General features: G+C 36.7%; 2 protein-coding genes across 6 annotated transcripts; one reads left to right on the forward strand and one right to left on the reverse strand.

The window, feature by feature from the left end:
• The first annotated feature begins 12877 nt into the window (after nt 1–12877).
• Nucleotides 12878–18444, forward strand: LOC141427490 (methionyl-tRNA formyltransferase, mitochondrial). Of its 3 annotated transcripts, none has more exons than XM_074086997.1 (5): nt 12880–13441; nt 13660–13806; nt 14816–14949; nt 15889–16056; nt 18065–18444. In XM_074086997.1, the coding sequence occupies exons 1-5, from the start codon at nt 13281–13283 to the stop codon at nt 18418–18420; spliced, it is 966 nt and encodes a 321-aa protein (XP_073943098.1). In that variant the 5' UTR covers nt 12880–13280; the 3' UTR covers nt 18421–18444. The 3 variants fall into 3 exon arrangements, with proteins under 3 accessions (XP_073943099.1, XP_073943098.1, XP_073943097.1); XM_074086996.1 differs by having other exon boundaries at nt 12883–13441; nt 13600–13806; XM_074086998.1 differs by lacking the exon at nt 13660–13806 and having other exon boundaries at nt 12878–13441.
• Nucleotides 18445–18598: 154 nt separating this feature from the next.
• Nucleotides 18599–54632, reverse strand: Gpdh1 (Glycerol-3-phosphate dehydrogenase 1). 3 transcript variants are annotated; one of them, XM_074086995.1, is made up of 9 exons: nt 54226–54632; nt 53757–53934; nt 46683–46823; nt 40346–40453; nt 38325–38471; nt 32776–32959; nt 24166–24319; nt 22167–22259; nt 18599–18788 (listed from the first exon to the last, which is right to left on the reverse strand). In XM_074086995.1, the coding sequence occupies exons 1-9, from the start codon at nt 54276–54278 to the stop codon at nt 18773–18775; spliced, it is 1074 nt and encodes a 357-aa protein (XP_073943096.1). In that variant the 5' UTR covers nt 54279–54632; the 3' UTR covers nt 18599–18772. The 3 variants fall into 3 exon arrangements, with proteins under 3 accessions (XP_073943096.1, XP_073943093.1, XP_073943094.1); XM_074086992.1 differs by lacking the exon at nt 18599–18788 and adding an exon at nt 20123–20721; XM_074086993.1 differs by lacking the exon at nt 18599–18788 and adding an exon at nt 20747–21173.
• Nucleotides 54633–68424: the final 13792 nt, after the last annotated feature.

The raw sequence follows: 68424 nt of genomic DNA on the forward strand, positions 1-68424 counted from the left end.
GAAAACGCCACTATGTCCGTCCGACTACAGGATCAGAGCACGAAGCCTATTCCTCTGCAGCGGGGAGTCAGACAAGGAGATGTGATCTCTCCGAAACTGTTCACCGCTGCATTGGAGGATGCTTTTAAGGTTTTGGACTGGAAAGGACGAGGCATCAACATTAATGGCGAGTACTTCACTCATCTTCGATTCGCCGACGACATTGTAGTCATGGCTGAGACCATGGAGGACCTCGGTGCTATGCTCGCTGACCTCAGTAGAGTTTCCGACCGAGTTGGCCTGAAAATGAACATGGACAAGACGAAAGTCATGTCTAATGTCCATGTTGTACCAACTCCCGTAATAGTCGACGACTCTGCGCTCGAACTTGTTGACGACTATGTATACCTGGGACAAACGGTCCAGTTAGGTAGGTCCAACTTTGAGAAAGAGATCACTCGTCGAATCCGACTCGGCTGGGCAGCGTTCGGGAAGCTTCGCAGTGTCTTTTCGTCCAAATTACCGCAGTGTTTGAAGTCAAAAGTCTTTGACCAGTGTGTGTTGCCAGTGATGACATACGGATCTGAGACGTGGGCGCTAACGATGGGCCTCATGAGAAAACTCAAAGTCACTCAGAGGGCTATGGAGAGGGCTATGCTCGGGGTTTCTCTGCGGGATAGAATTAGAAATGATGATATCCGCAGTAGAACTAAGGTTACTGACATAGCCCGAAGAATTGCGAAACTAAAGTGGCAGTGGGCGGGGCACATTGCTCGCAGGACGGATGGCCGATGGGGCCAGAAGATTTTCGAATGGCGTCCGCGGACCGGGAGACGAGCTGTCGGTAGGCCTCCAACAAGATGGAGCGACGACTTGGTTAAGATCGCGGGATCGCGGTGGATGCGGAAAGCACAAGACCGGTCTGAGTGGAGAGCCTTGGGGGAGGCCTATGTCCAGCAGTGGACGTCTTTCGGCTGACATGATGATGATTAGTTATCCGAAATAGTTACTTGAAAAACTGCCTTTACCCGCGACTTCGCTCGCTTAAACCATTATAATAATATATTAATAATAAAATTTATTCAATTTATTTCGGTACAAAATACAATATTTCACTTAAAATCTATGTAACACGTATGCCTGAACTAGGATAATTGACAAGATTTCATATTTCTAAGACTATAATTTCATTCGTTCTCTGTATTCTGTTTGGAAAGAGAAAAACGCTGATATTTTTAAAATTTCGCTACAACTATTAATTAATTTATTACAATTTTTTTAAGATGTGCTTATTCTAAAAGGGCATAACTCCAAAACTACGTCACAATAGATCCATTACTTTTGTCTAGTCTCTTAAAAAAAAGATCACGTAAATCTGACGTAGACGTTGCATAGAGACAATATCAAAATTATGACAGCTCCTTTTTCTGGTGATAAAGGCAAAGGAAACATATCTATTCTCTTGTAGTGTTGGCAAATTCAGACATATTTTTTCAATTTTTTGTATTTTTTTTAATATGGAGAAATCAATTATAATAAATATTTTCCCATGTTCAGGAGGCAAAACTCTTTCGATTCCTGTAGTAATTAAAAAATGTAAAAAAAATGAAATCTTGTCAATTCCTGTGTCTCAGGCATTAGGTATGGCAGTCAAATTGTTTTTTTTATTTATTTGAAATTTTCATGCGGGATTCCCGAAACTTCATCAACGTTGTACAAAGAGTACCGGTGCAAAATTTCATGTTTCTTGACTAAAAGATTGACATTTTGAAATAACATGACTCCTATGTGAACATCGAAAAAGGAAAGTAGCGTAGACATGTGTTATTCTAGAGGTTCAGCTACCTACATACAAAGTATCATTTAAATCAGACTAGCCGTTGTAGTTAACATCAAGGAGTAACAAAAATAGGTACTTATGCACGCCCAAACGCATATTCACAAACTTTCCCATTTATAATATTAGTGGGAACTAGGATTACAACTAACCTAAATAAATAGCATTCTAAAGTGAAGACTATTATTAGTACAAACAAACTATTATTAAAACTAAACTAAACTAAAAACTATTATTGGCACAAATATAACTGAAAGGCCAGAGATCCACGCGTTAGGCTAGGTAGGTAGGCTAAACCCTCCAGTGAATGAACACTTAAGAAACTTTTCTACTTTGAAAAATCACTACTCTGTTCTTATTAATAATTGTAATGGTTTTATGTAATTTAATCAATCGTTATTTAATAAACAAGAATTTAATTTCTGCGATTTTTTAATACGTGTTTTTTGAGTTATGGAAGAATTTATAAAAAAGTACCCAAAAACCTAGTAAATGAACGAAAAAGTTAATGAATGAACAGAGTATGAACATTATTTAGATAGTTTTAATCAACATTTAGAAAACCATTTTTAACATAAAACGAAGTATTCTTCTTCAGTTATTATTATATAAAATCTTGAGGTAGGTACAGCACCTTCAGTATTCCAATTATGTTTCTGTATTACAAAAATACATATATAATTCTATTAAAGTAGGTACAAATTAAGCACCCTAATATCTTGATTAATTAAGCAAACATTATTAACCTTTTTGTGGTCCAATCACACCCACATAACGTCACTACTTTTTTTTAAACTCGTGGCTCAAAATAGATAATTTTTCCGAGTGAACTTTGTAGACGTTACATCAAGGTTCAATTTTGTTGACATATTGATTTTAGATAAGTACGAGATTTTTTCAGTGACGATAATCCGAGCTTTATAATAAAACTTAATAAATAACAAACATTAAACACATTGATACTCGTATTCTAATCATAATCAGTCTCTAATTAGTTAAAAGTATCATCATTTGGGACAAAAAATCTTAACAACCCAATTTTTAATTATAGATTGTGGCTAATAACAATTAGCAACTTACTACAAGCAAAATCTGCATCATTTTTTAATCATTTTTAATTTATACATATAAAAATAAAAATCGATCAAAATAAATGAATAAAACAAAAAAATATATAATTATATAGTAATTCATGACAAATAAAAGGTACACATTAACTGAACAATTGTTTTAACTGTGCATATTTCCTTTCCTCGCAATCCCCACTTTCTCCTCGACGTGTCTATCCACCCTCGTTGTACCGGCTGGGGTGACTATATGAACGTCTTGGGAAAAATGGCTTGTTTTATGCTCTTGTTGTACAATCTAATATTATTAACAAGTCCAATTTAGGAAGTAAAACTATCGTGCATTTCGATCACGTCCATCGTTACCTACGTTGTTCATACATAGGGTTAGTAGGTATCTAGTAAATGAACAAAGCCAAATTTCTGTAGTCCATTTACTAGATTTTTCATTCCTATGAATGAACACTAGTGTCCCAATACTAGTTCAAAGAAACAGAATCGTTTTCTATGCAGAATCTGAAAACACAACCTTAATACGATTACGTTAACATTTAATTTTAGGGAAAAAACTATATTGAGCCGACACCAGTAAATGAACAGACTGTTCATTTACTGGTTTTAGAACATTTGATAAGCCAGTAATGGAACACCTAAAAATATCAACTTAACCGCAAAATAAGCCACTAAAGAGTACATTTATAGAAGATTTAACTCTTAATCTAACCAATAGCTAAACTTTTTAGTGGTATACATGAAATAAGCAGTTCAAATGTTACTCCAAACATGCACTGTTCTTACTTGGGATCTAATTTTTCCATACAAAACTTCAAAAGCACGTGAACTTTAAACGCCTGCCATGTTGAAATTGGTCGAAAATAAATTTACCGATTGTTGCCATTGCATAGGAAATCGAGTTGCCGCTAAGAAAAAAAATACGACAGTTGGTGGAAATGGCTATATTGCTTATTTTAGGCAAAAAACGTGATTTTGTTCATTCACTGGGGGGGGTTCATTCACTGGAGGGTTTACCCTACTAAAGTTTAATCCCAAAAACAAGAAATACGTACATATCTCAGGGAAAGAAATTACGGTCAAAACAGTTTAGCTCTTCACTGTCTTCACGTATCGTTTCTTGTATATGCCATAGATATTATTCTGTCGATATTATTTAATACCTAAGCGTAAAAATAGAGGTGATAACAACGTACTTACGTAGCATTGATTTAAAAAGACATAAGTACATAACGTGACTTCAGATATATATTTTTTTAATGGTGCTCGACAAATTCACAATCCAATATTTTAGACTATCGCGGCCATTACTAATTTTATGAATTAAATTCGGGTTTTGTTCCGCGTACCTTGCTTGAAGAGCAGCTCGATATTTCGTCGTCGTCGTGTTCATGGCGCATGCAACTGTGCCGTAATATCGAGCTGCTCTAAAATCAAGTTACGCGGAACAAACCCCGAATTTAATTCATAAAATTCACAATCCATTTCAAAGATTAACTAAGTACTCGTATGAATTAAAATAATGCGTCAGCAGATACATATTTAGGGTAGAGTATCGGCTTATAATGGTAATTCCTATAAAAACCAGACTTACAATCAAAAAATAGGAGGATAAAACTGGAATGATGCATGCTTATTGACCGAGAGAGCTTCCTAACTGGGTCAATTTGGAGCAAATCACTTATGTAAACAGATAGTTAGAATGCTTTAAGTTAAGGCAGCGTAGCATTCAGTCGTAAAACTTGAAAAATCGTAAAACGTATAATACAAAGAGCTTACTGCGATGCATGAATGCCGCGTAATATTTTACTACACTCCTATTCTCTCTCCGATTAATAAAAAGGGCACATGCGACGTTTTTTCCAAAATTGAGTTCTCACATACATTCGCTATCTTTTTTAGAGAGAATGTACTCTCACACAGTATAAAAGCCGTAAATTCACGCATATGCCTAATAATATGTAGGTTAAACGGGTGCGCAAGTAGGTAAACTAAAATGGGAAGACTTAGCAGAGCCTTTTTGTGATAAATTATCGCGCGTATTTTTCTTTTACAAGACCCTATTAATTTATATTAACGTAATAATACTATCTATGTATACAGCGCGTTGATATACTCGTATTTATACCCAATGTAAAACCAAACTAGTCATCGAGTGAGATCAAATCCCTTTGATTTGACGGCTGATTTGACATTGTCAATAGTTACTTGGTGTACATCACGCTTAGTCTGTTATGGTTCTTTTTTATGAATTTGAAACAGATTTTAATACGAATTTAAGGCTTCCCAAAAAATGTAAAACCTAAAATTATTTGTATTTTAGCCTGCTATATTTTTCTACTAGAATTAAATTAGTCTATGAGACACGGGTAGTTTTTATATTTTATGTCTCTACAGATAGGTACGCATGAGCGCTTCCCGCTTACACCTTTTATCTTGAGAACGATTAAATTAACTCAAGAAATATACTTCTAACAACTTTTGTTATTCAGTGAACTGTTGTGTAGTATAAGTAAACGAAATTTAGTACTTAGACAAAACATGTGGCAATAGTGGCTACGTACTATAAACATTTATCAACGCTTTTTTGGGCAACACAAGTAATGAAATGCGTTCCAAAGATACTAAACAAAAAAATAGACTCATAAATATTCAAAGGTAATTACGTAGATCGCCATACATACATAAAAGGATTAGAGTACCTACGTATTAAAAGAAAGTATATAAGTTGCGTAACTTCGCAAAATCTTTTTCACTTCTCTCTCATGCTCGTAAAGTTGATATTTATGTTGGATCTAGGCGACATAAATTTACTTTTTATGCTCTAGTGCATACAGTAAAATCTTCGTCTAAGACCAAGGTAGGGTAGGGTACGGTGTCAACAGCCACAAACAAAAAAACGGTTTTTTTTGTTATTTTTTTTATGTTAAACTAAAAATCAATCAAAATAAATAGAAAGAAAAAGGACAATTATTCACTTATACGAAAGACACACAAATAAACCAAAAAGAATACATAAAAATAGCAATAAAAAAACTAAAAATATATAATTATATAGCAATGCATAAAAAATAAAAGGTACCTAGTCAGTGAACAGTTGTTTCCACTGTTGCTATTTAATTTTCTCTCAATCGAAGTGAAACGCACAGTGTAAAACTCGAGCATTAAGCCCATTTTCCCCTCGACGTGTATATCCACCCTTGCCGTACCGGCTCGGGTGGCTATATGAACGCCTCAGGTAAAATGGCTCGTTTTATGATCTTCATGTACAATCTACTATTCTTTGTAAAGCTTTTATTTACTTTTACTTACTTTTGATTTTAAACATCACAATTTTCTGAAATTATTCTAATTCGTCTTTAATTGCAAACAATTACAGAACAAATCTGAAGAAAATAGATATCGTATGGTGAAAAGAGATTTGGAAGCGCGCCCGAAAAAAAAAAAGCACAATTACACGTTCTTAAACGCGGTTTTTCATAAATTATTTCATTAATATAAATACTTCATTGTTTTTATTTTTGTTATTATGGTTGTTACATAATAAAAACAGTAATAATAATTTACATTTTGTTTTATTACGTGTGTGTTGCAAATTCAGTACGTACCTACTGGAGGGAAAAAAGTGTACACTGTCAATATTACCATTTCTAGTAATAATTATTTTAACTTCAAGAAGGTTAGCTACTTGCATAATTAAATGTAAAAAAAGTTCTGGCTAACTCACTCCAACGTCCAACCCAAACCCTGGATCTAGAAAATTTCCTCCTTTTAAGGAGACAGGAGCAGGAAAGTATTTTGAGAAATTTCCATGGTATGAGAATTCTGCTATTGACAAAATGGCGCGGGCATAAGCTGACTAGCATAATCTGAAATCGATTTATAAGAGTATTCAATTTATTTTCTTCCATCTACCTACTATTTTTCTCGCTGTCGTGAGGTGAAAAATTGTGTGTTTCGCTCGGCTGTAAAGTTTTCTAGCATCTCGTGCCTTTGAAACCCTCGGCTACGCTCAAGTTTCTTCTTTTGAAACATTCGCTTCGCTGATGGTTCAATCCTAGAATCCTTCGCTTGCTCGGATATCAATATAAGCACTCGTGCCGCTTGGCTAAAGTGACAACTTTCCACCCTTGCATAACAAATAACTATAATACGACAGTGAGAGGGACGTGTTACGACACAAACTTCGATTTTCGAATTTCGTAGTTGCCCCTCTGTCTCGGGCGCTTGTCTCTGTCGCGGCGCGAACCGCTACCTTTACCTGGTAAAATGGTTTAATAAAGAATAGACAGGTAATTAAATCTCAGGCAAGCAAAGCTGCCGAGTCGATTTAGGCAATTTTCCTTTCGGAACGTTCCATCCTTTTCCCAAAATACCTTTTCACAAAACACCCGGATTAGTTAGGAAAAGGTAGTGACGGGAACGGATGTTTTGGGAAACGGACAGAACGTTACGAAAGGGCAATTTTTTCTAAGTTTGTTGGACAAAAGTGGCAGCCTAGCAATTTTTTTCGTACAGATAAACTCGGAATGAACGATAATATTGTACGATCTGATAATAAAATTCAAACCCCCATGTAGTAATTGCCGTAAGGGTTTGAGTTATCCGTTCGTTCAATTGTTGTTAATTCCGGGTCGACCATACTAGGCCGTACACTAACTGCACTTTTTTTGAGTAAGGAAGTTTTACGGATTAGCAAGGTTAGCATTTTAATTTTAATGGCAGTCTCTATTTTTAAAGAGACATACCCAGGTGCGGATTAGGAACTAGAAAATTGTGTGTGTTTATTGCATAGAAATATCAATTCCTTTCTGCTCTAACGTATGTGTGATAGAATAACATAACATTCTATGAACGATACGTCTGTCACTTGGTACAACAGGACATCGATAGAACGTGTTCATTACCGGAGTGAGGAATGGGCATTGGGCATTCCAAATGACAAAGTATGTAGGGTGAAACCTAAAACATTAACATATGTTTGTAAACTAGCTTTTGCCCGCGGCTTCGCTCGCGCAGAATTTATATGTAGCTTAAACCTTTTTTGATCCCACAGGAACCGTACATTGTTTCGGGATAAAAGTAATCTATATGTTAACCGAGGGTATTTATTACCTGTATACCAAATTTCATGCCAATCCGTTCTGTAGTTTTTGCGTGAAAGAGTAACAAACATCCAAACATCCATCCATACAAACTTTCGCGTTTATAATATGTATCGAATGACACCTCACACTATGGTGTTGGATGAGAAAAAAAAATCACCCCCACTTTACGTCTATGGGAGGTACCCTAAAATAAAATTTTTTTTTAGTGTTGTATTGTACCATTTTGTCGGCATAGTTTACATATATATCCGTGCAAAATTACAGCTTTCTAGCATTGATAGTCCCTGAGCAAAGCCGCGGACGGACGGACAGACAGACAGACATGGCGAAACTATACCTAAGGGTTCCGTTTTTGCCATTTTGGCTCCGGAACGCTAAAAAGGACAAACTCTGAACCTACCTTCTTTTTTTGAAGTCTTTATTTAGTATCTAATACCTACATATTAAAACTATTGTAAGCAAAACATATAATTTAAATAATTTAAATATTTTTATTTTCTTGATCAGAATCGTGACCCTGCCATTTACTGCTTGTTTTTAGCATTGGTCGGATTTCACAAAATTTAAATAATTTTACACTGACAATACTGAATACACTTCATACCGTATTTATTGTAAGTCACGTTAATTCATGCAAACAAGATAACTTTAGAATAATAGGTACCTTGAGCTTTCTTCGTTACTAGACATAATTTATTCATGAAAAGTTAATCTGTATATAAAATCACGTAGATTACTAAGGTATCTACTATATTTTTGTAAAACGCTCTGTATTCACATATTTAAATAAGCTGATGTGTGCACTGTACATTTATCAATGTCTACTAGATCTAAACGTCAGTGTATATGTGGTAGAAAGTACCCTGTGAAGAGTTTATTAAATTGAGTATGTTTAAATGTTCATGTTTGTTTTTTATTAGGTACCTACCAGTCGTTTCAAGGTGAACACCTGTGCAAATTAATGCACCATAAGAAAAACACTTCCTAATTAATACTTTTCAGTTCTTTACGCACATAATTACACTTATTACATGTTTTTGAAAGATGTCATACTACGAAAATTAAGCACCTAGGTAAGTAAATAAAAGCAAGACTCAACCCAAAAAAAAAATGGCATGACTACTTGTAGTTATAAGTGAATTGTTACCAACGAAATCTACTTAGTCTAGGTACCAAGCAAAAAATTAATATAAGAATACAGAAAAACTTGGATAAGACTTACTTCACCATCTTTATAATCTTTCCGAGGTTGTATCCTTTGAAGCAGTCTTCAAACAAGCTTGATATAGATTTTCATATGTGATTAACGTCACCTTTTGTTTTACGGGCCTTTGTAAAAAGTGCCAGGCAGCAGGGTCTCGTTATAATCTCCAGGGTGGCAAAAAAGAAACGGATGCAGCATATAACTAAGAAGGTAAGAAAATTGTCGCTAGCCACTATTATAAATAGGTTTGTACGTGTATCCAGTTTGATGTCCAATAACAAAGGTTTGGAATAATTAAAAGTCCTAGCAGGTATCAACAAAATAAGGTAGGTTCCGGTGGTTTCCGGACCGGTGGTAGATTTTTTTGACATTCATAAGTGCTTGTTATAGCCTAAATTGAATAAAGATTTTTTGACTTTTTTGACTTTGAACTTTGCGGTGAAGGAAATCATAAGCCTATAGGTACACATACTATCCTAAGAAATTTAATTATGTGTGTGAAGTGTCCAATCCGCGCTAGGCCCAGGTAGAACTAGGGCCCTAACCCTCTCATTTTGACAGGCTAGGCTTGTGCCCTCTAGTGGGATATATATATATATATGAGCTGACGATGAGGATGGCCTATAAAAGGAAGGCTGAACGCACATGTTCCACTTAAACTTGACTGTCAAGTCAAATAGTAATATAATAATAGCGTAATAGTATACAGGCTGTCCCAGAAACCAACGACAAACCGTTGAGAGCTGATAGAGCAGCTCAAAAGCTATCGATTTAACCCCCATGCCCCCATGATGTTCAGCGATTTTAGTTGTTTCCGAGATATTGATCATTTTAATCGGAGTTTTTGTAATTTTTCCTTATGTCCATGTTACGGAAAATGCTCAAGTTTATGCATTATTTCTAAAGTTTTTCAGCAGTGCCTTACATAATTAGAATCATTATGAGCTAATGAAGTTTTTAAACCCATTGGCATTTATTTTGGGGACAACTTTTTTAGTAATCACATAAATTGGTTTCTCCAGACTAGGTGAAAAGTAAAACTCGGCAAACACAAGTATGGAGAAACCAATTTATGTGATTACTAAAAAAGTTGACCCCAAAAAAAATTGCAAATGGGTTTAAAAACGTCATTAGCTCATAATGATTCTAATTATGCTTAGTGAGGCACTACCACAGAATAACTAATAGTACTACCGTACAGAAGGGACTCTCTCGAACAAAAGTCAAGTTTAGGTATAAATCGTTACCTACTCTTACGACTTGCACGCGAAATTTAAACTTATCATGTTACACAAGCGTTCATATTCCGTTGGGCACCGTTGACTCGAAACCGGTTTGGCGCCAAGACCAAGAGCACAGGGGTCCCACTCGCCGATAAATAAAGATAACAGTGGGTATTAATATAAATTCAATGAACTACCTTTGATAAATAAGTAAATATATTTTAACATAAATGACAACAAAACATGACAAACAATGATAAAAACCTACTTATCTACCTACTACTCGTTCCTTTGCCTACTACAGATTTCCGTATTGGCGAAACCATGTCTTAATATTATTTCTGATCAACCAATTTAATTTAATAGTAGTTTTAGTCCTATGGATATTTTGTATTTTTTTAATATTTCTTAATACATTATTTTTACCAATTAAAGAATTTTATCACTAGATAACTACTAGTACCAGGCACTACTACTAGGCAGGGACTTGGGAAATTAAAGAAGTAAAGAGAACGACCTTTCAATATCTTTCGGAATGTTGAAAAACGATAATTCCGATTCATTTATCTTCTTTTTATTTATACATCCGTAAACACAAAAATATAACTTATACGAGATATATCGTTTCGAAGTCATTGTTGCAAAATAAAATAAGTTGACATCTCCACAAATCACGTGCGGCGCGTCCAGCGGTCTAGCCTGTGAGCCGAGCGGCAACCCACTGCCGTGCGCCTAATGTTAAGGCGCGCCGGCCGAACGTACCTCAACTGCGGAGTATCCAATCCAACCCCCACTGAAAAACTTTTAAAATAATGCATAAACTTGAGGATTTTTCGTAACATGGACATAAGGAAAAATGACAAAAACTCTGATTAAAATGATCAATATCTTCGAAACAACTCAAAATCGCTGAACATACATGGGGGTTAAATCGATAGCTTTTGAGCTGCTCTATTAGCTCTCAACGGTTTGTCGTTGGTTTCTGGGACACCCAGTATATTATGTTGTGGACGAAGTGATAAATCGATCATTTTTCATAATGCCCGGGCATTATCAATAAACCGGCCAAGTGCGAGTCGGTCTCGCGCACGAAGGGTTCCGTACGATTATCTATACAACATTAGACATTAGCAGAAAAACACGGCCAAAAAATCAAGTTTGTTGTATGGGAGCCCCCCTTAAATATTTATTTTATTTTAAGTTAACTATTTATTTTTAAAGTGATTATACAACTAAAGATTCTGTGAATATTTCAAGCTTCTACCTGTTGCCGTTATTAATATCAAGCAAAAAAACAGCAAAACAATCACGTTTGTTGTATGGGAGCCCCCTTAAATATTTATTTTATTCTGTTTTTAGTATTTGTTGTTATAGTGGCCACAATAATACGTAATCTGTGAAAATTTCAAGTGTCTAACTATATATAGCTTGTCATTATTCATAATGCCTTCAAGTAATGTAAGTACAGTAATTTTTTCGGCAAAATTTCAGAGACCTAAAAAAACTAAGATTGGTTTTTTGGAATCTTTTTGTATTTTTTATTTCAATTCCAAATTTTTTGTTACTTTTACGGTCATCCCGTAAAACCTATATCGAAAATACAAACTGAAATATAGATGCACAGAAAAACCAGAAAAATAAGACCTGCGCTGGGAATTGAACTCAGGTCCAGATTCCAAAAAACCAATCTTAATTTGATTGCTTATTAACGATATCTCTTGTCCGGGTGAGCGGTTAGTTCCGTCACAACACAAGACAACAATATTATTAGGTACAAAAAAAAACAACACAAAGTACCTATGTGTCATTGCGGTTGTGAATCGGACGCTGGCTCAGCATAATGCTGAAGCGTTAAAACCACCCCAGCGCTGATTTTCAGCCAGCACCGTCTGCAACCCTCGGACCGTTATAAAGACATACTACACACCATTAACTACATAAATAAATACAAAGGTTTCAAGTCTAAAAACTACCAGTCGGTACTGTACGGCCGGTAAATAGTGTCACCCTTTGGTGTCACCCAACAGACAAACAAAGGTGCGGCCACATGCAGCCGCTCGACTCTCGTTTCCAGCGTTAAATCCACAGAACAATAAAAAACCGGCCAAGAGCGTGTCGGACACGCCCAAAATAGGGTTCCGTAACCATTACGAAAAAATTAAGTAATATTTCTCTAAGGATTTCGTATTTTATACGGAATCTTCCAAGTTTAGATTTTATACCTTAGGCTTTAGGCTGCTATTTACCCTTAAACTACTAATAATTCTCAAGTAAACTTAGCCGTTATAGTTTTCCTTGAAAGTTTGATATGACTGGCTAAATAAAAAATTAACAAAAAAAAATGTTTTTATTAAATTAAATGTAAAATTTCACCTCAATCGCTTGAGGATAAGTATCTGCTTTAAAATTAAGTTGCAAGATTCCACCCAAACAAACATAGTTACATATGAGTACATTAAAAGTTAAATAAAAGCTTGTAAAAAGAAGACTCGCTATATTGACAGTGAATGGGAGAAAAGTCCCATTCATGTCAACATCGACAGACCTTACCTTACTGCTGGAACACAACACGTAGAGTGCACTGAATGCACGTTAACGTCATGTTCTAAACGCATACAACCTATTTATCCAGAAAAGCCATAAAGTTCAAAAAAATACACGGTTTTCTTTTTAAAAGTGGCAGAGTGACAATTTGTGCATGTTTTTCAGAAATACTAGCCAGTATTCGTTTATTACCTTGCATTTTCAGCTGGTACACCAGGTTTTTAATAAGAGCTCAAACATATTTATTCTGACAGGTGTTGTTATGCGTCACTGTCACTGTCAGTGTCAGTGTGAACAAAAGTCAAAATGACATTTACGAGTAGCCTCAAAATTCGATTATTTAGAACATTAATTAAAGAAAAATACATATTTTGTAATCTCTACAGTACTAAACCTGGATACAACGTTCTATTTTTTGGATCTGATGGAATAGCATTAAAAAGTTTGAAGAAAATAAACGAATTCAGGTAATTGAGGGGCATGTCCTCGTTTAACAAACACCTGGTGTTTTTCTTCTTCATTTAAAGATAGACCTTGGTTTAACTGTAGTCAATAAGAATAATTGCCAGTCCCTATTACAGAATATCAACTTCAACTTTTTTGTTTTTGGCAACCGGTATTACAGAATATCAGGGACAACCATCAACCGACTTGATCTAGTGACAACCAAACATTCTAAACACAGGTCAGTTACTGAAGAATATGCTCAGAAAGAGAACTTGAAAACTATACCATGGCCGCTACAAAACATTCAACCCGCAGAGTACGACATTGGGCTAATAGTTGCATTTGGTCACTTGATAAAAGACAATGTCTTGGAGAAATTTCCTATGTAAGTAGGCCTTTTTCCAAATACAGTGTAAACTCTTCAAACGTCACTCGATTTAACCTCTTCACCGCCAGAGTCATCCATTCGTGCCAGCCAATGGAATGCCTCATGCCACGGTCATCTATACATGACCAACATTCAACTCGAAATTAATCCTTTTGTGATGGAATTAAAAATAAAGTTGATTTGTCGCTGGTTTTTCTGTAGCGTACAGAACATGTCACTTCGTTTGTTTAGTGGCAGTGAATAGGTTAACAACAAACTCCATAAAACATCACGATTGCTTGACTGGTTGGTTTACTGTTTTCTATACAATAATACAACACTACATAGCACCACGCACACTATTTAACAACAATACGGCATAATAAATCATTAAGCAGCACTTTCTAAGTTGCCCAAATTGATAAAAACTGCAGCTGTGAGCATTAGTTTGTTTGCTGTTTTGTTGTTTTATTATCTAGCATGTGTTTACTTCAACTGAAGTGCCGGGGATTCTAAGAAATTTTGTCTTTGGTTTTTGTATAAAAAACTTGCACATGTTTACCTCGGTTACTACACTTTTGTCAAGTTGTTACATGTTATCATAATCGCAGTTGCTTACAGATTTTCGAACTGTAAACATGGCGAGTTAACAAAAATCTTTGCATATAGATGAAAATTTATTTACATTTCTTTCTTTCTATTTAACGGCCACTCTCTATAACATTGAAAAGGGCTCAGTCCGTTGTAGTTCAGTCAGATGTAGTTTACACTGTATTTTATATTCAGATTTACTAATACCTTTTCAAGACCAAAGACAGGTTTTATATTACTAATATATTGAATAAATTTGTAACTTTGAATAGAACTGATGCTGAAAAGGCTAAAGCAATTCCAAGCTTCTTTTTATGTCAATTATTGTCAATTGTTGATTGTTTTATCAAAAAAAACTTGCCTCTGTTTATGCAAGGCTAATTTCATATTTTGATGTTAAATAAATCAAAACTAGTTATACTCTCCTATTTTGCAGGGGTATGGTAAATGTCCATCCAAGCTTACTCCCTCGGTGGCGTGGCGCAGCTCCTATCATTCACACTCTGATGCATGGAGATGAAGTCACTGGGGTCAGCCTCATGAGAATCAAACCAAATATTTTTGATGTAGGTATGTACTTTTTGGAAAGGCTGTTAAATCTGCTTCTTTAAGAACTGCAGTAGGTACTTAACAGGTTTAATTAATCATGTATCAGTGGCCCAATTATTGAATAAACTGAAGTGTAGGATATCTATCACATGAAATTTTGAAGGATTGAAACTAGGATTGCCAGATTTCTTTTCATCCTATAAGGAAGAAAATGATCAGTTTGTTTAAAAAAAAATATTCCCTTGGTGGACACAATATTGTGTCAGTCAACTCAACATATTGGTGCATACCCACTTGTTAATCAGCCATTGCATGGAAGATATCATAATAGATACCAAATAATAATAAAAATTAAAGTAGCTTTTGCATGCAACTTCATCTTTTTTTATTATGAGAGGGAGGCAAAAAAATGAGTACCAAATATAATCTGCCAAGAAGACTATCCCGCAGGAACTTTGCAATGTTTCAGAATAAAATCTATCCTATGACCTTCCCAGGGATTCGAGCTATACCAAATATCATCTAAATCAGCAGTTTAATGCAAAAGTAACTCTGCCTGTCTCTGTTACTTCCAGCAGGGCCGGATTTAGAGGAGAGCAACAGGGGCTACAGCCCCGGGGCCTCTACAAAAGAGGGGCCCCACAATAGAGACCTCGTTTTTTTTTTCCGTCATGTAAACACTAGTAAACAACTATTTATTCATCAATATATTTGTTAACTTCAATCAGGCAATCAGTATAATATCAAAATCTCAAATTGCCCTCATTTTATTACTACTTTATAAAATAGTTTGGGAAGGGCCTCCACTCATTTGTTGCTCCAAGGCCTCCAGACGTCTAAATCCGGCCTTTCGCATTTATAATATTAGTTAGGATACGGGACAGAGCCAGTCCCGGCAGGTCATTTAAAACTGTTTAGAATTAACCTCTCTTATTATAACTGTTTTAACTATATTTTCAGGTGAAATAATCTGCCAAGTAAAAGTACCAGTAGCCAAAGATATTCTGTTACCTGAATTAACTGACCAACTCTCTGAAATGGGCGCAGACATGCTTGTTGATTGCATGAGGACACTGCCAGAAAGTTTAGCAAATGCAAAACCACAAAGCCTTGAAGGTGTGACTTATGGTCAGTAACCCACCCTTATTTTCAATATTCAAAATGATTTTTAACCCCTGCCACAAAAAGCTGTGTTATAAGTTTGACCGCAATGTGTGGCTGTGTCTGTCTGTGGCACTGTAGCTCTTAAACAGGTGAACCGATTTGAATGCGGTTTTTTTATTTGAAAGCAGGTTTTCTAGCAATGGTTCTTAGACATGTTTTATCAAAATCGGTTCAGCCGTTTTTGAGATATTGAATTGTGAAGTGACAATTTCGGGGGTTTTCCAACTTTTTGTTGGTTAGGTTGTTGGGGAGTGGTAAAGAATTACATTTAGTTTTGCTAGTATTGTGCCAGGACATGAAATTCTTGAAAGTTCAAAAGTTTTTTTCATGGGGTGTAATGATCTTCATAATAACAATTTTGCTATAATTTCATTTTTCACTGCATAAAAATGAGATGTATACTTTCAATTTGCATACATGTTCAACCAGTATAAAAAAGAAATGCATAACAAACTGCATACGTAGGCGGGATGATAAGTAACTGGCCTTTGCAATTTAAAATTAAAAAAATTAAAAAAAAAACTACTATTTTTAAAAGCGTGTCTCTGGCTATCTGCGTTCTAAATTTGAATCTGGTGGTGTGACAATTTAATCGATTTGTTGTCATTTGAAAATATATTCTGTCGATTGATTTCAAAATGGATAGATTTGAACAACGAGCGGTAATTAAGTTTCTGTTTATGAAGAGGATGAAGGGGACAGAAATTTATGAAGAGTTAAACAATGTGTTGGGTGAATGTGCTCTATCTTATGCCGCGGTAAAAAACTGGGTGGCCGAATTTAAACGCGGCCGTACATGTGTCCAAGATGAAGTCCGCCCCGGACGTCCTAAAAGTGTTACTCCAGAAATGGTGACCAAAGTGCATGATTTGGTTTTGGCCGATCGACGATTGAAGTTATCTGAAATAGCTGACACTATAGGTATCTCGAAAGAACGGGTACATCATATCCTAAGTGAAGAATTGCATATGAAGAAGTTATCCACCCGTTGGGTGCCGCGATTGCTTACGCAAGATCAAAAAAGGATTCGGGAGCAAAACTCGAAAGATTGTTTGAACCGTTTTGAGCGTAATAAAGCTGATTTTTTGCGTCGATTTGTAACAACTGATGAAACATGGGTTCACCATTACACACCAGAATCAAAAATACAATCAAAGCAATGGACCGAATCTGGGTGTTCGGCTCCTAAAAAAGCTATGGCTGTAAAATCAGCGGGGAAGGTGATGGCTTCAGTTTTTTGGGATGCTAGTGGAATTTTGATGATAGATTACCTTCCTAAAGGTCAAACAATTACTGGAGAATATTACGCTAATCTTTTAGATAAACTGCATCAATGCATTCAGGAAAAACTACCAAGTTTAGCGAAAAAAAAAACATCTTCCATCAAGATAACGCTCGAGTTCACACGTGTGTTAAAGCTATGGCAAAAATCAACGAATTAAAGTTTGATTTGCTGCCACACCCACCTTATTCGCCTGACCTAGCACCATCAGACTTCCATCTGTTCCCTAAGCTGAAAACTTTTTTGGGTGGACAGAAATTTGCCACAAATGATGAAGTTATAGCCGCTGTAGAGGAGTATTTTGCAGGCCTTGAGAAAAGTCATTTTATGCAGGGCATTAAAGCTTTAGAACGAAGATGGAATAAATGCATAGAACTACACGGAGACTATGTCGAAAAATAAAATCAGATTTATCACGAAAACATTAGTATTTTTTCATAAGGCTAGTTACTTATCATCCCGCCCTCGTAATTTGAGAACATAATAAAATGGTTGAAATAATTTGTAATTACGTATCATATGAATAGTGTAAGCCATGGAGACATAGTCGACGGAGCTTTGCTTTCTAGAAGGGCGTGATTAAGGCGCTTCGCACTTATGTTATCCTAAAACGATTGTTATACAAAATGTTTTTATACTGATTGAAGGGACTCTTTTTTTTTATTAATACCTACGATTTTATTTTTTCAGCTAAAAAGATTAGCAAAAGTATAAGCGACGTAAGATGGTCAGAAATGACCTCAATTGAAGTATACAACTTATACCGTGCTATTTATGGGTTATACCCTCTTACCACCACGTTTAGAAATAATCAGGTGAAGCTATTTGATGCATTTCTGGATTCAACCGAAGGAAGTCATAATCCAGTGGGAACACTCGAATATTGTGAAAGCACAGATGCAATAAAAGTATTGTGTAAAGATAGAAGATATGTATATTTTAGGTCACTTAGAATAGTAGGGAAAAAGGAAATAACAGCTCTGGATTTCTATAATGGATACATAAAAAATATGCCAGTAGAGAAAAGAAAATGTATAGTAATTTAGAATAAAATATAAAGATAGAGAATGTGCATTTGGTTTCATTTTTCATAAGCATACCAATTTTAATTGAACATGAATAAACTCATAAATAATGAAAGAAATAATAATTATCAACATAATATTAACATATATTTTAACAAACTACATCACATTACTTAAAAGTACATACTAGATGTGTCTACCATTATATTCATAAGACTGTTGCTAATATACTTAAAATTATAAATTATTTGTACTATTCATCCTAAAAACTAAAAATAGATAAATATTAAAATATATAATTATAACTATTAAATTAAAATATAACTAAGTATTCTTTGGTCAGTTGACAATAGTGCAATGCAAGTTAATTACTTCACTCCATCTTTACCCTGTAAAAACAAAAATCATACCATTAATAAATGAATTTTTGAACTAACTTTATAGAAGATTAAAAATAGTGTCAAATAGTTATCAATAGAAGAACAGAGCTGTAATAGTACGTGAAGACCCAACACTATATTGTATTATTATTTTTCTCCCAAAAGAAGTCTAAACAATGAGCTTAACTGAGAAAATGTTAATGAAATATCTTATATGAATGTAAATATGTACGAAGATAGGGTATACTTACTGATAGGTGACATGGTTATTCACAGGTTCTATTCTATGTAAGCTAGTTCTTCGCAGATATGGAACAATATGATTACGCTTTCTGACCCACAGTGTAATTTCTGATAATAAAATATTTCTTTGTGTCTTTCTAGCAGATGATAGGCCACAACAAATTTGTTAAAAATCATGAGCAAGCACCTAGGATGAGTTGTAACATATAAATAAAACAAGTTATTAGAAATAATGAGAAAATGCAACTTGTAATATTATAACAAAATAATTACATTACATTTTATAACAAAATAGGTCTACGTAAATTGTACTTTCATTTATTTAGTAAAAATAAAACTTGTAATTTTTACGTGAACCCAAATAATTTTATGACTACACAAAAACAGAAGCCTGCCGTCAGATACCTCTTACCTTCTCCGTAATTTCGTTTTATTAAGTAATACAGCAATGTGATTTTCTAACTATCCTTATCCTGTAAAAATAAACGTTGCAAAGCTATTACAGCAGCTCTGGAAAAATGAAAAGCCGAAAACGCTGTTACTTCGTGAAATCTGGCGTTTTCGCTTTTCAACGAATCAAGGATTAAGGCTTCTGTTTTTTTATGGCATTCCAAATGTTGATTCGATTTTGCACTAGCGAGGCATTCATGATTTTATAAATGGTATGTAATTAAAATGCGTATCGTAAAACCTGCGATAAGTGAGAAGAATAAGATTATATTTCAAATATCAACCAAATTACCTAATGACTAAATGACTCTTAAACATCCCTATCCAACTACAGCTATCTCGACAGACTAGGAGACTATGGCTCAATCACTCATTTAAACCATTTCCAATATTTAAATGCATTACCCAAACCCTTAACAATTAAAGTTCACCTTTGCTATCTATAAAATGCCTTGTTTGAGTCTTGCCAAACGAAAAACTTAATCTATTTGTCTCTTAATAAAATTGCAATATTCCGACCTTGACAAGTAGTCACTAGTAAAAAATTGCCGTATTTATATCGGGTTTACCTGCACTCATTTACTGTAAAACTTACGACTACTCATACAGAAACTGCGTCGCACGATAGTCATTACGTTACTATATATGACTGTCGTGAGACGAATATAAGATTGTACAAGTGAGTACAATCAAGCGCACACGTGCATTTAGAATAAATAGTAATTGTCATTAGACAAAGTGCAAGACGACGCAACACAGGTGCATAATAGTAGATTGCGATCTAAAAGCTTACTACGTTTAACATACGGCATTTCATAATTGTATAAAGTATGTACTTATATCTAACTAAATTACAAAATAAAATCTAAAATCTTTCGTTTTTTATTTAATAGTTTGCTTTTAGATCACGCTCTTAATAATTATAGTTAATTATTACTCTGTCTGCATTAAGACAATCAGGTACTTCTTTTATGTACTTTTGGGAATAATTGCACTTGAAACTAACTAAAAAGTGGTTGTTGAGAGATTTGTTGAGTGGTTGTTGAGATTAAGTCGCGTTTTACGCTATTTGAGTTAAAACTCGAAGTTATCGAGTACCCGACTCTGTTTGTATTAATGCGCACAGAATACTCTAAAAAGCACGTGCTCGATAAGTATACAAAGATGATGATGTTTGATATCGGATGCCAAACACTTCGGTGAAGCACTTCACTCAGGTCACAGAGAGCATTTGGGCGCTGGCTGTTTCCTAGAATATTAGTAAAATAATGTTATTAACACTAACTCATTAGAAAATTGATAAAAAAAACACACTCGAGTAAACTTAGCTCGAAAAATATTACAGCCATTGTATTGCAAATAGATACACATTATCACGTCTCTTCGAAAAACAACACCAGTTATATGAAGGTATTGGTTTTGTAAGCGTAACTAGCAGAACAATCATAGCACACGAACCGTGACTCGTTTTAAATGGTTAAGAAGTAATGATGAACACAAAACATTTCAAACAATTTAATGAAACTACAGGATCTCGAAATCGTTCTATAAAATATCGAAGTAAAACGCATCATAAAAATATTTTTACAAAAGAAACATGCTCAGATAGAGAAACATAAAAAGTTATAAAAACATTAATGTTAGTTAGCACTTCTTTATTTTCAACGCAGTTAGTAAATGCTAATATTCTTGGGAGCGAATCTGGAAAGTTCAATTAATAAGAAGGATTAGAGAGAAACATACTAGAATGGAACTAAACCAAGGACTAAAGAAGATGGAGTAATGGGATAATGAAAAATAGTTTACTCAAAAATATACTTTATTCCACAAAAATTATGTGGTAGCTACCTCTTTGATAGATTAAAACATTTGTCTTTTATATTAAAGCGAGACGTGCATGTAGTAGGAGAAACTAAAGCTAAAGTGGGCAATAAAGATATAACAATCGATTCTTTGTACATATTATTTACTACATATTGTACTTATCTCTTACACTGGACTCCACAACATCAATAAATGTTATCGGAATAACAACCACTTCAACTTTTTCATTTACTCTGCAACTACTAGCCAAAACAAGATATCGCACCCTCCCGGGTGAAAATTGTTGGCTTATTTGACAGATAATACATCATAACAGATAAAACTACTATCACTTATTCGATATTAGCGAACAACATATAGATATTATAAAACAACAGGTGTCAGTGACTTCGGTAACATCTCTTTAAATAATTCATGCTTTATTCACATATAAAAAACCAAATCACATTGCCGCTTTAGTGCGTCATTGCTCTCTCGCGCCGACCATTCAATATACAACCAGTCACACACAAAATTGAAGTTCAAACATTAATTTAAAAGAAACCTATTCATGTTGCAAGCCTAACAGCTCCGACTCGGCTATCAATATAACCATCACCGTTATCAGCCGGTAGTACGAGCACAGCGTCGAAGCACAAATCAATATCCCGATACCCAGCCACCTAGGGACGCACAAAGCGGTCAACGTGTTTAGTATAACCATAATTCATATAATCATAATTCATCTAAGTACTAGCACCCTGTAAACGAATAGCTACATACATGTTAAAGAACAAGTGCATGCCAATAGTATTATCGCTCTATTCTACGTAGGTAGTTAAGTTTGTCTAGACTAGAAGCTGGAGAGGAAGCGGTTAGCAAGCGGCTTACATGTGCTCTGGGTGGCTGCGGATGCAGTCGATGAAGTCAGTCGGCTTCAGCTCGCCGCGGCAGATGCGGAACACAGCCGTGAACAAAGGGAATCTGGAATTCAAAGGGGAAAATTTTCACAATCTGGTTAATGGAAATTGGAAATCTATACAATACAATACAATTACTCTTTATTGTACACCAGAAATAGTAAGCGATACAGAAAACAGGTACACAGAGAAAATTACAAGGAAAATTATTATTATCTATCAATGTATATAGGAAATATATCTTCTATATAAATCTAAAACTGAATCGTTAAATGTGTTGCTAAGCGCAAAACTCGGGAACGGCTGGACCGATTTCGCTTATTCTCATTGTGTTGTGTTCGTTATTGTCAGGAGAAGGTTTATATGGAAGAAAAACAACAACAGGGGCGAAGCCGCGGGCAACATCTAGTAATAAAAAAATATTGTCTGTCATAAAGTAAGATTAATTTGTTATGGACATGTTATTGCTGAAAAAAGTCATTGGTTTTAAGCTATTAACGTACCTAATACCGAAATATCATTTTTGGAACTGAACATAAACACAGAATAAGTAATAGTACAAGTACAGAAGGTTCTCTCTTTTGATGTTGACGAAAGCCGCAATTTTATATGCCTACGTAATTTTTATTAGCAAAATCACCGCGCACCACCAAGCAACATTGCAACTCTAGTGCTGCACGCGAAGGTCGTTATTATTTTGCACCTACGTTTTTGTTTAGGATTGGGTTGTATGTAAATCAATAAAAAAAAAAACTCACATATAACTTAAAGAGTCAATTCGGACAAATACTTAGTTTTCTAGCATTTTTAAATTGACGCGCCTACGATCTCCGACGGTCACAAAATTGATAATTGTACAAGGTCGCGTGCCGAATGCGTCGTCGGCTGCCTCAAAGGTTTTATACACCCGCAGTGGGCATTGGTAAATCGCGAATTACCTATCTGTTCTTTTGTCGCACTCGCACTTAATATGGTTTCGAACAGAATTGCGTTAGTTAGTGTAATGTTATATACAGAATAGAAAATAGTAAGAATTTTAGTGTTTTCATGAATTTCCATAAAAATTAAATTCATGTTCAGATAACATATGTAGTTTCCATACTGTTTAGTGTGGCTATGCATATACTGTTTCAGCGCTCAAACTGTGCAATTTAAATATATACCTACTCATCCCAAAAATCGAAACACCATGATGATATTCTAATATCCTCACGAAAATCACACAGCTACATGTAGCGTTACGCGGCGCGACTAGTTCGAGCGAGATTGCGAGCGTGCATGCCGGCCGGTGCTCATAGCCCTAGTGAGTTAACCCACGCCGGCGAGGGGTGAATTAGTAATACTTACAGAATCGCACCTATATCGCGGAGTGCGCCGCACCTGACATAAACCCGAATTTACCCACACCAACCACAAACATAAAAGTGATCTCGGTGTTTGGGAATACTATTAAAATAAAGATTCGAAGAATCGTTTGTAGATAGATTCGCAACATGAAACCTTCTTAGTGACGAGTTTTTTTTTTATTAACCAAACCGATTTTTTTTAAGAAACTAGGAATCTAAGAATCACTGATCGAGATTGATACGAACCGTCATCAAATTGCAACGCGTATGATTCTCCGATTTAATGTTTGTACTCCAATGACCTCCACTTACATCACATGGATACCGGCCAAGAGAAACTATTTTGGTTCAGAATAATTAGCGAAATCTAAATTAACCTACTTAACTGCTGCAGTCGTGAAAAATATTCAATCTCTGTTGGAAGTTGAATAAGGCTTTAAAGAAGCTTACTCAGCTAGGTATTCTTTGTTCATATTCGTTCAACATTTACTCTTTCTTTAAGTATTGTTCGCAGAGGAATAAACAACAGTAAAGGGATATGTGTAATATCTACATAGTTTTAGGCAACATCAGCAAAAGAACAATTTAGTAAACCTCTGGTTATAATACTGAGTATATACTGACTTGTTTTCCATATTTTTGTTGGCAAGCATATGGTTGACCTCCTCAGCGGTGATTGGCCCCTGCAGTTTCTGTCCGTTTAGCATTTCATCTTCTAGCTCCTTGATGGAGCGGCCAGTCTTCACAAATGCCTCCGCCACTCGCCTATTCCGGCCACCTGGGCATTCAAATTCACATTAATTTACAAACGTTCATGGCGACAATACAGCCTTAGCCAAAACTATCAGTTATTAATATCGTTGATAAGGAATCGTCTAAATAGTTGCTTTACCATTTGGACATCACTTCCAACAAGGAAATTTCAGTTTGGCTGACCATCACGACTTGCGAATAAAAATAGATTACATTGAACCTTAAGGTAGGAAGACGTTTTCTTGGTTGATTACACCTAAATAAACATCGAGATAAGCTACCAAAATGACAACTACTCATGTGTACACATTTTGATTACATATATTATGTCAATTATGAGCACGGTCCTACCAGTCCACGTGAAACTCTTGTGAACCGATCGATCACACCACGTCGTTGACAGGAGAGTCGTCGGCTGAGGAAGTTAGGTAGCTACGTCTAATGTCAACATAATAACGCGATTGTGCCTAAATATACTGACCACTTGAACTAACTACGAAACGACTCCCGTCGACTATACCAGTCCCTTTTACCGCAATGAAAACAATTCATCAGTTTCAGTTCAGTTTTGGTGTTAAACACAATCTATAAAAAGCAGCGTTTCCACCAGAGATTTGCGAGGAAAATGTAGTAGTAGTAGAAACGCTTCATTTACCTCGCCTCGCTCCGCTCAGCTGTTTCCACCAAGATGTGCTGTGCGAGGATGTGTAAATGAAGCGTTTCTATTGGTTAATTAAAAACACATCCCCATCCTCGCACATTATTGGTGGAAACGCTGCGTAAAGGGTATTTTATGAAATAAATGGTACACCAGCGAGCCAGATTTATTATAAACTAGCTGTTGCCCGCGACTCCGCCTGCGCAGAATTAACTTATCTCTATCCCGCGGGTATTATAACTGTACTTTTTTTTGTTGCGGGTACTGTAATTTTTACTAAAAATAGATTGATAAGTTATTTGTATACTTTTTACTAACATTAATGGATGTAATTATCTGAAAATTAATTAAAATATATTATTATGCATTTTTCCGGGATTTAAAAGTAGCCTATGTCCTTCCTCAGGACTCCAACTACTCCATACCGAATTTCGTCAAAATCGTTTCAGCGGTTAAAGCGTGAAAAGGTAACAGACAAACAGAGTTACTTTCAAATTTATAACATTATGGATTTATCTAGAATAAGTAAACTGTATCGCGAACAGTTTGACAAGGATCCATATTTTAAACATGGCTGTTATGTATTTTAAGCTGCGGTATGTATTAAGTATATATACCTGGGCGACCGAGCTTTGCTAAAATCAGGCTAAAACTCGATAACAAGCATTTTCCCAGAGATAAGACCAAGCTAGATCGATTTTTCATCCCGAAAATCCCTACATAATACCAAATTTCATCGAAATCGTTGGAGCCGTTTCCGAGATCCCCGAAATATATAATACATATGCAAGAATTGCTTGTTTAAAGGTATTAGATATGTATTCTTGTGAAAGGACTAACTTAAAAATAAATTGTCTTCTCTGAGTACAGAGTCATGTTAAGTCGATGGAAGTTGTACAATGAGCTAGCTGCACGTTTTATTACGTATATATTGTGTTTGAGCACAAAATAACTAATAGTACTGTCTGAGTGGCAAAGCAATGATCTAAACAATCCTGTAAAACAATCAAGCGCTTTCACACCAATATTTCGATATTGCTCGGCATCTCTTTGTCTTACTTCAAGAGTAATCACTATCAGACATGATATAGGCAACAATCGTATTTGATCTTGTAATAGGGGTAATATAGGTACTATACCTAAGTAAGAAGTGTATGTAATATTTGCGTTTTTTGCTTCAAAACAATTTGCGGCGACCTTCAGAGATAATCAATATAACAAACGTTGTAAATTAAATAAATGATAACTAAACTAAGCTGGGTGATAGATAGTTGTGACTAAATACTGGTTATTATTAAAAGTACCCAATGTCATGGCATAAATCCCGATAAAATAATGATGAATCCCTTGATAAAATATCGTTATTCTTATTAGATACTCGTAGTCACAGTCGTAGTTAAATACCATCGCTAGCTATATTAAACCGCCAATCGCAAAATTTGAATGACATAAAACTAAAATTGCATCTCAGTTCCGCCATTTAGAAATAGCGATTGAGCGGCTTCCGTATCATTAGTAACCTAGATAAACTATTTTTACTTCACTCACACAGTCATCTAGGACCTATACACCTATGTACCTACATATGAGTATCATGCGTTACTTGTGAATGGAAAAGTAGACGTCGTTCGTCATATAAACGTGTAGTAGGTTAAGAATTTGCGGTTTTTCGCTATTACCGGTAAGTCAGTCAGTGTTTTTTCTTAAAGTTTAGATTTAACAGTAAAATCAAAAGATCCTGGAAATGTAAACTTCAATGTATTGAAAAAAACTCGTGCAATGGGGGTTTCTTGACAGGCGGGGTACTTATCAGTAGATAGCGTTAGTGTCGGGAGGTCCGTTTGACATCAGCAGGGCTACTACGAAACTCGAAACTAAGTTCGTGTCGTACCGTCCCTCTCGCTCTCGTATTAAATAGTATATGTGTCAGAGGTACCGCACGACACGAACTTCGAGTTTCGTAGTAGCCCTGCAGTCTTACTTGCGATTGGCTCGTTTAGTTATAAACCAATCCCAAACGTGGCACAAATGTCAGCCGGTCCTCGTGATACTAGCCTATCACAAAAACCCTCATTGTCAAACCCTTTACCAGGCGAAGGGATATATTCCTCCCACATCTTATATCGGTTACCGTAGTCAGGTTTTAACTCCAAACCTCCTACAAAATATTTTGTCGATCCCTGAAAATAGTATTTTATTATCTTCATTCACAACACGCTTCTTAATCGCGTAATATATCTTTGGCAGCCGTTTAGATTCACTTGAACTCTAATTTCAGTAAACTACGGAGAAATTGGAACACTTTCCTTAATTTCTATGAAACAGAAGTACATAGGTCGAACAATTTTTTGATATTTTATAGATTTTGAGTGTTGAAAGGTAATGTAATCTTAAACATTGCTAAATATTCATGCATTTTTGTGTATGACCAAAATTAGGATGTGGGTTGACATTATCCCATGGCCTTATTAGAGTTTAACTGTGCGGGAGCTAATCTTCCCATGGCCCGGTAAATTGTCTTGTCGTGTCATAAAAACTCGCGTTACTTAATAAAACTGTTTTTGTGTTCAACCTAGAGCGAATTCATGTACCTAGCTGTAAAATCTCCTTTTAAAGACTTTCCCTGAAGAATAAGATGTGGGAGGAATATATCCCTTCGCCTGATCAAGAATATAATAAGACAAAATCGAGTATGACAGTTAATTACTTAGACAGGCGATGGGATAACCGTAACCCACATTTTTATTTCTGGTTTAAAGGAACATCTCCGACTTTCGTAAATACATTTTTTACAAGGCATTAAATACGGTTGTAACAGTATATAAAGTACGTATGAAGACACGCTAGTTCTAAGGGGCCTGGTAAAGGGTTAACGTCAGTCGCATTTCAATTGTATTCTTACCTCCTGCGGCCCACCATACAACAAAATATGACATCGAAATTAAAACTTAATGTCTCATAGATAAAGATGAATTTATTTTTTTGTAAATTTGAATGATACAGAAAAAATGACACTTTATTCCTTTTTCAAAAGATATAAGTTCTATTGCTAACAATGTGTACTAGTATTATCACTTTGAACCCCAGGAGGGTAATACTAGAATGGAATAACGATTTTGTTCATACGTACGTAGGGGGCAATCTCTGGTTCTGTGAAACCGATTGTAAGATTTTTTTCACTAATACAAAGCTACAATACTTATTGAAGATTAAAATGGGCCTGTTATTATCCCGGAAACGTGTCGAAATTACGGGAAACAGCATGATAAGCAGGCACTTTTATAAAAAAAAAAGCTGAGGCTGTGACGGATAGTCTGATATCTTACAGTTTACTGGTGAGACGAGTATTTAAGAGCGTTTATACCTGCGGAGCTGGCAACGTTGCATTTTTGTTAGTTTTTCTCGATTATTTCATAAAAATTTAATGAAAATTAAAAATGTTGTCTGATAGAACACTTCTTAATATGTAAGTTAATGTGTCTACTCCAATAATTATTCGGAACAGACTTTTATTTTCTTTAATAACCGGTTATAAAACATTAATTCGTTTTTAAAGAATATAAAAGGCTATCACGAAGAATTATTGGAGTAGACACATTAAATAATTTATTGAATCAGGCGTTACTTTGCGGAGGTCCATATCAATGAACTAAAATAATTTCCTTGCTCACCCGCGACCTTACGATAGCTAAGCTTATGCAAAATATGCGTGTTCATGCAGTTCCTCCACCTCCACACTGTAAGAACACACACAAATCACACAAACCCATCTATCACCACCACCACACTACACTGACGCGTTTCGAACTCAACCAGAGCTCATCTTCAGAGTGACACAACCGTACATCATGCTACCAGTTGTTAAGACTAACGAACCACAACCACCGTTATAACTTGTCACTGTAACTCCCCAAGTATCCACATACGTTTTATGAAACAAAACAAAACTACCCACAAATTATTAATAATTTTTTTAACCGTCCTTCAAAACTACCTTGATTTTTATTTATTTACTGTCAATGCATGTTTTATTAACTACCATTGCTGAAATTAGATCCAAGCCGTAGCAAAGGAGATGAAACTAAATTTACCTGCTCATTAATAATAGACCTCATACTGTTGTATCTAATTATCTCCATGCATTCTAAAATATCGAGACGAAACCCCTTGCCACAATAATGTAACACTTCATACGAATCTGAGTCCGATAAAGAATGATTTAGTTCCAACAAATGTTTGGCAAAATTCGACTTATCAGGAAGCTCATTCCTATATGCCGAAATATGCTCTTTAAATCTAGCATTAAAACTGCGACCTGTCTGACCAACATATACTTTACTGCAGTCATTACAAGTGAGCTTGTATACACCCGATCTAGTTCCTTCCTTTAAGGAAAACTTTTACGCAAGCTAGGACCATAAGTTTTATATTTATACTTAATCATAGTTAATTGATGTAATTAATTGTTAAAGGTAGTCATGGAACTAGATATTTTATGGAAACCGTACTGCGACCTTTGCTCTTTTAGAGATAAAGATATGCGTTCAACAGTACTCATTATTCATATCGCTGTATTTATTTATTGATTTTGCATGATGACTTATAGTTGGATAATACTGGCTAAACTCAGAGAAGTATTAGCAGGTTGACATGATAATCAACTTCAACCCTCTACAGTCAACAAAATTAGTATCAACTAGCCTGATGCCCGCGACTCCATCCGCGTAGAATTTGTTTATCGCTATCCCGCGGGAATTATGCAATTTTCCGGGACAAAAACTATCCTATGTCCTTCCCCAGGGACTCAAACTATCTGAAAGCTGAATACGATATTTGACTAATTTTAAGCTACCTTTACAAATAACAAAGTTATAAAGGTTTGAAATTCAAGATTAGACAGAGAAAGACATACTGGCATGTGACGTCACACGCCATGTACCGCCATACTTGCTGCATAGAGAAAAGCGTTTGAGAAAGAGACAGATATATAGATTTTTCAAAAAATCACTATAAATTCAATTTTAAACCGATTTAAATTTTCTGTTCGCTAAACACTATCTGTTTATCTATATTTTCATAATAATATTAAGATGTGGCAAAATCAGGAGTTGTCAAATACCGTATTTCATCTAAATCGGTTCAGCGGTTTAGACGTGATGAGGTAACAAACAAACAGACTTACAAACTATCGCATTTATAATATTAGTGGGTAGGATTGTTAAAACGCTTTAAAACGAATTTCCATTATTTACTCGTTAAAGCCTCATGAGACCTTTTGGTTACTTAAGTTTTGCCCTATGGACTAAAGTGACAACTTTGTAAGAAGCATGTTTCAAACATTTTAAAAATACCACAAAAGCGATATAATTCATAGTTACTTCTAAATTTTACGCGCTCTTATTTACTTTACTTGCCTACAAGGTTCATACTTTGGACCGTCAGATTGTACTTGACTTGAAAAAGTGTACGATATTTTTCATATAACACAAAAAATAGCTAAGTACTGACCAACTTACGTACAATAGTATTTTATACAACTTTTGTATAAGTGAGGTCTTAAAACGCAAGTTCGTTTAGGTAGCGATATGAGCCGCAAGCGAATATCGCTATGAAAGACCCTACGAGCGTTTTAAGACCAAGTTATGCAACGTTTATACAATACATTTTCTAAAAGACTTCCATTTCTACAAACATCTGACACATTCAACACGATATCCATACTAATATTATAAATGCGAAAGTAACTCTGTCTGTCTGTCTGTCTGTCTTCTGTCTGTCTGTCTGTTACGCTTTCACGCCTAAACGCTGAACCGATTTTGATGAAATTTGGTACAAAGATAGAATAGACCTTGGAAAAGAACATAGGCTATCTTTTATCGCGAAAAGGAGGCTTTAAGGGGTTGAAATAGGGGATGAAAGTTTATAAGGTCGAAGTTCGTCGCTGTCTAAGATAAAGCCATGAAACTTGGCATTTAGGCACTTAATAAGAAATAAATCGATATTTGTTTGAGTTTTTTTGAAAATTCGACCTGTGTGGGGGTGAAATAAGGGATGAAAATTTATATGGAAGGTCGTCATTATCGAAGATAAATCGATGAATCTTTATTAAACTTGCCATTTTGGGCACGTGATAAGAGATAAATAGATATTTGTTTGCGCGTTTTTTAAAAAATTTCCTGTGAGGGGGTGAAATAGGGGATGAAAGTTTATATGGAAGATCGTCATTGTCGAAGATAAATCGATGGTTCTTTATGAAACTTGGCATTTGGGCACGTGATAAGAGATAAATAGATTCGCGCGTTTTTTTTTATATTTTTTCCTGTGAGGGGTGAAATAGGGGATGAAACTTTATATGGAAGATCGTCATTGTCGATGGTTCTTTATGAAACTTGGCATTTGGGCACTTATAAGAAATAAATAGATATTTGTTCAAGCATTTTTGAAATTTTACCTGAGAGGTGATGTTAGCAGAGGGGATGATGCAGTTTTAGCAGAGTCTTCTCAGCTCAAGCAAAATGTACGCTATGTGGGTTCATTTTAGATGGCTTATTGACATAGACAGTCAGACATGATTTTTTTTTTATTTTCATGGAAACACCTTTTTAATGACTGTAGGTTTTGATTTCCTTGAAAGTTTGTTTTTTTCTGACTATTGACCTGTGTTTAGGGTTTCAATTTCAACTCGATACCGATACTCCGCGCGTTTACGAGATAAAGGGTATTGACTATAAGGGTTCAATTTTTTCCTTTTGAGCTGCGGAACTAAAAATGCCGTCTAAATTTTTATATTTTTTCCAAAGAACATGGATGGATGGATGATGGAAGAACAAAAAAAATAGTTCATATTTATAGCAATATTTTAAAATAGATTAAGTATTTTCAGTAAACCGTAGAAGTTTATATGTGCTATTATTGGCAAAATAGGTATCCCAAATAAATTAGATACTTTCCAAAGTTACTATTCCGCGCGGACGAAGTCGCGGGCAAAAGCTAGTGAAATATGAATGAAGCGAATTATGTTTCCCGTCAATTCCCGGAATTAAATTTGACATAATTATTTTGTTTATGGTCAGTATTTTATTCACGCTAACTTGCCAGTGGCGCGATCACTTTTAATACTTTTATGACCAACAACACTTGAAATTAATGGAAAATTCTCAATTTAGGACCTAGTAAAATATAATATTCTTTGTTTACAAAATATCATCATCATCATCATCCCAGCCTATATACGTCCCACTGCTGGGCACAGGCCTCCTCTCAGAGCAAGAGGGCTTGGGCCATAGTTCCCACGCGGGCCCAGTGCGGATTGGGAACTTCACACGCACCATTGAATTGCTTCGCAGGTTTGTGCAGGTTTCCTTACGATGTTTTCCTTCACCGCAAAGCTCGTGCAAAATATGCATACTACATTTTAGTTTCGAACGATTATTGATTATGATCAGTAACTGAATTAAAATGATGCGATATAATTTCACAGTAATGTTGGTAATACTGTATTTATTCAAAATAGAGGTTAGGAATCCTAAATTTAAAAAGTTAACCGTCAAACGAAGGCCGTTGAACTGTATTATTATGAATTTCAAAGCAATTAAAAAGCATACATAAGTGTGCTTTTATGAGCCATAGTCATAGACTTTTTCCCGGACTTATTAGGTAATCATTGTATTCGTGTTCATGGACCTTTAATTGACAAATAAACCTAACAGGAGTAGAAAAATCCCTATAATGTACCTAAACACTAAATAAACAAACAATCCTTTTTTTTTCTATGGAAATTGTCATTGAGCCATTTTTTTTTAACCAGTTTCTACATCACTCACCATAGCATGTGGTGATGAGGTCAGCGACCCCGCAGGACTCAAAGAACGTGCTCAGCTTGGACCCGGGGTAGAACACGTCGACGAACTTGATCATTTCCATGAGCCCAAGCCGGATCACGGCCGCTTTCGTGTTGTCGCCGAAGCCGAGCCCGTCCACGAACCCGGCTCCAACCGCCACAATGTTCTGAAGGGTAGCAAGCAGAGCTTAAAATCGGTACAGGTCATATATATTGCATAATGTATTTGCACCGGAAAAAGTCAGGTACCAATAGGAATACGGTGGCACTCGGGTGTCGGTCGATCAATTAATGTATTAAACGAGTGACATTTTAACTATCCATGGATATGACAAATAAAAATAAGGCAACGGATAAACATAATTATCTATAAATACATACATAAATACATATTAAAAATCCAAGACACGAGAGCAAACATTCATATTATTCATACAAATATCTTCCCCGGCCGGGAATCGAACCCGGGACCTCAAGCTTCGTAGTCAGTCAGGTTTTCTAACCACTTGGCCACCCGGTCGTCGTATATTACTTTATCTATACTATAATATTATAAAGAGGAAAGATTTGGATTCTTGGATCCCCATCTATATACATCCCGGTTTACCAATGTTTCGGCGAATAACGTTTGGCAACCTGTTTCATTTCGCAACTTTTCATTTCCCAACTTTTAATATTTCTGAAACTGGAAATATTTCAGGATTTTTATAAAACTAACCTAACCCAACCAAAAGGGTTCTACACGATGGCCCTGAAATAAATCCTGAAATATTTACAGTTTTAGAGTTTGCGAAATGAAATGTTGCAAAATGAAAGAGGTTGCCAAACGTTACGTTGCGAAAAGGCAGTACTCGATACGTCCGACTGCTGGGCACAGGCCTCCTCTCAGAACTGTGCAGGTTTCCTCACGATGTTTTCCTTCTCCGCAAAGCTCGTGGTAAATATCAAATTTGATGGATTTTTTTTTTATTTTTTTTTTGTGCGTTATTCATTATTAGCTGTGCAATACTAAAAATGCTTTACTTTAAGATAAATAGCGGTACGCCACGAATATAAGTTGCGGTTTATTACGTAATATTCTGAGTGAGTATTTTGCTGTGCAATCAATAATTTTGATGTGAATTCAGATTTTTTTTTGGATAAAAAAGGACTTTTTGATGTGCGTATTTAAATACTACCCAATTTAATTCATAGGTTCGCAGCGTGGGCGATAATGATAACGCCCCCTTGTGGGTCGAAGACTTTCAGGGGGGTGGAAGCGATAGAAGTGGGTATAAAAGGGGTTCCTTAGTAAATACTTAAAAGAAAAGAGGCAAAATACATATGGTTAAGAATCTATGTTTTAATTCGATACTCGTACATGGTACTGACTTAATGAAGGGTCCACGGAAAGAACATGCCTACCTTTTTTTTAAATTGCGATTTTAACTTCAATACGTAGAGCTCCCAAAGTACTATGACTTACCAATGAATTAAATCATCTGAAAACAATATAAAATATATTTTTTTTTACTTTTGAATAAATGGTAACCATAGTAATTGTTTGTGATGACTAACTTTCAAACTGCTATAATAACTCAAAAAGTTGCTTAAGTGACTAGACACGTTTTTTCCGTGGACCCTTCAAATAGACTAGTGAATGTGTATGAACAGCGCACGCTTTTGATAGAGCTAATTTCAAGCGTTTTTTGTAGATTAGACACACTAATTTATACTGTGCTGCGCAAAGCTATTCACAAGCTTATTGTTTAAAAAATACACTTCTCAGCCTCTAGTCCAGTTAAAGTTTCGCGATTTTCACTTAAATATATTAATTAATAAGATTGCAATATTCGCAAAAGCGCCCAAAAATCTAGGTCAATCAATCAAATTAGCTTATATTGCACGCCATTAAAAGGCTCTTCACCGCCTTAGCGTACATTAAAACAATTTTAAAATATCATTATTATCTAATAGTCTGACCACATTTTAAAATGAATCACTCCCTACCTAGACGACATTTTTGCTTACAAATATGTTAAAGGGATAGAAAAAACCGGAGCATTTTACTATCTTAACCATCCGGGGTTAACATTATTGAGTTATCTATCTTAATTAGTACGCAATCTAGATCAAAAACAAATGTTTACACCAGGAAAATTACACGGATCGAAGCAAAACACCGATAATAAACGCCAATAGTGAATTCCTCGCAATTACAGACATTCAAGGCCCATATCTGAAGTTAAATGTCGACTAGTAGTTCAAGAACAACCTTTCAACATAACTAACTAAACTTTAGAATTGCTCAATGAAATTATACAGCGTATTTACAGGTAGCTTGCGTAGTAGTCGAGTTCAAAAACTTGTGTTGTGAGCAAGAATTTCAACAAAAATATCTGAACACGCTTCTACGCCGTTAATAATAGAGTCGTGTTGACAGCGTAGAAACGTGTTCAGATATTTTTGATGAAATTCTTGCTCACAACACAAGTTTATGAACTCGACTGTACATAGACTATGTACGTAGAACGCTTAAACCACGGAAGTTACCATTTAAAAAAGTAAGTGTAGAACGGAGGCTGCACATTATGCACTCGTCCAAATTTGAATTAGGTACAAAATTGTTTCCACCTGTTTCATTCAATCACTTTAATTCGGCAATACGGAATCTATGTATAAAATTTAAAATAAAATTTAAACTGTTTATTATAAATCAGAATAACATTACAAAATTTTTATAATTACTTAGCTAATAATCTTTATTATTTAAGATTTTATAACTAAGGAGTGCGAAGGGCGGGCGAGCCCTCATCTATAATAAATATAATGTTCACATATGTTTCCATGCTACATGCTACTTACATCTATATTGCTTAGTTATTATTATTGTAGGTATATGGCCTTGTTTACTTCTTATTTGCTTTATTTTTTATAGTATAATTATACTACATTATTTTTGTCTTCTTATGTTGTAGAGATGTAGGCGTCCCGCCCGTACTATTTGTTATGCGGTGCATCCAATGTGATGCGCTCCACTGCATAATTATATCACTAACAACCTTCGCCTTGAATATGACTAGTATGAACCGACAGCATAAAAATAGCAAACAACCAAGAAGAATCATATATTTTCAAACGTAAATTAAATACCTTATCCTATACCTATACCTAAGGTTAATTTCATAACCTAATTTTTCCACTCGCATCCAAAAATGAAGATTCTAAATCAACTTGAGCTTTAATTCAACTAGAAAAGGTTTAAATTCCACAGATGTGTTGCACTGAGTCACGAGTTACGCAAGAAAACAATTTGTGTAACGAAAACAAGATGCAAACTTTGCACTTCATCGAAGTTGATATTAGAACCTAAAGCGGAAAGTTCTTGATTTCATCATATTCTAATTTATCTTTACTTAAGTTTAAGAAACATTATTTTAAATTCACTTGGAGTTTTACACGATCGGCGGGAGATGTTTTGCTAATACCTATTTGGGTTTTGTTTGATTCAACTGACTCCATATTTATTGCGGTGTGATTAGCGCCAAAATGCTCAAAGAAACCAGTTTCTTTTTGTTTTTTTTTTTCTAAATTGGTTTCTCCTCTTTAAATTGTAACATGGCAAACCTCCGCGGTGCGCAACTGGCCGCTACTCGTATTCAAAATTCTAAAATGATTGATGCTCTTTTGTTTTTCCCGTGATTGGCTCTACTATTTGGCAAGGCGCAAGGCGAAATTTGATGTCTTTTAGAAATAATAATTTTACTCGGTGATAGCTAAGCATTTCACTAAACTGCTTGTGATAGGTATAAGAGCTGCGTCTAACGCAGGTATTTACAATATTATTTGCTCTATTTCTAACATTTGTTTCTTTATATTTTGTAAAACTAATCAAAGTCTCGTTTAGCTTTATTTCTCTGGCCAGCCAGCCAATGACGGGAAGAACAAAAGAGTACAATAATTTCGAATTTAATTCTTCTGTAAGCGGCCAGTTGCGCAACGCGGAGATTTGCCTACAGTACCCCACGCGCCTTAACTAGACTTAAGAAACTGAACCCACCGTATAATTATCCATAAATATTTGAAGCATGCTATGGTCTATTTCTGAAACCTAGATACTAAAATGACAGTCTGAAATGTCAAATGTAAAAATAATGTGTCCAGCATAAAACAAACAGTGCTGCTCTATAATTCCGGTTGTAAATATCCGGTAAAACGTATATTTTAAGATATTAAAGCATTCAATATTCTAATTTCTATTATGAAAATATAAATGCACTTTTACGATAAAGTGATAAAATCTAAGCACAGGTAACCATATAGTGTTTTTTGATTAATTATACCCGCAGGGCTACTGCTACTACGAAACTCGAAGTTCGTGTCGTGCGGTCCCTCTGACACTTATACTATTTAATATGAGAGTGAGAGGGACAGCAGGGCTACTACGAAACTCGAAACTCAAAGTTCGTGTCGTGCGGTCCCTCTGACACTTTTACTATTTAATAGGAGAGCGAGATCCCTCTTGTTACGTTACGATATGAAGTTCGAGTTTCGGAGTAGCCCCGCAGTATGATACGAACTTCGAGTTTCGAGTTTCGTAGTACAAAACTGGAAAACGATATTCGTATCGCACCGTCCCTATCACTCGCGTATTAAATGACAAGCGTCAGCGGGATAGCAACATACGAAGTTCGAGTTTTGCACTTCGTAGTATAGGGTCATGTCCATAGGGTGATAACCTGTTGCGGCACATCACTATTTATGAGACGCAAAAAACAGGTAACACATAAAACATCATTTTAATATCTCGGATTAAAAAACAGACCATAGTCTGCTAACACCGCTATACTAACCACTAAACGACCTACTGGCAGTGGAGGCTTTAGGTGTTGGCGGCGTCGCTGACCATCACGACGTCTAAAGAGGGTTATAAGGTCTAAGAAAGAGCCGGTAAAGATCGACCTTCACCCATCTGATAACCAGATCAGACATATTTCTTATTAAATATTATTTATTTACAAACACGCATATGATAGCTTGCCTATCGAAAAGTGTTTTTATAAACTCGCATTAAAAATAGCCTAGAACACTTTTCGATAGGCAAGCATAGGCGTGTTGCGTGTTTGTAATTAAATAATACATATTTACTTACTTAATAAAAAATATATCTGATCTGGTTATCAGATGGGTGAAGGTCGATCTGCCACGTCTCCTCTTCTATTATTATAAGACATGTTTTACTTTACAAGCACCTTCACTATCCGCCTAAATCGAACCCTGCAAGACTTAGAAAGACCACATGGTTGTTAGGTTTACGAAACAGCGAAACGCGAAACGTGCAGCGATCCACTGAAGGAAAGACTAGATGGAATTCGTTATGGTCGCGATTCTTAGCATTGGGGACGGTCTCCCACACTGAGGATGGCAGTGAAAGAGGCCTCGAGAAGCTTGATATCACCAGTCACCGACGTCCACGCCTTGTCTATCGCCGTCCCCGTCGTCTATTTCACGGTGTCACACCTCGTGCTAGAAAGAACCTACAATGGTGCCTACCTTGAGCGCACCGCAGATTTCGACGGCGTCCTCGTCGTCCACGACCACCACGCGGAAGTACTCGGTCTGGATGATATCGCGCATCGTCGGCGCTAGCATCACGTCCCGGCAGCCGATCGTTGTCTCGCAGAACTTCTCATCTGCTACCTGGCAACAATAAACATAGTCAATGAGGGCTCTCGTTTTTTCTCTTTCTAGATGGCGCCACTGTAGCGTGAGGTTTTTAAGTGTGACTTTCAAAGTCTGTTATTACGGGCGTGAAAACAAAGTTTACATTAAAATCATATTTAATACACATTAAAACCGTACCATAAATATACCGAGCAACCACAGTGTTGCGTAGTCCCGTTTTGTTCGAAAAAAAGGGAGGACAAAAGTTTCCGAAAGACAAAACTGTCTCAAAACACAGACATTCATGGCCCCGTCGTAACGCATAATTGCCAAATATTAATTTCAGGTAATGCAAAATATTCACAAAATTATTCTAATTATAAATAAACCCGCGTAGCTCACACAAAAACTATGAGATTTGACATTTCGGCGACCTCACGCTACACTAGCGCCTCTTGCGGCGAATTCATACGCGATAGCCCTCATTGTATCTGTCTCGTCTACCCACGCGCTAGATTAAATGCTCCGATCAACGATACTAAATTTTTATCTTCAAACACTATGTCGATGCATATCAAACTTGCCTATACCTCCATAAATATAAACACTGCATACTCTACTAGCATACTTTTTACTGATAAATTAGTTTTTCTTAAGGATAGTATCAAACTGCTTTTTCTAGCTAAATAAAAAAACCGGCCAAGAGCGTGTCGGACACGCCCAAAATAGGTTCCCTAGCCATTACGAAAAAATTAAGTAATATTTTTCAAAGGGTTTCGTATTTTATACGGAATCTGCCAAGTTTAGGTATATTTTATTCCTTAGGCTGCTATTTAAGAGTAAAACTACTAATAATTCGCAAGCAAACTACTCCTAAATTTTTTCAAAATTTTCCACCCACCAGTTTAGATTTTAGAGGGGGGGACGCTCGATTTTAATGAAAATTTGCACTTTCAAGTTGAATATTTCGCAAAATCGTCTTAGCAAACCCACACTATAGGGTTGGATGAGAAAAAAAATCACCCCCACCTTACGTCTATGGGAGGTACCCTAAAAAATACATATTTTTATTTTATTTATTGTACCATTTATATATATAAAAAATTACAGCTTTCTAGCATTGCTAGTCCCTGAGCAAAGCCGCGGACGGACGGACAGACAGATAGACATGGCGAAACTATAAGGGTTCCGTTTTTGCCATTTTGGCTCCGGAACCCTAAAAAGCATACGTCGATCTGTTCCAGATGTAAAAAACAACCTGTTTTTGTTATTTAAGTATTTAAACCTCTCTATAAGAAAAAATCTTTAATACTAAACTTGTCAATAGGTATTAATTTGTTATTGTTACTGTGCGGGAGTCCGGCTCGCGCTTGGCCGTTTTATATTTTATTTTGCCCGTGCGAAGCTGGGGCGGGACGCTAGTACCTAAATAAAATACAAAGAACGAACTATTATTTATCGAAAATACAAACTGAAACATAGATGCACAGAAAAACCAGAAAAAGAGATCAGCGCTGGGAATGGAACCCAGGTCCTCAACATTCCGTGCTGCGTGCTATACCTCTACACGACCACTGGAGAAGAGTACAGACTCTGCTGCGGACCTGGGTTCGATTCCCAGCGCTGGTCTATTTCTCTGGTTTTTCTGTGCATCTCTTTCAGTTTGTATTTTCGATATGGAGTTTACGGAATGACCGTAAAAGTAACAAAATTTGGAGTTGAAATAAAAAATACAAAAAGACTCCAAAAACCAATAGCCTATTAGTGTCCTATTATTCTATGTAACACCTAAGAAACTCCGCAGCCCCACATAATTTATTTATTTACTATTCAATTTGTTTACACGGCATTGTTTACAGTGCCTAGTAAAATGCGACAACGAAATCCTTCAAATCTTGGATATGACTTACCTCGGAAGCGATATTGGCACCCATCAACACCGAGCACGGGATTTTCAGGCACCTTGTAATGATATGGGAAATGAGGTCAATGCCACCGCCCTCCGCTATGTCAAAGCCCTGCCAAATAAAAAAACAAAGTAGTCTCATTACATTTTTCGCATATCTTATGATGTAAGTAAAGGTTATAAATAAAAATAATACACTAAGAATGGCCAGGTGCCAAAATGCTTTTGACTGAAACTGACCATTCTTCAGCACCATTGATGAATTCAGCACAGAAAATAATATGTATAAACTGCCGAACGGCTCCCATACAATTTTATAAATGCAAGTACTATAATTTTAAACGCGAATGTTTGTTTATGCCTGTGTCTGGTATTTTTTTATCTGGACGTCTCGTTTAATTTAGGAACTTTTTCTCACGATTACACCAAAACATTTGGCTAGGTTAATACTTAATACTATGCTAAAATAACAATAATTTTTAGATAAAAGTTCCCCAACCATCGGCAAACACGTCAGCATCCTGGATTTCAGTCAAAAATTCATTTAGCAGCGCAATTGCCCTGGCCGTTGGACATTCTTCTTTGCTCCTAGCCCCAAAAAAAACGCGAATAAGTGATGGCGGCGGCGCACTCCCGCCCGTACATACCGTTGCGGGACGAATAGAGTCATTTGCCGCAGTACCAGAGGATTATTGACTCTATTTTGCAACAAAGAACAGTAATGTACGAGCAAATGCAACTTTCGCCTATGGCTTAGGGTATCCAACCCAACCATGCCTGACACAAACAGCGACGGAAAAAAACGGATAATAACCATAAATCACTGCCCAGCTACCTAAAACTAGCTCTCTCTTTAAGCAAATTGTATTTCGATTCCATAGGATCCCAAACAATGGAATTGTATTCCAGCTTACTACGTACAAAAGCATTATACAGGACAATAGAGACAGTTACACTCTTGAACTGCGAGCCTGCACGCATTATGAATCCTAAGGCTCTACTGGCACTCTTGCATGCGCTAATGATATGCTGATGATAGTCAAGTTTTTTCATCCACAATCAAGCCTAGGTCCCTAGTACTGTGAACTCTGAGCAATGAGCTACCTGCCAAGTCATAGGAATACTCAACAGCTGTCGGAGAACGCGTGAAAGAGATGACTTTGCACTTCCCAGCATTAAACGACAATCTGTTGATACGCGCCCAATTAGATATAGCGTTTATGTCTGATTGCAACGCTTCACAGTCCGCGTCCCCACTTATAGCCGAAAACACCTTCAAGTCATCGGCAAACAAGAGACACTCAGATTTACTGACGACGGCCGGTAGATCATCGACCATTATCAGAAACAGGGTCGGACCCAGCGTGCTCCCCTGACTCACACCAGACCGGGTATAGAACTCCCTAGAAGAGTGGCCACAGATTTGGACATATTGTTTCCGATCCTTCAGGTAGCTGGCGATGAACGTTAGGAGGCACCTGCTGAACCCAAATGCCGATAGTTTCCGCAATAATACATCGTTGTCAACAAGATCGAAGGCCTTTTTAAAATCAAAGTAGGCCGCGTCTACTTGACCGGCTCTATCTATGTGCTGAAGAACAAAATCAGAAAAGTTGACATTGTTGGTGACAGTCGACCGGCCAGCGCGAAACCATGTTGCGCGTCCGTTAAGTAAGGTGATTTGGGTAATTATTTGGCGATTAATCAAACCCTCAAAGACCTTTCCAAATACCGACAAGACAGCAATAGGCCTATGAGATGACACCTCGGTAGACGAGCCATCTTTGGGGACCGGTGTTACTCTTGATAGTTTCCAGACCGAGGGATATGTCATCTCTTTTATGGATAAATTATACAAGTAGAGCAAAGGCTCCGCAAGAGCCGACACGCAGTCCCTCAATACGAATATGGGTATACCATCAGGCCCCGGGGAAGAAGAGACTTTTAGTTGGCGCACCACTCGACTCAAGTCCTTGTAAGTGATTTCATTCAGGGAAATAGTCACATTTTTTAGAGGGTCTTCTTTAAACTGGCGCTTGAAGCATCAAGAACTGGCGTATCTTCGTGAAACACTGAACTAAAGTAATTAGCAAAAACATCTACAGCTTCAACACTATCTACTTTTTTACCGCAATGAGTGTAAATACCTATTGACGATCGATTGCTGCGCAAATTCCGAATATGTTTCCAGAATACAGTGGGCTCCCGAGTAATATCAAGTCCAATTCTCCACAAATGCCCTCGGTGTGCAAGAGAAATTTCCTCCTTCACTCGGGTTCTATAGTACCTAAACATCTGTTTATTGAATTCGAGGCCATTAGTTGAATTTAACGAGGTGGAAATGCTTAAGTATTATTAATTAACCTCGGGAGTGTACCAGGATGGGTACTTATAACGACAAGGGACACTAGATGATAGCCTTCGGGGCACATGGCGAGCAAGGGAGTCATTGAGCATATTGTAGAACATCGCCACCCCCACATCTAATTTCCTAGGCCAATAAATTAATTTTTAATGCTTTCATGTCTAACTCGGTTATGATGTTAATGAAGAGCGATTGTCTTCAGTTAAACGTAAAGACATTGCCAGCGTGCATTCAATTAAGAGCTAAAAATTGCATGCCACTTACTAACGATCAAAACATATAAAGTTTTAACCAATAATTGTGTATCGATTGTGGTATTCAACGCAGGATGATAGGCGTCCAAAGGACAGAATCAATGCACTCTGAAACGACTACGCTACTCTGTGATATATTTGTCAACACAAGATCCAGGATGCCACCGTATTTGTTTGTTATAGTATTACACTGAAATAGCTGGGAAAAATTAACAAAATTTTAAATTCATCAATGACTCGCGAGCCAAAGGATTTTAAATTAAAATCACCAATAATAACGACATCCAGTTTCGGAAATTTACAAATTGCGTTTTCAAGGCATTCTAAGACATTTAAAAAATTGAGACTGATTATAATTTGGAGGCAAATACACAACACTAAAAAAATTTTAAATTCTTTTTACACAATAAAGCAAACAAAATCTCTTTGTCATCGCTCAGGCCATCAATGTCAGTGATAGCTTGTAATTGGTATGTATCCTTAGCCGCGAGGAGGACCCCGCCCCAGCCTACATCACCGGCTCGGTCCTTCCTCAGCACAATGTAGTTCGGAGGAAACAATTCACCGTTAGTGACAGAACTATTAAGGAATGTTTCTGTTACAGCTATTACATCGGCGTTACATAATTCTACACTATTATGGAAAATACGGTCTTAGAACGGAGGCCGCGTACGTTTTGATAATAGATCTTAATACGTGCGTTATTTTTAGATCTTACTTTTATCTTGGGCACGAAAATTCTGTCGCCACGGCTTTACACAAATATCCTCAGCCCAATTAGCAGGATTCAAGATACGCTCGGACAACTTGGATGGAACAGTCAGTTTGAACGAAGCATAGTTTCCTCTAGCTTTTAGGGACTCTACTGAGCACACATCCTCACTGCAGATTTCCGCCAAATAAGCTTGCACCTGTGCGACAGTTGTACCCGGTCTTACATAATATAAATGAAGATGTCGTTGCCGCTCAAAGCTTCAAGTTGCGTAGCTCCTGGTGCTGCAGTACCCCGCGTCACCTCCAAAGACCTGCGCGGACGCCTACGCACTTCAATCCAGTCTGAGCCCGCAGACGCAGATGCCTCCTGGGGCTTTCTTCAGCAACAGCTTGATCCGGCACCGAAATCGTTTTTTTTTTATTCTTGGGCCGTGGAGATTTGGTTTTCTTTGTTGTTCGCTGAATTTAGGCACCTCGGCAGCAGATGCCGCCAGGTCATCGGGTTTCGCTGTGCCGGCAGTCAACGTAGAGTTGGCATTCGCCAAAGGGTCGCTGGAAGCCACTGGTTCCGCGCGCCTCGCAGGACTGGCAGACGTTGCGGTCCCGGCCTGTGGCTGTGCCTTTGATGAGATAGCCAGCTTCAACACCAAATCAACCTTCGACTCAAGTATGTTGAGTTTTGTTGTTAGCGTGGCTACCGTTTGGTTTAAAGCGTCAAGTTGGTTAGAGACTGAATTGCTATTCAGATTTGGCAGGCGCATATCCAAGGCAAGTAGCAATTCTTCCCTGATTATATCCCTGATGTTGTCAACACAAACGGAATCATCAATCAGCGTACTCTGCAGAATGTCAGCCGTGTCAAGCTTTGGTTGCCGACCGCGCGGCGCCATGTTGACGTTTCGAGCCATTGTAGATTTATTCAGGAAACTGATGTCAACTGAATCATTTTGAGTGACATTGCTTTCGACTATAACACTTCTCACCGGCGTATTTGAGTTATCTCTCCTAGGCTGCAAACACTTGCACATCTGGCATTTCCAAGAAAGTTTCTGATCACTTGACATAATATTCCTGAAGCATTCCTCACTAACATTTGCACATTGAAGGTCATATGCGGCACTACATAGGCAAATTTCAGACACAGCTGAATGTCGGTAACGCTTGGGCACCCGGCACACCTGATAGTTTTGGACTCCATCTAGCGGTAATAATAGATACTATTAACTAAAATCTTTCTTTTGGTTTAGTATCACTTTTTTGCGTCGCTGCGTCACTGCCTCGTTGGACCAGTGGTACACAGGGTAGCCTCGCACGCAGTAGGTCACTGGTTCAAATCCGTACTCACTTGTTACTTTTTCTATTTTCTGTAACTCCAGGAATTCGCCTTGATGTTTTCGCCCAAAAAACTATGTGCGTCCTGCTTGCGCCGCCCACTGGGAGGAGTCTTCCGTAAGGATGTCACAAGAAAGAAACGAGAATTGACAAAGAAAGCTTTCGGCCCAATAGCGAATTTAATAAACGAATTTAAAATTTGACTTAGACAGAATTTGCACACACGTCCACTATCGTATCCAAGCGCGAAACCATTACCATGGTATGCAGATATCTGGACGTCTCGTTTAACACAGGCTACTTTTTCTCACGATTACACCACGGGACATTTGGCGTGAGTGTTTCATATGCAACGTTAATGAAATCTTCAATGTAATTTTTGGGAATTCCCACGGGAATTCTCGTGAAATCCCGGAACTTCTATTTAATTGCTACACTTGTGGATGTTGGGCGGTGGTGATCCATCAGGAGACCCACTTGCTTGTTTGCCATCCAGTAGAATACAAAAAAAAACTTAAATGTTGATGCCTGCGAAACACTAATAAAGGCTAGTTTCATTTATATATTTTTCTAATCTAATGTTATTTTATTACAACTCTATTTAGGTACTAGAAATTAAGCCCCAGTAGGTACTCGTTTGGATTATTTGTGCAGTAGCAATCTGATAGGTACACACTGGAGCGATAGAACAGGAGGTAGTAGCTGTGATATTTTGTAACCATATTTAATCACTGCCCAGCTACCATAAAACATAGCTATCATAGCTTTTAAGTGAATAATGTACTAACGCTTGTGGACTCTGTCTGCAATAAACTGTTTTTTTTTTATATCTGATCTGATGGTGACTTTGAGTACCTATGATGGTGTGTAGAGTACCGTTTACAGTACCTGGTGACGTGATGAATTACCAAATCACTGGTTTCACGTCAAGCGACAAGTGGTGATTTTTGTAACCAGCTGTTTTTGTTGTGATGCGATTTTTGCCTGAACGTTATAGACATCACAAAGAGTAAAACTTACATCAGTTTAAACAGTTTTTGTAGTAGTAAATAAGGTATAAATTAGGCTGCAGAAATAATATCTTAAATTATGCTAGGACGCTAGGTGGAGCGAGTTTTATTATTTGGTGCGTTAAAGCAAGTAGGTGATTTTTTTTAATCGACCTTGTTCGACGACTCAGCTAAGATTTTTTTTATTATACTTAAATATACAGGTCTAACTGTTACTCTTACCCACGAATCCGTCGCCTCAGCACATGCCAGCAGGAATGGAACTAAAGTCATCTACCTCACCTACATACTTTATACATATTGGGCTTTAATCACTCCTGCTGGCTCGTGCTGAGGCACCAACTTCAAACTAGTAGAAAATTATTTTTAAGGTTATTGTAGTCTGTTCCATTTTTTTTTTTTGTGTTAAATGTTGCCAAGTTATTTTTTGGAAGGCACTACAAAATCTGCTCCAAATTTCGCAAAATAAACGGGAAACTGTGCTTAATGTACAGCTGACTGAAAAAAAAATGCAAAGTTTTCGAACGGGGGTCATGATAGGCTGTATGTATGTAACCACGCATAGGTACTTCAGTACCAAAGTTATGTTAAATTCACCGCAGGCGGCGTATTTAATGTCATCAAATTACTGCCGAAGTTTCCCATGAACATGGAATTACTACATACCTTGATGAGGGATAATGCGGCAGCAGTAGGCTTGATTTTTCCGAGCAGAGTGGAGCATATAGTTCGCACGAACTGATGGGGCACCACGAAAATGAGGATGTCAGCATCCTTAGCAGCATCAACCACCTCGGGAATGGCTATCTGGATCAAAGTGAATGATGGTCAAAATTTGTACCAAAAGGATCGGGCTAAACCAATTTGATTTTAGTTATATAAAAAAACAAGTTTCTGATTATTGTTTATGGCCTCATCTTCAAAAATGCTAAGCTAACATTCACTGAGCTCTATGTTTTTAGAGCAGTTTCTTATCTGAAAGAAAACCTAATTTTCTATCTCTCTCTCATCTCATCTCATCCCAGCCTATATACAAGATATTTTTATTATTTAGATGTACATTATGTACAATCAAAGAAACTGATTTGCGTACCAGGGTGGAAGCTTTGTGCTTCTGATGTTGTATTGACATTCCATACATCTGCTAAAAAATATAGCAAAGTTAATTATGAAAAGGTCCCACCCTGGTATGTGATTCAGGTTCCTCGACTGTAGACCATGTAGTTAGAGCATATAATTATCATTTATCGTCCCGTCCTTTGCAAATACACTCCAATGATAGATAGTCTACAAATCCATTCATAACGGAAATTTTCAGACAATAAATTAACTTTTTAATAAATTTATGTCTAAAACTGGGTTCACAGAATGTTAATGAGACCATTGTCTTCAGTTAAAGTATAAGACATTGTTGTGCGTGCATTCACATTAAGAGTTTAAACAATTGTGTGCCAACTTTATTAACAGATCAAAATTATTATGTAGGTAGATTTAAGTTGTGATCACGTGACAGGTTAGATTTCTACCCATATATGTCAGTCGGATTTTGGTAAAGATCGAATAAACAAGCACAATTCATGCTAAACTGATTATTTATTTAAAACATAACATTGGCGACGTGTAAATGTGAAAATGGGTGATAAATCATATATCGCGAACATAGTGTTGCCGGGCAAGTTCATACCGAATAAGGATAACTGGGAAAACTACCGCGAGCAGCTGTTCTTCGCGTTGGAGGCATCAGGCCCATTGGAAAGCGTGCAGAAACGTGCCTTGTTTTTGTCACAATGCGGCAAGGAGGCGTTTGCATTGATTGTGTCTTTGTTATCACCAAAAAGGCCCAGTGAAGTCGAATTTGACGAAATAGTTGAGTTGTTGAACCAATTCTTTGTACCCACACCGCATCCGATATTAGAAACTGAGAAATTCTACAACAGGAAGCAAAGGAGCAACGAGTCAATCACAAGTTTCGTGGCGGCGTTGCACGACATCAGCTCCCGTTGTAAGTTTAGTGATATGCCGCGCCGGATAGTGGAGCAGATTATACTTGGGGTCAAAGATGGAGGATTAAAAAAGGAGCTTCTGAAAATAGAGGTTACCGATTTAACATATGACAAAGTGGTTCAACGTGCGCTTAATTATGAGGCCGTTTCCGAGAGTAATGTATCAGCGAGAACACATTGTGATGTCACTCTGATGAGTCCTAGTACGAGCGCAGATTCGAGTGAGCCAATGGATGTAAACGCTGTTCAAACGAAGCAGTGCGTGCATTGTGCAAAGCGACACGCTAATTTACGTTGTAAGTTTCGGAACGCAACGTGTTACAAATGTCATAAGAAAGGACATACCCAAGCCGCCTGCGAAGCAAACTTGAATAAAACGGGAAAAACACACGTAAACAAATGTGACGAGTGTTGCTCGGCTTCCGACGGGGAATCAAGCGTCAAAGAAGACAGCACGGAAGACAATCACGGCATTAACGGCATTTACGACAGAGTGCACGGCATGTCGGGCGCCGGCGCCGCGCGCGTGCGGCCTGTCATGGTGCAACTGACGGCCAACGGCGTGCCGCTGGTGATGGAGGTGGACTCCGGCTCCGCGCGCACCATCCTGCCGCACAGTCTGTACCGGCAGCACCGTCAAGCGTTCCCCGCTCAGCTGACGCCGTGCAAGACCAAGTTAGTCACATGGACAGATGACGTGTTGAAGATCGTAGGCGAAATGATAGTGGACGTTGTATACAACGGTATAAGTGTTAAGTTGCCGTTGTTAGTGAGTTGCGGCAAGGGACCGGCGTTACTAGGACGTGCGTGGTTCGAGCCCTTAGGCATTTCGATTCAGGGCGTGAATTCAGTAATCGAAGAGACAGTGGACTTTGCATCGAAGTTTCCGCAGCTGTTTGACGACAGCATGGACAAGTACAGTGGACCGCTAGTGCATATAGACTGTAAGGAAGGAGTGAGTCCTGTTTTCTTGCGTTGTCGTCCTGTTCCTTTCCCGTTACGTGAGAAGGTTAATGAACAGTTAAACAAGATGGTGACAGACGGAATAATCTCGCCGGTAAAACACTCGCGCTGGGCAACACCACTGACTATAGTGCATAAGCCCGATGGATCGCTACGACTATGTGGAGATTATAGGAGCACAGTTAATGCGTCGTGCCTAGCTGACAGCTACCCACTGCCGACGTCGAACGAAGCTTTTTTTGCTTTGGCGGGGGGAAAATATTTTTCAAAGGTGGACCTCAAGCAAGCGTACAACCAGTTAAAAGTAGACGATGAGACAGCAGAGCTTCTCACACTCAACACACCCTTGGGGTTGATGAGAATGAATCGACTAGCTTATGGTGTTAATGCTGCGACGGCAATTTTCCAGAGGCTAATGAGTTCGATACTGGCGGGAATACAAGGAGTTGCCTGTTTACTTGATGATGTGGTGGTCTGCGGCTCAACGTTACAAGAACACAATGAGAGACTTTTGCTGGTACTGAAAAGGCTTGAAGACCTTGGACTGAAGTTAAATAGAGCGAAATGCATTTTTTCGTCAAGAAGAGTGACCTTTTTGGGTTATGAGATTGATGAAACCGGAGTACATCCTTCTAAAGAGAAAATCCGAGAGATTTCTGAGAAACCAGCTCCATCAAACAAAAAGGCACTGAAAGCATTTCTAGGCTTATACAATTTTTATGAGCGATTCCTGAAGGATAAAACGATTGTATTGGAGCCTCTGTACAAATTACTGAAAGATAATGTAAAATGGCAATGGGGTACCCCTGAGCAAGCAGCATTTGATAAAGCTAAATCTCTGCTGACTTCTGACTTGACGTTGGTGCATTACAGCCTAGAGAGAGAGCTTTATATGCTGTGTGATGCAAGCGAATATGGAGTTGGAGCAGTATTGGTTCATAAGATGGACGATGGCACAGAGAGACCAGTTATAATGGGTTCAAGAACCATGCAACCTCATGAACGTCGTTATGCTCAGATCGATAAAGAGGCCTTAGCAATTATGTTTGGCCTGAAGAAGTTCAGACAGTATTTGTTGGGACGAAAATTTGTGATATTTACAGACCACAAACCTCTTCTAGGAATTTTTGGCCGAAATAAACCAATACCAGAATTGGTTTCCAATAGGATGTTAAGATGGGCATTGACTCTAAATACATTTGACTATGAGCTTAAACACCGTCCTGGGAAAGACATGGGCAATGCCGACAGTCTCAGTCGTTGGCCCACTCCACACACCAGAGAAGATCATGATGATGACGAACTTGATATATTCTTACTGGAACAATCTGATATTGATTCCAAGGCTATTGCTAAAGAAACGGATAAAGATCAGGTGCTAAAAAGAGTCAAATATTATCTTTTACATGGTTGGCCAAATACAACAGAAGACCCTGAAATACTGCCCTATCATAGAAGAAGGGACTACTTGTCATTAAACAAAAACTGCATTTTGTGGTCTAACAGAGTAGTAATACCCAAAGTGCTACAGGGCAATGTACTAAGAAAACTGCATGAAGGCCATTATGGAATGGTGCAAACAAAAATGACAGCTAGAGGATACATATGGTATCCTTCTTTGGATAAAGACATTGAAGAATTGGTAGCTCAGTGTGAGAAATGTCAGGCACACAGGAATAATCCTCCAGTCACAGGACATGTTTGGCAGCCCACTACCAAGCCATGGTCACGAGTTCACATAGATTTCATGGGGCCATTCATGAATAAAACCTTTCTTGTTTTGGTGGATGCTTATAGCAAGTGGCCAGTAATTGAAATGGTACCCTCCATGTCGAGCAAAACTGTAGTTGACCTGTTAAGAAAAATTTTTGCTGACTTTGGATTACCGGATGTAGTGGTATCTGACAATGGACTGGCATTCACCTCTAAGGAGTTTCAAGACTTTATGTCAAAGAACCGGATTCGACATATCACTGGAGCGCCATATCATCCGGCCACTAATGGTCAAATCGAAAGAACCATTCAATCCATCAAATCTAAACTTAATAAACAATCCCCTATGACTTGGTCAGAGCGAGTAGCGAAAGTGCTATTTCATATGCGTACTGTACCAAGCACTGTGACGGGCAAGACCCCTGCAGAGATGCTCAACGGCCGGAAGTTCAGGACTGCCCTCACGCCCTTACATCCAGACTCAGACTTTTCAGATAATTTAGAAATTGGAGGGGAAGGGAATCAAGGGAATCCAAAGAAGACATTCAAGGCAGGAGATCACGTGTTATTCAGACTCTATAATATGAATCAGAAGTGGCAGCGCGGGGTCGTCACGGCCGTGGATGGGCCAGCTGTTTACGAAGTTAAGACCGACAATGGAGCCACTCACAGAAGACACGTGGACCAACTGCTTAGGACAAGGCTACCTAACGCCATACCGGAGGACATTCAAAACAATGATAATGATGATGATTCTGAGACTAATGACTACCCGGATGTGACAATACCACCACCAGAAGAGTGGGCGCAAATTATAGGAGTATAGACTTGATTATGTAACAATGTGATTATGTACTAGATAATTAAAATACTTAAGGTGAAGGTATTATGTAGGTAGATTTAAGTTGTGATCACGTGACAGGTTAGATTTCTACCCATATATGTCAGTCGGATTTTGGTAAAGATCGAATAAACAAGCACAATTCATGCTAAACTGATTATTTATTTAAAACATAACAAAAATGATATAAAGTTTTAACCACATAATTGTGTATTGTATTGTGGTATTGCTATGATAACAAGAAAATGGGTAAAATAGAGACTTATTACATACTAATATACATAAGTACTTTACTAGATGTGGCAAATAAGGTAAAATTTATCATATCAAGTTCTAAATCTAAGTGCTGCAGTCCAATTTGAGTAATGAGTAAGATAATTTTATATTTCAATTAATTATGCCAATTAAATCATTAAGGTAGATATTACTGCAGCAAACAATAAATTGTAGTACTTATAGAATAAAAAAATTAAAACAGTATTTCTCTTTTATTTAAATGAAATATAAAGTATTTATACAACGTTAAGTCCCATAGTTACAGCAGATTACATAATGAGATGTTGTGTATTGAGTGACATTGGCAGTGAAATAGCTCTCGTAAGGTAGTAAGACCGAAATAGACAGTAGTGATTACACATGTAACGCATGTGGCTAGCAGGCTCGCCAACATGCATCAGACAAGTGTTCCGTAAGCTAATTGGAACATTAACCTGAATGCTAAAAAGGTTACATGAAGTTTGAGGCTTTGAATTCATATAACTGTAATATTTCAATTTCATTGATAAAACTATATGAGATAGAAATAGACTTTGACTTAATACAGAGATAAGATAATAATGCAGCAAGGCTGGTAAGTAAGAAGTAAAAATGAGATTATTTATATGCTATTAAATAAATTGTTTTTTTTTTATATTCTGAGCAGCAAAAAATCTGGCCCTCAAATGTATGCAGAATCGGTCATTTTGTGAAGGGTGGGCAAAATTTTGTGCGGCTGAGTATATATTGTTCTGTTCTAAGCAAATCAATTTAATGTCAATAATGTGGCCAAAACCACTAAGTAAGTACAGTAGAATCCGGTTATAACGACAGCCAAGGAACCGGTGACGTTATACTAAATGAATGGATGTACTTTCATGGTGGCTCATATTAAAACCAAACATATGCCTATACTTACTTCGCTAAAAATGGTTGGTTGTTAAATGCAATGTTGTCCTAAATGGACTACACTGTATTTTTTCTTCATTAAAGCTTCATATTTTAAACAGATTATAGCTATTTACAGGTACCCAAGGGAAAGATTATTTATTTTGTTATTCTACTTGTGCCTGTTTGGACAATTGGCATGCATCAAAAAAAAATAACCTATAGTTTTTATTTTATTTTTGGAAATAATAGGATATTTTAAGTATTTTTAAGATACCATTTTCATTGATTTTGAATTTGGATGAGTATTTAATTTTTTATAATTTTTTTATGAAATAAAATTCAGGTTGTACATAACAATCTGTGGCATTACAATTTGACAATAATTCAAGCACAGCTTAGGGTCCAAAATGAACCATGACAAATAGTTTTATTTATTTCTTTTCTTTTAGCTTCGAATTTTCCAATGTTTGTTTAATGGCGTGATAGTAAATAGATATTTTATATTAAAATCTGATAGTTAAATTCTTTTGTATTTACTTGTAACATAGTATCTAATAATTTAATTTGTAAAAATACATTTGAAATACTCATATACATTTCGGACTTTACGATAAATGACAACTATTTAAAGCCGGGTGCGCATCATGTGATTAAAGTTCTATCTTTGTCACTCTTTGCTATTATAAGCAGGACAGCAACATTTAAAACTGTCAATTTGTTTTAGTGTAGACCTGCTTTATAACTGCCTTTGTGACAGGACACTGCAGGGGTCAAATGAGGGTCATTACTTAAATTTTGTTTATTTAATTCAGTTTATCACATTTTTGGAATCTGATTTCTGAAAATGCTTCACAAAGCCTATTTCTCCAAATGGTTTTCGATTTATTATATGTTGACTAAAATTGGGACATCCCAATTCATTCTGAATTTTAACAATATGAGACACTGAAGGAAACTAGCCACTCAATTGCTTTTGGTAACTAGAGGTAGCTGTCAACGCTATTATTTTGTTATATGAATAGAGTTCAACTCAAAATTCGAAGCTAGTATGTAAATAACAACCAGTATACTTACAACATTTTCTGGTAACTTGTGTCCAGGCAAATATTTTATATTCTCATGGGTCTCATTGATGATTTCTGTAAGTTTCTTTCCTTCAATGATTTCTTCATAGACCCACATTGTGACCCTGTCTTCAAAGTTAGGTAGCCGGGCTGCATTTCTACCAACAATTTTAGCAATCGCTGATCCCCTGTGAAGATAAAAAAAATATTATAGGTAAGTAATAAAATCTCAATCTGAAGATGATGGTAAAACACTACTCAAGTGAAGGTGCAAGACCAAGGAATGTTTGAAGGTCAGTAATAAATAAACAGCATTTCCTGATGACAATGAGTAAGGAACTATGAAACTCCTTGTTATGTCATCGTTTCAGCATTATATTAACAAAGGTTTTTTTCAGCTTCAAATGAATAATATCACTATCACTGAAAAAACAAACATAGATAGTGACAAATTATTGCATGTAAGGCGCTAAACTTACCAGTTTCCGGAGCCGATAATGCAAACCCTATTCTTCAGTTGCTTTTCTGCCATTGCTAAAACGTTTTACGAAAACTTGATTTATTTAATATGTAATGTAAATAAAAATAAAACACTTGGACGTCTGTCCGAGCGCGTGCACGAAAAGCAACTGATTTTAATCGAATGCAAGCAACAACTATACAGTATGGATACAGTCGACGAATATGACGACGACGAACGATGCCTCCCTGCCTATGCCTACGCTATCCACGCGACGACACCACGACACCTACGCATTTGCCACCACAGACTAATAAGAGATTTTGCTACTGACACCGCGCAATGAAACGAACGATAACGATAAAATGATAAGGTGATTGATAGATAACTCGATTGCTTCATTGCTTGCTTCGTATAATGAGGGCTATCGCGAATGAATTCGCCGCTAGAGGCGCTAGTGTAGCTTGAGGTCTCCGAAATGTCAAATCTCATAGTTTTTGGGTGAGCTACGCGGGTTTATTTATAATTAGAATAATTTTGTGAATATTTTGCAATATCTGAAATTAACTATGGCAAATATGCGTTCCGGGGCAATGAATGTCTGTGTTTTGAGACAGTTTTGTCTTTCGGAAACCTTTGTTCTCCCTTTTTTCCGAACAAAACGGGGACTTTGCAACACTGTGGCATGCTCGATTGTCGCGACACTAGTCGCGAAATGTATATATTGTATGTAGCAACACTTAAAACTCTATGGTAAGTTTAGTTCTCTTTGCCTTTTTCATCTGTCATTTGTTTTCTACTTTAATGGCGCGCGTTATGTGAATCTTAACTAGTTAATATAAACTTTATAACAAATTATATTCAGTATACTAGAATCAGTGTAATCTTCCTACCTGTTGATCCACAATACGAGCAACGCTGCTACTAAAGCTAAGTACTGTAGTGGACGTACGGTCCACTAGCTTAATATTTCCCTATTTTATTAAGAAAAACACTTCGTTATTATTTTTTGTATATTTTAAGATCACGTTCCTACGTTGGCAGCTAGCATACAAGTCTTCTGTTTAACACCCTTGCGTCCGTTTCCTATTATTATTTTAAAATTAGAACTATGCTGCCAGCATCGAATCAACGGACACAAGAGGTTAGTACAATATCCCTCCCTCCTATTGAGGTTAGGACTAACCTACCTAGGCAGAAACAGTTAACAAAGGTCTACCATAGCTCTGCTAGAGCTGACCTGCAGGTTAAATAAGACCAGCCTTCATAAACATTGGGAACATGCCCTTAAATGGCCAACTCACAAGCCCGCAGCTCGAATGAACAAAACCTGCCGAAAGGATCATTCATGGTAGTAGTTAAACTAAGTGCTAATTTATGTTTGGCTAAGGCAAAAAAAAAAAATATTAATAGTGTGTATGACACTTTCCAACATTACTGTGTTTAAGACACATATTGCCAAAGCCAACCGCATGTAAAGCTAGCCTTACACAACAGTATAGACACAGCATCGTTTATGATGTGTGTCGCACACCATGCAATGCAAACTTCACATCAGATAAAAAGCTAGCTCCACACCGCAGTATAAACACAGCATCGCTTATGATGTGTGTTGCACCACAGTGCTTCACTGACTTTAGATCCTAAGTTTTCTTAAAAAATTAATTATATTTTTATTTTTTTAACTACTAAATACTATCACTGATGAGTTGAAGCATCGTCCCCATCATAGGACTTTGAAATGGCTGATGGTGGTGGTGAAGTGTCATATCACCCCTCCAACACGGTGCGCAGTCCGCATTAGCGCCAGACCCATTCATGCACCATTCAACACGGAGTGCAGTCTGCATTTGCGCCAGCCAAGCTCTTCAACTCACGATGTCATGCCACATCAGAGACATGTTGTCATCAGTATCTAGTCAGAAAATATTTTTAAATACAACATGCAATTATAAATTCATTAAACAATTATACATTCATTATTAATCACTCTTTCCATTAAACATTCTCATAACATAAATATATTATCCTTTAGCCAACGGCGAAAGTGCTTTAATTATATTCTCAATACCATCAAAGTCCATTCTCCACTGATAAAAATTAATATATTAGTTATTATTCAGAACGTGAGATTCCTTTAACTAAAAATAAAAATTCAGCATCCTCGTTCCAAGCTAAACTTAAGAAAAATAATATATTAGACTACAAATAATTAAAATGGAGCGCCATTCCGGTACTAAGCAGCATCTAGATTAAATAAATTATACAACTTTGTCTATTTTTTTATTCTTTCTTCTAAACTTCGTAATTCCATGAAGCATGGAATCAGTCTGCAACTTCTATCTTGCTCCAACAAGAACTTTCGCCCTTGGTTTCCTAACCAAAGCGTCTCCGATGAGCATGTAACATAAAAAAACACAAATTATATACAGTTCCATAATATATACAGAGGAATATTTAATTATCTAAGTACAAAAAAATGCTCATTAAATTATCAAGTACCCTAGCTATTCCTAACACTTTACATATCATAACACTTCCCGTGAATAGAACTTTTTAAGTCTATTTGAATGAACAACATACTTAATTCCATTACTTCCCACTCCTAACTTTTTAATCAAGTAATTTACACTATTGATACGCCTTAGAATAACATATGGCCCTTTAAACTTCCTACACAATTTATAACTCATACCAGTGCTTCTATGTGGACAATATAACAAAACTTTATCACCTGGCATATAAAACTCCATCCTCGCATGCCTGTCATACTGCCGTTTCGATCTTTCCTGTGCCCTTTGTATCCTTCTTCTGCGCGTAATTCAATAAATAATTTTCATTTCTATTTACACTATTTACAAAATAAATATAATCAGTTTGCTTCAGCATATTGACATCTGTCATTGGCACTAATGAGCCCTGGTTATATTCAAATAATCCATTTGATTTTTTAATAAATGGTACCTTGAACTTCTTTTTCAAAATGAGACAATTCTCACTGAAATCTATTACCGCATTATTTTCCTTAAGAAAATTCTGTCCCAAGATCAATAATTCACTAGAGTCATTTATTACATATAAATTCAGATTATAACACACCTTGTCAATTAATCCTGTTAACGTGCATGAGCCTTTGACCGGTATTTGGTTTCCTCCGACGGCACGTAACGGCATATTAGACATACTCACCACATTCAACCTCAACTTGTTTACCAAATTTTCCGAAATCACCGACACAGAAGCACCAGTGTCCACGAGCGCATCATAATTATTGTCCTTGATATTAACTGAAATAAAAGGGGCCATATTTACAAAATCATTCGACATCTTGCTATCTAACCTAATCTTATTCTTCACTACACCTAACCGTACATTACTATTATCTACATGTATATTCTCTTCGAGGCTTTCCGAATTCCACGGTCGCTCCCCCGAAGTTCCTAACGACGTGGAAAGGCATTTGGGTGCGCTCTATACGACGATGAAGGCATTGGTCCACGTTGTATCGGTTGTGATTGAATTTCTGGGTCTTAGATCATACCGTCGATTTGGCGTAGCTACTGGAGTTGCACGCGTCGTAAATGGGGTTCTCGGAGTCCCATGCTGCTGTGGCGTATTGGTAAAGTATGGCGACTGATACGTGCTTCTCGGGGTTTGCATAACATTTTGCGGAACGTCCCCCGCCTCAGGAATAACCACGGCCTCACTTGGTCTATATATTGGCAGATTTATATCCTCATGTCCATTTTCTCCGGACACTTCTGAAATTTGTCTCAACACTTTTTTCAATTCATCCTTCGAATCAAAAATTCTCGTTGCCAACAACATTTTATACTTATCTTGTACTGAGCACAAATAATGTTTCGTAAATTTCGCTTCATCGGTTATATCGGCTTCTCTCGGCCAATAAATCTAAATTATAAAAATATTGTATCAAATTCTCGGACTGATTTTGCTTCCGTAGATAAAATAATTGAGTATAATCTACAGCCACCTCAAATTCATTTTTTATCTTGCTCAGTAAAATCTTCATAATTAGTGAAAGTAGAGAATTTCGCTTTAACCAAATGCTGCGGATCCTGTTAGATACGCCGCGATGGCAAATTTCTTTTGATCTGCCGACCAGCCGCGTATTGCTGCTACAGCTTCAAATTGCATAATAAAATCTGACACGTCGCCAGCGCCATCGAACGTAGCTTTGTCCGCCATGATGAGACCCACTATATAATAATAAATGCAAACTTTACCTTTTCTTTTCTCGTCGATCCTTACTTACTCAAGGCTTCTTATTATATTATCTCGCTTTGCGCGCAAGAGGACGGATCGCACCTCCACCAAATTGTAGTGGACGTACGGTCCACTAGCTTAATATTTCCCTATTTTATTAAGAAAAACACTTCGTTATTATTTTTTGTATATTTTAAGATCACGTTCCTACGTTGGCAGCTAGCATACAAGTCTTCTGTTTAACACCCTTGCGTCCGTTTCCTATTATTATTTTAAAAATTAGAACTATGCTGCCAGCATCGAATCAACGGACACAAAGGGTTAGTACAGTACCATAAAATTTGAGGCTTTAGATGTTCTTAGATTTCTCGTGAACATAGTTTTAAACTGTTGTTGAATGACTTGTCCAATGGAGAAACTTGAAGTCATATGGCCTATTTAATGTATATTATGTATTGGCTAAAGCCCAGCGCGCCGAGACGTATGTCTCAGTTATTGTGATGTCCATGATTGACACACTTCATCATGGTCCTGTGGATATGAGGGGGAACCGCTCGACAGACTGCTTCGGCAGTAAGAGCTCAATGGGTGACTTGCGAAAAACCCATCGACCGTAACAGCACGGGTTCCGAGCAGTGCACGTGAACGATAGCACTAAGTCACACTGTATAAGGCCATCCTAATATAATTATAATGCACTTGCGTTGTATACTGGCATGACAATTAACGCCAGCGTTATTAAGTGAACCTAAGACATCTATAGGGCTCCATACAGTAGGAGTCATGTTGTTTTAACTCTACAGGTGTTAGAGTAGAAGATGCTAAGCAGATATACAAACACACTACAGTCAGATCACGGATAGACCCAACTGATGTTTCTCGAGATATATTTCATCAATCAAATCATACAGGTATGAGTCACAAACCTTTACTTACTTGTAATGAGAGAAATACTTAATGCATTGTTCGACAAGGAGTTTGTCGCAGCCCTTTACCTGAGTTACATTAATTAGTGACATTACAATAGTCACATCAAAGTAAAGAGATTCGCGACGATATTTATGCTACGGTTTTAAGGTGTAAATATGATTTTAAATCTAAACTTTGTTTTCACGCCCGAATAACAGACTTTAAAGCCATACTAAAAACCTCACGCAACAGTGCGCCATCTAGTGAGACAAAAACACGATAGCCCTCATTAAAAAAATGTAGATAGTTATATAGGGTAAAGGGTATACAGCCAGGTACACAAAGTTACTTAAACTTGACTTGACAGTAGAGAAGTTTTCAGCTACGCCATCTATTATGTGTGATAGAACTTTTTAGCAAATGCTAGGCTAGTCCGCCACACATCGCGAAAGCGAAACATTCGCTTATAGCGATGTGTGTAGCCGAATATTCGCGAATACTTGGCACTTCGGGTTGTTGAAAATACAACACAAACGTTTTTTAATGTCGAATGAGAACCAGTGGTAGTACTACATTAAATAAAAGCTCGTGGTAGCGCAACTGTGAAAAAAAGTAAAAATTAAAAACAAGTCTGCATTCCTGTCAAGTACGTCAACGGTGTCAGTTATATTTAAAATTCTTGAAATTTTTATTTCGACTAATTATATCTTCCATTGTAAATTTATGCGATCTACGGGATGAGTGAGCGAAGTTTTTCTTCGCTGTCACCATCCATGAGCGTAAGTAGTGTGGTTGAGGTTGAGGCATCTCAACATAATTCGATGATGATGAGATTCTAAGCCATACTTCTGGAGTATTCGAGAGTCAGCCGAAAATTTCTAGTGGACTAGTAAATCATGACAACGATGAGGATGAGGGGTTCACGACTGTTGCGCGCAAGAGACCTCGAACACCCAACAGCAAAATGTCTATGATGGAAGTCGTAGAAGGCGTTGAGGTATATTTAACGGCCCAAGCAGCGTTACCGAAGCAACTAGCGTTAGCAAAACTGTTGAGAGCAGAGGCCATTGGCGGTATTCTTAAGATGAAATATAAAGGTTCTCTCAAAGTTTTGTTAGTCTTTGATTGCAAAGAGAATGCTCAAAAGCTGATTGATTGTAAAAAAATGGCTGAACTAGGATACAGTAGTGAATTTGCCATAGGAGAGAAGTGCTTTGGCATCCTCAAACAGATTGATTTAGATGTTGATGTCAAAGACATCCCATCTATTTTGACGGCAGATGTTGACATTATATCGGCGATTCGTTTACGACGGTTGTCCGAAGATGGAAAATGGGTGGATTGCGAGACAATTCGTCTTTGTTTTAAAAGCTCTTCTCTGCCTTCATATGTTTACGGCTATGGATGCAGGTTCAAAGTTGAACCCTATACATTTCCAGTATCGCAGTGTTCGGGCTGCTGGAAATTTGGTCATTTAATTAAATTCTGCCCCACAAAGAAAATTATTTGCCCCAAATGTGGGCTGGGACATGGAAATTGCGAAAATTTGTCGTTTAAATGTGTAAATTGCAAGGGGGCCCATATGGCCCTAGATAAATCTTGTCCTGTATTTGTTAAAGAGAAGGAAGTAAGACAAATAATGTCAAGAACGAACTGCACTTATAAGAAGGCTGTTTCTTTACACAGTGAAAAGAAGAATGAGCAGAATTTCGTTAAAAATGACCACTCTTACGCCAAACCTGAACGTTCCAACCGCATAAGATTAGGAACAGATGTATACTCTTACAGCGATGCATTAAAAAGCACTAATAAGTCTCCAGTAACTGAGTCTCCAATCCCCCTAGGACAGGTAAATCCTTCCTTTATAAATGAAACAGAAAATCAATTTGAGCAAGTTGCATCTGACTCCTCAATTTCAATCGCAAGACAAAGCCAGCTTAGAAAAAGGCGTAAGAAGCAAGCGAAGAGAAGACAGCCAAACGTGAAATCTTCGAAGAATGTAAAGGATTCCATTGATTTTGATTTTGATGCGGAGAAAGAGCAGGACACACGTGATAAAAAGTTTTCATTTAAAGGTTTTTTCAGGAAGGTTAGGGATATTTTAAACTCGGAGGGGAATTTGGAAGATAAGGTAAAAATGTTATGCAAAATTGTCGTTGAGGAATTATGTGTTTATGTTTTTAAGATGTTGAGAGATGGAGATATGCTTAAGAACTTGTTATCTGGTTTAATATGGCCGTGAGTTCGCAAAGAATATCTATGCTTAGTATTTTACAATGGAACTCGCAAAGTCTTAGACCAAAGTTGGTGGAATTTGATTCATTACTGTCACAAGAAAAAGTACACATCGCACTAGTCTCTGAGACTTGGTTGGAACCGAACTCAGACTTGAACATAAGCGAGTATAATATTTTTAGAAAGGACAGGGATGATTCTTATGGTGGTGTTTGTTTGATCATTCACAAGTCAATTAAAAGTCAAACACATATATTGAACATTTCGAATACTGGAATAGAATGTATATGTGTTACTCTTTTGAATTGTAGCATTCTGCAAAATATTATTTTGGTATACTGTCCACAGACTGTCAGAACTTCACAAGCAGATTGGGATTTTTTATTTTCTAAATTTTCGGCTAAAACATTAATAGCAGGAGATTTTAACGCTCATCATTCTAATTGGTCTTGCAAGACTGATGCAAGGGGCTCTCAGGTTTTTGATGCTGCACTGGATTCCGGATATATATCTCTGAATGATGGACAAGCAACCAGAGTCAAGTCTGTGAACGGTATACTTCGAGAAACATCACCTGATATCTCTTTTATCTCTACAGATGTGGCAATAAACTTCACTTGGAATGTCATTAGCGAAAATTTAGGTAGTGATCATTTGATTATTAAAATGAAGATTAATTATAGGGAGCCAGTTGTTGAAATTAAGAAACGAAATTTTAAGCTAGCTAATTGGAGTTTGTATAAGGAAAGTGTTGGTCAAATACTAAGTTATCCAGGGAATACTTCTGATGTTCAAGAACTATATAATTTTTTTGTGGACCATATCTACATAGCAGCGAACAAAAGTATTCCTTTTGTTGGAGTATGTCCGTATCCGAACATTAAATTTAAACCGAAACCGTACTGGAACAGTTCTCTTTCTGAATTAGTTGCTGCTCGTAGACTTGCGTTAAAAAAATTTAGAAAAAATCCGATCCCTCAAAATTTAAACATATTAGACCAAAAGATTGCTGATGCAAAAAAGGCTATATTACGTGCTAAAACAGATTGCTGGCATAATTATTGTAGTAGTATAGATGAATCGATGTCGGCCTCAGACATGTGGCAGAAAATGCGTTGGCTTAAAGGTTTTAAAAAGAAAAGTCACAATTTTTCAGTGTTAGATAAATCGAATATGCTCCACAGTATTGCTCCTGATTTTGTACTGCCACAAGCACCCAGGTGTAAATCTAGCAATCCTCTGTTAGAATCTAGGTTTTCAATGCACGAATTAAAAAATTGCCTTAAAAAGAAGGATACTGCTCCAGGGGATGATGGAATCACGTACTCTATGTTGTTTCATTTACCCGAATGCGGGTTGAAGTTCCTCTTGAACTTATACAATCTTATTCTTGAAACTGGGTATGTACCTCCCAGTGGAGAGAAATTAAAGTTGTTTCTGTTCCTAAACCAGGCAGCAATACTAATTCTACTTCCAAAATAAGACCTATTTCACTTATCTCCTGTCTGTGTAAGACTTTACATATTATGTTGCTGAAAAGACTTGAATGGTATGTAGAGAAGAATAATATGTTAAGCCCACTTACTTCGGGTTTTAGGAGAGGTCAATCTTCTTTAGACTGTTTGACTCATGTTGTTTCACATATCCAAACAGGCTTTACTACAAATGTGAGTACGCTGGTATGCTTTTTAGACATTGAAGGTGCTTACAACAATGTTTTAGTTGATAAGTTAATCTGTATCTTAGACGAATTAGGAGCGGGCAAAAGAATTTGTGATTATTTTTGGAATTTTCTTAGTGACAGAATTCTCATAGTTAAAGATTGTGCTGGTGGTGAAAGTTCTCTGGTGAGGCATACTAGTAAAGGTTTAGCACAAGGTGACCCTATTTCGCCACTTTTTTTTAATATTGCCACTAGGAAACTCTGCAGGGATATTAAACAAGTACAAATATGCCAATACGCAGACGACTTTATTCTGTATAAAAGTAATTCGAACCTCTCTCAAAGTGTGGAAGATATTCAAAGTGCTTTAGATAGTTTTGTTACTATACTTAACTCTTTAGGTTTACAATTATCTGAATCTAAATCGAAATATTGTATATTTAGTAGAGGACACAAACAAAAATTAGTAAATTTAAAAGTTAATAATGTAGGACTAATGTCTGTAGATTGTTACAAATATCTGGGTCTTTGGCTTGATAAGTCGTTACGTTGGGGCAAACACATCAATGAAGTGGTGGCCAATGTACAAAAAAGGTTAAACTTATTTAAATTATTGGCTGCTAGGTCTTGGGGCCTGCATCCAAAACACTTGCGTAGAATTTACATCGCTCTGATTAGAAGTAGAATAGATTATGCCAGTTTTCTGTATGATAATAGTGCTAAAAGCAATATCTATAAATTAGATAAAGTGCAAAACCAGGGCTTGAGGATTATTGGTGGCTTTTTACGAAGTACGCCTGTCCACGCTATGGAAAGTGAAACTTGTATTCCACCATTATTTGTAAGAAGACGATATCTTGCTATCAAGTATAGTTTAAAGATCCGTTCTGTAGCAAATAATGAAATTATACCCCTTCTGGATAACTTAAGTTCGTTGTGCCAAAATAGGTATTGGAATAATAAAAAACTTCCTCTTCTGGTTGTCGCAAGCAAAGATACTGTAGAAGAACGTATATTTGCATCCAACCCTCTTCAGATGTTTCCTTATCTACGTGGATGTCGAATATTGACGTAGATATTTTAATTTCATGTGATTTGGATTGTGTTATTACATCTAAAAGATCATATGAAATTAATAATCTTAAAGCAAATGTAATTTCGGAATTAAAACAAAAGTATAAAGGTTGGCACGTGTTATATACTGATGGTTCCAAATCTTCTTCGGGACGCGGAGCCGCTTTCTATGATCCAATTGGCTCCCTTGATAATCAGAATTATAATATCTTTAAAGTTATAGGGAATGTTAGTGTTATGACAGTTGAGCTTATTGCAATTTCCAGTGCAATATCGTATATTCAAGACAAAGGTATTAGGAAGGCTGTAATATACACAGATAGTAAAAGTGCGTTACAACATTTAGCTCGTAGTGTTTCTGGGCACAGAGGTGTACCTGTAGCGTATGAAATTTTAGATAAAGTTATCCGTTTACAATTGAATGAAATTAATTTGCGATTTCAATGGGTGCCTGCACACATTGGATTGCGAGGTAACGAGGAAGCAGACCATTTGGCTAAAAAAGGTATCGTGGAAGGTCACGAAATTTATATACTACCATTTTATTTAGAGGCGACGAATAAATTCAAAATTAAATGCCATGAAATTTGGAAAGAGTATTTTGATGAACGTTCACGAGAAAAGGGTATTTGGTATAAGTGCATTCAGAGTGAACCTCCACGCGTACCTTGGTTTCAAAATATTAGTTTAAGTAGGATTAACATTGTAACAGCACACAGACTGCGAACCGGACATGTTCCTCTTAATAAGTTTTTACATCTGATGAAAAAAAGTGATTCACCAAATTGTGAATTATGCGGTACGACAGAAGATGTCCAACATTTATTGGTGGAATGTGTTCGGAATCGTGCTGCGAGGGAGGCGTTGGTTGCAGCAGCCAACCTGAGCAAGTATGACACGGGTATGTTTGTAGGTATTTTAGCTCAGCCGGCCTCAGACATGGCGTTAATGCTTTTCAGGTTGGCTGATGTGACAAGGAATTAGTTATTATCAATTGTGAGATGTAATTTTTTTTTCCTGGTTAGTTAATGTTTTGCCCTATGGGCTAATGTGACAAATTTGTACGTTGCCCGTTTCAAATAAAAAAAAAAAAAAAAAAAAAAAAAAAAAAAAACAAGTCTGTTCGTTTCGTATCTGTACCACATCTAAAAGCAAATATGTAAGTATCTCTCCCCTTGTTTAATTAGTTTATAATAAAAAGTATAACTACAGTGATAATATTTTATTAAAAGAAAACCTGCGTCCCAATAGTAAATAAAATAATACGGGTGAAGCCGTAGACACTTCTAGTGGCCATGCACAATGCCGTAGGCCGAAGACGAAGTTTTATCGGAATATTTTTTATCGGGATGTGTCCACCATTAGTGAGTGCGGTTGCGGTAAGATTTGTTGTTTTGTAAGTTTTAAAATTAGTGTATTTTGTTTAACTATCTAATGGAATAGGTAAAAAATAAAAACATCGGAGCACAGGTTAAAACAACAGCTGATAAAGCTTTAATAAACGTAACTATTTTTAATCAAAAATTCAAAAGAAAAAAACAAACGGTACTTGGTAGGTACAGTCAAGTGCAAAAATATATGTATTTATTCGAATTGCTCAAAAATATGTTACCACGTCCGTATTACGTCGGAATAAGAGTCTGTGGTACATATTTTTGAAGGGTTAAAGCCCCTAAATTTGCACTCGACTGTACACAAGCACATCTCTAAGTACCAGTTCGAATTATTACACGACTTTATTAAAAATTATATCTAAGAATACAACATATCGTGAATCTATTAGAAATAAAACCGGCCAAGATCGTGTCGTACACGCCCAGGATAGGGTTCCGTAGCCATTACGAAAAAATCAAATAATATTTTTCGAAGGATTTCGTATTGTATACTGAATTCTGAGTAGGAAAAACCATATTTTTCCGAAATTTCAAAAAAAAGAAAGGATCCCCTTCAATCGCATATTTTTTTATAGACTATTATAGTTTCGCATAATTGATTTGGAATTATTTATATTTATTATGCCAAATCAATTATGCGAAACAATAAAACGAAGAAAAGAGCCGAGCGAGCGAAGCGAGCGTGCCGTGCCGCGGCAGCGGCTGGCGAAGTTCCAAAACCGTTTTTTTTTTGCTAATACTTGTATGATGAATATGTGGCAGCACAGCGATAAGCGTTAAGCTACGTCAGCATTCCTATTCCCGCGACACCGGGAACGGCGCACACGACGCCAGTCGCTTCATCTCCTTCGATAGAAACACGTCGCGTGTGTTACGTGTGCGCCCCGCCTGGTTTCGCCAAAACAAGTCTAACTTAGAAATATATTTCAGTGTTATACATTGTGTGTTCAGCTCCTACCAATTGGTGTAGTAAACTCTGACGATTACATCTGGTGTACCTCAAACTTTATTATTTCTATCCCCGGCCCATACGTTGTAGCAAGGATATATATATATATATATTATATATATATATATATGTATGTATGTCTACCCGTTGTTTAGCACCCATAGAACAAATTTTGCTTAGTTTGGGGCTGGGTCAATTGGTGCAATTTTTGAGAAGATATTATTATTATTATTTTATTCATTGTATATTATATTCACTATCGTCAAATTTCAGTTAAATTATTTGGTGAGCAAAATTTTTTTTCCAGTGATTATAATTAATTTTTAGGAAGCCATTTCTATATTGTTTGGTGATTCAGTTTTAGCGACACATCTATTATTTTGGAACCCAATATAATTATTTGATGATCAATATTATGTCAGAGTAATTTTTGAATAATATTTAGGTAACCATTTTAATATTATTTGGTGATTTAATTTAGGTGACAAGATCTACTATTTTAGGAACAAATAATATTTATTACATCGTCGAAAACGCATTTATAAGGTGATCAATAAAAATCATACCCATTAAATAATAAGAAGCTCGACTAGTGTGAATAAATTTTAAACTGTAAATAGTGTTAAATACTTAGTATGAATATTTTAGTGTTAAAAAATAATAGGTAAACATAGTGATTAGTGGTGGTGCGAATTTGGCGAGCGCTTTATCAAAGTTGGCTTCATTGAGGTTTGTTTGTGGTTCATAAACTGTTTCATTAATTTTGCACAAAAACGAATAAACCACACAATCAATCAGCCAGTCTCTATATTATATTATCAAAGCTTTTATAAAACGGGTTGTATTTAAACGCACATCAAAAAAGGTCCTTTTTTATACAAAAAAAAAATCCGAATTCACATCAAAATTACTGGTTGCATTGCACAGCAAAATACTCCACTCAAAATATTACGTAAAAAACCGCAACTTATATTCGTGGCGTACCGCTATTTATCGTAAAGTAAAGCATTTTTATTCTTGCACAGCTAATAATGAATGACTAACGCACATCATACCTTGTATGTAACTCTTTTTTATTTAAATCTAGCATTTTATTTGACATATCATCTTATATGTATACCTGTCAATTTATTTTCAGTATTTATATACTTTTTTACATCAAGTAAATTACATAACCAACACTAGTAGGGGCCAAATTATTTCCTAAATAAATTAGGTTTTGGCGCTTCGCCGGCCGCTACCGCGGCGCGCTCGCTTCACTCGCTCGGCTCGCGCGCTGTGGTCGCAATTGTACCTAACGCTCCTCCTCGCTCCGCTCGTCGTCATACCTACCTAATTTTCCGGTGCCAAATTGACAATAAAAGTTATTTTGCTATGAGAATGAGTATCATCTACGCACGCTCTAATTAATTAGCTGTGCAGTCAGTATTTTTGATGTGATTGTAGTATTTTTGTATATTGTAGATTGATGTATATTTTGGAATTATCTGCAGTACAGTCACGTCTAAAAATATGTATACAAAAACAAGGTTGCAGAAATATGTAGTCATACATTGTATCAAAAATATTTATTATTACTGACACCAAAAAATTGTATTCATTAAACTTTTTCAGTATTATGTAATCACAAAATGCTTCAGAAAGTTGCATACTTAAATAAATTCCATTTAAATGTATCCACCTCGTAGGCAAAAATAAGTATACATGAATGGGTTCCATATACATATAACCACACCAATTTGCAAAATATTTGTATACGCGTTTGAT

The sequence above is a fragment of the Choristoneura fumiferana genome, chromosome 4 (assembly GCF_025370935.1).
Source record: "Choristoneura fumiferana chromosome 4, NRCan_CFum_1, whole genome shotgun sequence".
NCBI lineage: Eukaryota > Metazoa > Arthropoda > Insecta > Lepidoptera > Tortricidae > Choristoneura > Choristoneura fumiferana.

What these genes read in the sequence shown, in the direction of transcription:
- Gpdh1 (XM_074086992.1), bottom strand. Translation starts at nt 54,278, where the DNA reads ATGGCAGAAAAGCAACTGAAGAATAGGGTTTGCATTATCGGCTCCGGA. An exon ending in GTGCCAATATCGCTTCCGAG is followed by an intron (nt 38,472 to 40,345) that starts GTAAGTCATATC and finishes TATTGTTGCCAG; the next exon opens with GTAGCAGATGAGAAGTTCTG. An exon ending in CGCAGCCACCCAGAGCACAT is followed by an intron (nt 20,722 to 22,166) that starts GTAAGCCGCTTG and finishes CTAATATTCTAG; the next exon opens with GAAACAGCCAGCGCCCAAAT.
- LOC141427490 (XM_074086996.1), top strand. Translation starts at nt 13,281, where the DNA reads ATGACATTTACGAGTAGCCTCAAAATTCGATTATTTAGAACATTAATT. An exon ending in AAGAAAATAAACGAATTCAG is followed by an intron (nt 13,442 to 13,599) that starts GTAATTGAGGGG and finishes CCGGTATTACAG; the next exon opens with AATATCAGGGACAACCATCA. An exon ending in CCTTGAAGGTGTGACTTATG is followed by an intron (nt 16,057 to 18,064) that starts GTCAGTAACCCA and finishes TTATTTTTTCAG; the next exon opens with CTAAAAAGATTAGCAAAAGT.